The sequence below is a fragment of the Cygnus atratus genome, chromosome 1 (assembly GCF_013377495.2).
Source record: "Cygnus atratus isolate AKBS03 ecotype Queensland, Australia chromosome 1, CAtr_DNAZoo_HiC_assembly, whole genome shotgun sequence".
NCBI classification, from domain to species: Eukaryota; Metazoa; Chordata; class Aves; order Anseriformes; family Anatidae; genus Cygnus; species Cygnus atratus.
In genome coordinates, this window is record NC_066362.1 from 33,089,028 (window position 1) to 33,160,407 (window position 71,380).

The 71,380-nt window shown below is 44.2% G+C and overlaps 2 protein-coding genes across 6 annotated transcripts in view; both read right to left on the minus strand.

Moving 5' to 3' along the window:
* Positions 1-5,598: 5,598 nt before the first annotated feature.
* SLC38A1 (solute carrier family 38 member 1) lies at positions 5,599-46,723 on the minus strand. Of its 3 annotated transcripts, none has more exons than XR_007707954.1 (17): positions 46,367-46,571; positions 38,152-38,364; positions 31,925-32,000; positions 31,338-31,453; positions 25,951-26,024; positions 24,222-24,314; positions 23,805-23,886; positions 22,928-23,010; positions 21,944-22,002; positions 21,696-21,821; positions 19,320-19,399; positions 18,040-18,140; positions 14,791-14,909; positions 14,101-14,242; positions 13,897-13,994; positions 13,030-13,211; positions 5,599-5,616 (listed from the first exon to the last, which is right to left on the minus strand). XR_007707954.1 is itself a non-coding variant. In XM_035543888.1 (16 exons), exons 2-16 carry the CDS (start codon positions 38,268-38,270, stop codon positions 13,110-13,112), a joined length of 1,470 nt encoding a protein of 489 aa, XP_035399781.1. In that variant the 5' UTR covers positions 38,271-38,364; positions 46,367-46,615; the 3' UTR covers positions 6,579-13,109. The 3 variants fall into 3 exon arrangements, 1 of the variants encoding a protein (XP_035399781.1); XR_004778195.1 differs by lacking the exon at positions 5,599-5,616 and adding an exon at positions 6,579-9,622 and having other exon boundaries at positions 46,367-46,723; XM_035543888.1 differs by lacking the exon at positions 5,599-5,616 and having other exon boundaries at positions 6,579-13,211; positions 46,367-46,615.
* A 16,714-nt stretch (positions 46,724-63,437) lies between these two features.
* The window catches only part of SLC38A2 (solute carrier family 38 member 2), a 16,089-nt gene continuing 8,146 nt past the window's right edge, over positions 63,438-71,380 (minus strand). Inside the window, exons 7-15 of one of the 3 annotated variants that reach the window (XM_035544000.2) lie at positions 71,091-71,173; positions 70,057-70,115; positions 69,789-69,938; positions 69,284-69,363; positions 69,082-69,182; positions 68,584-68,708; positions 67,794-67,938; positions 67,561-67,658; positions 63,439-66,819 (exon numbers count right to left, since the gene is read on the minus strand). In XM_035544000.2, the coding sequence (XP_035399893.1) occupies positions 66,721-66,819; positions 67,561-67,658; positions 67,794-67,938; positions 68,584-68,708; positions 69,082-69,182; positions 69,284-69,363; positions 69,789-69,938; positions 70,057-70,115; positions 71,091-71,173 (940 nt within the window). In that variant the 3' untranslated portion in view covers positions 63,439-66,720. Of the gene's footprint in view, positions 66,820-67,560; positions 67,939-68,583; positions 68,709-69,081; positions 69,183-69,283; positions 69,364-69,788; positions 69,939-70,056; positions 70,116-71,090; positions 71,174-71,380 lie in introns of all 3 variants that reach the window. The other 2 variants (XM_035544001.2, XM_035543999.2) reach the window with 2 other exon arrangements.

Below are 71,380 nucleotides of genomic sequence, written 5' to 3' on the forward strand. Positions count from 1 at the left end.
GCTCAGTGCTGTGACCACTGTCCTGGGCAGCCTGTCCCAGTGCCCAACCACCCTCTGGGTGCAGAACCTTTCCCTAACACCCAGCCTGACCCTCCCCTGTCCCAGCTCCATGCTGTTCCCTCAGGTCCTGTCGCTGTCCCCAGAGAGCAGAGCTCAGTGCCTGCCCCTCCGCTCCCCTTGTGAGGGAGCTGCAGGCCGCCATGAGGCCTCCCCTCAGCCTGCTCTGCTCTGGGCTGAACAAACCAAGGGGCCTCAGCCACTCCTTGTACATCCTCCCATCCAGACCCTTCACCATCTCTGTAGCCCTCCTTTGGACACTCTCTGATAGTTTTACCTACTTCTTATACTGTGGTGCCCAAAACTGCACACAGTGCTTGAGGTGAGGCTGTACCAGGGCAAAGCAGAGGTGTGACAGTCCCTTCCCTTGACCAGCTAGCAATGCCGTGCTTGATGCACTCCAGGATATGGTTGGCCCTCCTGGCTGCCAGGGCACACTGTTGGCTCATGTTCATCTTGCTGTTGACCAAAACCCCCAGATCCCTTTCTGCAATACTGATATCTCGTCCCCCAGTCTGTACATATAGCAGGGTTACTCCTTCCCAGATGCAGAATCCAGCACTTGGTGAGGCAGTGGTGGGGACACGTGAAAGCTCTTGCACCTTTGAGCCACAGGACATCGCAAAGTTAGTACTTCCCCAGCAAGGTAGCAGAGGTATTATGGACTGTGTGCTGGGACAGTGCTTCCTTTGGTGCACCTCTACAAAACAGCAGGGTTAGAAGCACTGCAGGTTCTTCTTGTGGGTAAGTGCCCTTGGCATGTCTGTCTCCTTGTGAAAAGCACAGCTCTCGGAGCTAGATTCAATGAATCCTGCTTTTTGTGGATGTTGTTTTCATTGCTCAGCTGTGCTAACCACACTGTTTTCTCAGAGGTAGGTGGGAAGGTAAAGAGCATGTAGCAAGATTATTTTTCTGGCTATTGGTTTTGACCTATTTTGTTTACTGGCATCTGGGCTGTTTGTAAATATCCAAATCAAAAAATGTCCATTTTTAGATGACAGTCCTGAGCCTAAGTGGTGTTCAGGTGCCCTCAAAGGAAGTATAGGTTATTTCTGCAATAAATAGGTCTAATGGTCTCTTGTGTTTGACAGAGGGTTGTAATGTAAATATGGACGTGTTCTTACTTGAATGAACTAATTTATAATTGATCTCCCTTTTTAGTAAAATTTTCCTCAGAGAAGTCAAAGTGTTGCTGACTTGTTTGCCTGGTGAGCTGCAGTGCCACTCCACTTGCTTGGTACTTTAGCTGCCTGCCTGGGAGTTGCAGACTTTATGGGGTGCACTTTCTTCTTGGCAGGGTTTGTGCTCTGCTCCATCACAAAGAGGAATAGAGAAGAGCTGAGCTTGCCCCAGTGTACTCTGGAGCAGGCAGAGATGTGCAGGAGCACTGGGCAGCAGGAGGTAATTAGCTGGCAGGAAAGTGTCTGAGCACACTTCCCGCACACCAGAGACTTCTCTGCATCTTGGTGGGCCCTAGCAGCCCTGTACAAAAGATTTCTGATCCTTGGCCCAGAGCAGAGGTGAGGATATTATCCCCTCTCTGGATTGCATTGGTCCTGAACGTTACGGTCAGTGATCGGCAGGAAATAAACAACCCAAGTGAAGATGAAATATCTGCTTTTGTAGTGAGCCTAAGCCCGTGTTGAAGCCACCAACATGCCTAGGCCCCGGTTATTCAAGTTTTTTCACTAACCAAGTTTGATTTTTTGCCCCCAACCAGAACTCTTTAAGAAATCAAACAATTTTTGCATCTTTTAGCATCCCCATTCCTGGGTTCTGTTTCATTAGCTGTGTGTTCTGGTTAAAATAATCTGCCTATGTAAAGCAACGAGGTTGACCCTGTTTGTTCTGCCCAGAAAGATGCCAATTAGTGCTCCACTCGAGTCAAAATTTAACAAAGGCTTGAATGTTCCTGTGCCTGTTGCTCAACAAGATTGTTTATCAATTTACACGGAGGCCACACTGCCTTTTCAAAGTGCTGCTGGAAGGCTGCCAGCTGTAGTAAAAGAGACTGCTTTCATTGTTTAAATGCCACTGAATGCAAGAATGGCAGACTGATGCTTGTTTTCCTTTTATTTTATGATGATCTAATTGCCAGAGATATATAATTCCTTGTTATGGCAGGGAAGTTGTTTCCCCGGCATCTGGTACTTCTCTGATTATTTACAAACGGTATCTGAAAATTAATAGGAGACCCAGCTTTCATGTAAAAATACTAGTGGGAGCTGTTGTCTGCACAAAGCCTGAGGAGACTTCAGAGTGTGCAAGAACCGCTTTTGTCAGAGAACATATAATTTTTTTTTTTTTACATCCAAGGAAATTACAGGCTTTAGTTAGGGTTTCAAGAAATGTGTTCTACAAATGTTGTAGCATCTGTATGCTGCTGTTTTTACTGCAGTCATTGTACAGGTCATTAATCTGATCTCACGTCGTAAAAATTTCTCCACCCTCTTTATGACTTTCTTTGTTATCATAACACTTTCCAGTACCTTGGCACCTAGCTCTGCTGTGCTCCATTATAATTACCCGGGGCAGAACAACACTTTTTTATACTTGACATGTTAGGCTCCTTCGGCAAAGCTGCTGAGCACCATGTTCGCCACATTTCTGTGGTGGGCTGAGCATCCAGGAGCGTGGCTGGGGCTCCGCAGAGCTGGTCCCGGAGCCTGGGGAGACATTTGGCCAACAGACCCTCCGTGCTCTGGGCCATGTGTGAAAACTTGGCAGCACGAGCCTCCTGCCTTGTCCTCCTCCCACCTCTTCCTTGTGGATGGAAAGGGGTTGGGTGACAGCCACGATGCTGTGGTGGTGATAGTGGTGGATGTGGGAGCAGACCACAGAGGGAGCAAATTATCTGTGTGCGCTGCAGTGCAGCAGGGACAAGCACCCTCCACGTGAGCCTTTGGAGAGCCCACCTGCATGGACATGTCCTCATCAGATGCTCACCAGCTCCTCTGCAGCCCCCAAAGCACAGGGTGGGTTGCTGATGGCTGCGTGAGCAGCAGTGAGTGGAGGTGAGAGCAGTTTCCATAGAAACACAGGGAGAAGGATGAGGCAGCACATCAGAGGCGAACGGAGTCTGATGGAGCATTTTGGAGAAAAATGTCCAGCTCTGCTGAAGAGGCTGGTCTTCCTAGGTTCTACCCCATCCTGCATGGGCACACACGTGTCGAAGACTGTGGCGAGACCCCAGAACAGACACTGTACCTGTGGTGTGGAACAGGTCTGGTTATTGCAGGTCTCAGGAGCAGAGCTGGAAGGGTGCGTGTCTGCATGGAGCCCCTGACCATGCTCTTCTGTCTGTCTTCAGCTGGAGAGCAGAGGAGAAACTGCATCTGATGCTCCTGCAACTAGTACGTAGCTTTCATCTCTGCAATCGCTGCCAAACACCTCTGCAAAAAGCTTGTTGTCATACAATGCTGTGTGGCTAAAGAGAAGCTGCAAAGGGAATGGTTGAGCAACTCAAGCTGTCACAGAAACATCTAGGTCAGAGAAGACCTTCAAGGTCATCAGTCCATCAAACCTGACCTACTGAGTCCCATCACTAAACCATGTCCCTTAGGGCCATGTCCACACATCTCCTAAATACTTCCAGGGATGTGGACTCCACCAATGCTTGACTGCCCTCTTTGTGAAGAAATTCTTTTTGATATCCAATCTAAACCTGCCCTGGCACAACTTGAGGCTGTCCTGGGTGAGGCAAGGTGGCAGCAGCTCTGCCTGAGCTGCAGGGCCAGTCTGTAATAGGTGGTAATGGGACAGGGCAGGCCTGTGGCTACAGCCTGAGCAATCCCTTGGCTGCTTTATGCCTAACGTTCACCATGGTGATATCTGAGCACCTTCAGGTGGCCTCAAAGTGTGGTTAAATTCATCACCTGTGTTCTTTCATGCACTGAGATTTTGTTCTGCCTGTGGCAGATTGGGTGGTCAGAAACATGGCGTGCTTGTGCATGTGTTACACATGTGTGTGCCCAGTCAGCAAGATGGGAGGTCACTGACTTACTGGTTGGGGCAAAGTGACGAATGACTGGCATCACATCACCCCTGGGGACATCCAGCGGTAACCCCAAATCCTTCCCTGGCTGTTAGGATTGGTCTTTACATCTTTCCACCAGCCAAGGCAACCTGCCTTAGCAATTTGCTCCAGCTTTTTCAAAGCTTACACAAAGTGAGCTCTGCTGGAAAATCAACAGGTTTTGAGAAGAGTTGCTTTTAGGATATTACCTGAGGGCAGGTCCCCAGAGGTGTGCAGGAAGGAATAGCTCACAGGAGCCTGACATGAGCATGGTCAGTGCCTGGTGCTTTCACAGAGTACAGCCTGAAGTAATGCTCTCCACCAAAAAACAGCCAAGCATCACCAGCTTTTCATAGCTGGCAGCAGAGCTTGCCAGCAATGAGGCAAATGCACTGCCGAAGGGCCACGACAGGCAGGGGAGGGGGGCTGGAGCTGCGGCCACCTCTGAGAAGAGGACATGAGGCTTGTGAGGAGGGGACGTGGCTCTTGGCCCCGGTTATCTTCTGTCTCTGTTTCTCTGGGGCAGGAGGGCCTTTGGGGCCGGGCCTGTGTCTGCACCCCATGGACGTGGAGGTGGGTGGCAGCCAGGCAGGCAGTGCCATCACCGCTGCGGGGCGGCTTGGCTCCGCAGATGGGCTCACTGACAGGCTGGCTTACGCCCAGGGACACGCACCCCAACCATCACAGTTTACTTTCCTAGCCCTATTGTCTAAACTTCAGGCGAACTACACCTTTTTCCAAGAATCCCAATAACCTCATGTTTTTAAAGCAGTAAGCCATGGCAAGGCTGAGGCACGCTAACCCAATAGCACTCCCCCTTGCCAAATCCGTGGCATTTAGCAGTATAATGCACAGAGACTTCATTTTCTGTAATAGTCAGTTGAAAGAGAAATGCACGGCACATAATATTTGCAAAAGACAGATGCCAGGCTGCCCAAGAACTTGTGTCTAACAGCACCAGTAACAGGCAGCGGGGCCTACTTCAGCCAGGGCCTCTGAGCACAGCCAGACACAAAGCAAGTGGTGCTGCTGCCCTGTGGGGCCCAACAACTACAGTGAAGCCCACATTTGGTCTGCCATGGGTTTGTGAGTAGGTAAGGGAAGCATCTCTGCTTCCTCCACACTTCGTAAAGCTGGTGTGAGCACTTAGTTCCAGCTCTGAGCACAGCGGGGAATGAGACATCTTAACAGGGGCCTGAATTTGAGCTTCAGCCTGAAGACTAGCTGCAATTTCACATAACTGAAGTCAAATTAAGATCTCATTTCTACCAAATGGGGGAGGGGTCTCTTCCCTTAGACAAGGCTGCATCCCTTGCCCAAGGAAAAGGTAATTTACCTTTTTTCACCCTCAAGTAGGGAGAAGTCAGACGAACTCAGAGATCTGGCCAGCCACGGGGACGCAGGAAGACTGAGCCAAGCCAAAGGTAGAAGTCTGCGGCTGGAAAGGCGGCTGGTGTTCTTCCTTTGGCTCTGTGGTTTTAGGTGAATTTGAGGTGAAGCTGTCAAATTGCACTGCAGAAGGTGACAGATGCCTGTGCTCATCTCTGCAAGGAAGGAAGAAAAGAAATACAGCTTCTCCTCTTTCTTCCTCCATTCCGCAACCCACGCTCCTGTGGTTTAAGGTATGGCTCTGAGGTGATTATGGGTAGAGAACTGGGAGCAAATGGTATGTTCAAAGGGGTCAGCCTACTGGACCAGGTGAGTGCACCTCTGCTACCAGCATAGCTTCACGACATTTCCCTCAGCAAGCCTCTGCCTGGTCCCCAAACCCTCCCACTGCGTGTCCTGCAGAGGGGCCCGGCACCACAGGCTGTTCCCTTCCTTGCTTCAGCCAAGCCAGCTGTCTTGCGGCTAGGACTCCAGCCAAGGGCTCTTCTTTTAAGTGGTCACTACAACACGAGAACTATTAAAATAAGCAGTCAAAGGCAAAAAGTTAACATTTTCCAGACCCGCTAAGGCTTTGACAGAGGCACTTCAGCAGATCCAGCCTGGAATGTATAAGACATCACTGTCCTCAGATATCCTCCTCATCCATCTGCTGCAAGTTTCTGCCTCAGTAGCAGAGAAGGTACAGCAGGGGTTTATCTAGTCCAGGCATTAGTTTAGCATCTGAGCTGAAAGCCAACTACAGCAGCTCTTAAAGCTAAACGGTCTGACTTTACACCAAAACAGCCTGGCAAGCACTCGGACAGCCTTCAGGGAGTGGTCAGAAGCAAGCGCTGGGCTTGACAAATTCTGTCATCTTCAACAACCCTGATCTGTGGTGACTGTATGCCTGGCTTCAAGTCCCTCTAAAGCTGTATTAGAAATGTTCTGTTGATGCTCCACAGCTTTGTATTGATGTTTTGCTCTATATATTGCGCAGAATCTAATACAGCTGGCTTTGCAGAGCTGCTTGCCCTGAGGTCAGTGAAAGCACTTGCATAAGAGTTGGGAACACACCCTGTTTAAGGGATTAAAATGATATATATTCATCGCTTTGAAAGAATGAGTACAGCCCAAGGCATTAGTTTAGATCACAATTTTAATGTTTAAAAACTATAGAGGTAACAGAGATTATAGAACTTAATACATTTTTTTTCTTTATTTACACACGGAAACTGAAAAACTGCATCTTTTATTCGAATATGAACAGCACAAAGTATGGTGATGTTAGCAGGAGCAAAATATTACCATTCACTCACTTGAACAATCTATTAGAGATGAGCTCATATCAAGTGTACATCATTCAAACAGTATTGTTTATACTGGATCTGGGTAAGCCTTAACATACCTTGGGATGCTAAAAACAGCTTTCTATAAACAAGTTAAAGTTCAAGTCTTGTGGAAAAATACCTTTACAGATTATATTTTGTTGGCTGTAACACTGAAAACAAAACGTACACTTGTATTAATTTGAAAAGCTCCATAGAAGTGACTGCATATAAATTTTTCCTCAAATTTGTGCTCATGGTTAAAGCAAATGTTATTTCAAGTTTCATTTTCATCCAAGACCATAAATTAAACACAAAAAACATACGATTATTTTTAGATGCATTTCTCAACCTCCATTTTTAATCAGTCCTGAAAAAAAGCACTTCTGCGCTTTACCAGTGAGCGACTCTACGCAAAACTGTCGACAGCACTCGCCTGCAGCGCCGAGGCTGCACTCCCACAGAGGCACTCTCGGGGCTTACACATCTGTCCCCTTCCATCGAACCCACCCTGGACATGCAGCCATCCTGTGACCAAAATGCTGGCGTCTGCCTGATCACAGAAGGGATGTACGAGCTGTCCCTGGTGGGGGGGGATGCTCTCCCAGCACGGGAGATGCTAGTGTTGTGGGCACACAATAGCTGCATGCCTGGGTCTGTCTTGGAGGAGCAGCCACAGGGCTCTGCAGCAAGGGAGCTGCAGGGAGCGGGTTACAACCAGAACAAATCGCTCTGGTTGTCACCTACCCCCGGCACGTGATACTTTTTTTTTCTGATCTACATTTCTGCTGGCTGAAAAAGAAGTACGGAAGTCCTGGTCTGACTTCTATCTGTACTAGTTACCTTCTGCAGAACGATATACAGGCCTGAAACCCAACGTGGCATAATGCTGGGGCAGGCTGCTGGCTGCAGCTTGCTCCGCTTTCTGCGCAAGTCCGTTTCAGCATGTTGCTGCCACCTGGCCTCGGCTGAGGAACGGGTACCTGGGTACCAAATGGGCACTTTATGCAGGGAGATACCCTACCCAGTAGTAAGACTGGATAACTTGCTATGGAGAAAACAGGGAGACCTGTGCTGGAATTATTCCTAGCAATTTCATTGGGTCTTTCCCTTTCTTTCTCTCTTTCTTTCTCTTTTTCTCTCTTTCTCTCTCTCTCTCTCTCTTTCTTTCTTTCTTTCTTTCTTTCTTTCTTGTTGTTACATTAGCAATGTAATTATAATTTCAAGTTTGGGATTCAAATTCTGAACTCTTGGGAGAAAGGAAAGGATATACATTTTGCTAAGTCTGAAGCTAAAGTATTTGTATATCTATTAAAATTATTCTTAATATGCAGAGCCTATCTCAACACTTCTATATAATAGGGCATAAACAACTGCAAAAATATACAGCATCCTATTTATTTACAATATATATATATACATAAAAATGAAATTTCCTACAATACAACACAACTGCATAGATTTGTCTTCAGAAACATAGGCATGTGTACAATTTGTGAATTCTAGACCTTTCCAGCCCTGTACTTTTTATTAATTATCTTTTTTTTTCACAGTTTGTTACAGAAATCCTTACATTAGATACAAATAAAACATTCTTTGTGTAAGTTATAGGAAATAAGGATTTTCCTGATGCCAAGTGCTCTGGGGAACTGTTTAAGCGAGCGCCCTGGCACCAAGCGATAAAGCCATGTTGTGGAACCGCTGATGGACCTGACTACATTCGGCTGTGCCTCCCTCATAAAGGCACCAGGGTGGGACGGTAGGACTGGAGGTGGGACAACACCACATGGAAAGTTTTGTTTTGACCAAGATGCTCTTTAGCCTTAATGTAAGGCTCAAGCAAAGAAACGTGTAAATTTAACGATGAACTAGAGATACCATTAATTGTTATTGTTAATACTCAATATCGGAGAGAGCTGTGGCGCTTGTGCATTGTAAGGCAGATGTACAGACAAAACCCATCTATCACCCAACCTGCATTTGCAGATATGACCTGTTCCAAGGGGAGCACAAGCTACGGATCTCTGTGAGGCTCAGGACAGCAGCCCTCAGGAAGGGGTGGCTGTCCCTGCCCTCACAGGATGGGACCGGCCTTTCCCCTGCAGCCCCACACAGGGGATGGGCACTGCTTGGGTCCGTGTCAGCCCTACGAAAGGTCTGTGCTGGTGCACAGATTTGGCATTAGCCCTCGGACCAGGAGCATGCAACACCCAGAGAGACCACAGCTCCCAACACACTGCTCCCAGATAACAATCCACTGTGTTTTACTTACTAGGCATGCTTGCTGCTGGCCAGAGAAGGGCAGCTGTATTCTGCAACCATAAGGGTGGTTTAAGCTCAAGACTATTTTCTTTGCAATGTGCTGTGGACTAGGAGAGGCAGCAAGGCTGTCTTTTCAGTGTAAGATTAGCTCCTGCAATCTTACCGGGAGCCCCTGCTTCTATTTAGTCTTTCCTTGTCCTTCACCACTCGATTGTTGCTATTACGCAAAAAAGAAGTTTAAATTACTTTGTTGCAGTTATCAGGAGCAATTTTTCATCTAGTCTATGAAATTTGCAGTGCTCACGATAGTGATAAACTCTCTATGAAAAGAAAGCATGCTACCACCTACTAAGTAGATACGGTACTCTGGATCCTATTAATTTAACAACAGAGAAACTCCTACAGCATTTCACTGTGCTCTTAAAATCCTAGCTAAAATGTGGGACTCGTACATTGTTGGCTACAAGTTCACTATTCCAAATGAACTGAATAACAGCAGTACATTTTACAGATAACCTCATACAAATATTGTCATCCATCACTGATGTTGACAGTTACAGCAGGGTCTATTGCATTCTGTTAAGAATGTATAAACCTGATGAGAAAACAAAAAGCACGTTATTTCACGTTCATTACCACAGACATCAATAAACACATGATTCCTTTCCATAAATATCTATAAATATGATGCCAGTAAATCAGCCTAAGCAAAATTCCCTCTTTTTTTTTTTTCCTTTTTTAAATTTTTTTTTCACAGACCCAGAAACAAAGCCTATTTAAAGACACAATATTTCAGGTATCTGTCTTTCAGTATCTAAGATATGCTTTGATGGTCCAGTACCTTGGGTAATTTCATTCTGTGCACACACCCAGCTCATCCTTCTCCCTATTTATCCATTAAAACTCCAGTACACATATAAACTGGGAAAAAGAAGAAGGCAGAAGAGCAAAGGGGAGGGAGAAAGATTGTGATGGAGGAGACTAAGGAAGATGCAAAGAGCAATCAGCCACCCAACAGCCCTTCAAGTTCAGGGTAGCTGGGTGTCAAAAGTCAATGGTCAGTATTTGAAACACGAGACTACATAATATGGAGAGGGGGCAGATGTCATAGTTGTGACCTTTCTGGGACCCCATGCAGCAGATCAGACCTTTAGCTCCTACCTGGGTATTTGAAAATCACTCCCAGGATCTCCTCTTTTACAACCCCCCAGTGCACAGAGAGTCACCGCTCAAAAATCAGTAGTAGGAGGATAAAGGGGGAAGGAAAGCAGAAGAGCCCTGGAGTGTTTTGAGGATAACACTGTACAGTATTCTCAGGTCTCAGCTAGGTTTTTTGGGATGAGATCCAGAGAGATTATAAGGTGCCTTAAATCCTGACATGTGATCCCAGCAAGCTGATCATAGACTGGTTTGGGTTAGAAGGGACCTTAAGGACCACTTAGTTCCAACCCCTTCCACCAGACTGGGATGCTCAAAGCCCCATCCAGCCTGGCCTTGAACACTTCCAGAGAGGGGGCATCCACAGCTTCTCTGGGCAACCTGTTCCAGTGCCGTACCACTCTCACCACGAACAACTTCTTCCTTACACCCATTCTAAATCTACCCTCTTCCAGTTTAAAAGCGTTGCCCCTTGCCCTGTCTCTACAGGCCTTGGTAAGACGTCCTTCTGATTCAGAGAGCAGCTAGATGCCAGGCTCCTGCTTTAGCTACCAGGGAGAGTTGGGTGCCAGTGAAAGGGAAACCCCAAATGACGTCCTGAGCTGGGAAAATGCCTAGAATGAGCTGAGAGGAGACAGCAAGCACAGGTTCTTCTCTCTACAGTTTCACTAACACCTGGACTTGTAGGCTACAGTATGGACTTCTGTGAATGAGGGCCCACCTAAGGCAGTAGTGGTCACATAAACGGGAGGTGCAGAGAGAACTGGTGAGCTGTGCTGTCACAGGCACGGGCATTTGAGGCCGCTTGCTGAAAAGCACAAGCAGCTGACCCTCAGCCTGCCTGATTCCATCTAGCTCAGCTGTTCATGTTTTAAACCCCAGGCTGCATGGGACGAAGGATATCATGCTGGAGACCTTGCTGGAAGCCTATATTGCTGGGAATAAAAGTCTGGCAGGTCAGGACAGGCTGAAGGAGCCCCACTCTGTAGGCCAGCAGGTCTTTGCTAGAAGGGAGGGGACTTTCTGCTGCCAGGCTGCTTAGAGGACCTCTCTGCATGTCAGTTCCTAAATTCCAAGTAAGGCCCCAAACTAACCTCTCTGTATGTCACCCTTAGAAACCAACTCCTAAGGTCCTGAGAAGTGCTCTGCAGTCTCAACTCTCAGCAGCTTCAAGCCATGTAGGGTAAGGCAGTGGCAACTGAGGCAATTCAATAGCTCACAGAAATCCCAAGATCCTGAATTCTCCACCCCCGGCCTTAAAAAGAACAAGCTGCAATGACAGATTACCCACAGGCAGTGCTGCTAATGACAGGCTCCTTCCACAGCTACAATGGGAGTCGGCAATGAACCAGCCACAGGGAACGAGAGGGTCACTGCGTACTGACAGGTACATCTCAAACACACAGAGGGCATTACGTAGCCCTTGCATGCGATCTAGGGCTCCCCTTAGCCATAGTTTTTTTCAGAGGGAGCCTGGTTCATCTCAAGAGCAAAACTGAAGACACTTTTCAGCTCACATTTATGCTGCTGGCAGTACACTACTAGATGTCTGCTGAGAATGGTCAACAATCACCTGCTTAGCATTTGAATCTGTACAAGTAGTTCTCTACACCAGCTATAAGGCATTAGGCAAATGCTTATTCTGTGGACAACAGATGCAAGTTACAATGTTTCTGCTAGTAGTAGTTTAATGTATTTTCTGTAATTGCTATGGAGAATTGATGTGAAACGTAAATAAAACATTTCAAATATATAAAGTGTTTATGTTTGTTGAAATAAATGTTACAGATTTCAATTTCCATTAGATATCCAGTAGTTGAGTAGGGTGAGTCAGATCCTGCTCCCGCTGCTGTCAGAAACCCTGCTGACTTCAGTGGGAGGAGGATGAGACACAAGAGAGGAGCCAGCCTCTACAAGGCCAACCTTAGGTGTGTACAGATGAATCCAAGAATGCAGAAGGCATGAGGTATGATTAAACGTGTAGGTTTTGATAAAACTGGAGCCATTTCTGAGAAGAACAGGGCATTAGCAGACAGTTTAATGCTGAAGAAAATGCAGATTTCCTACGGATATCTCTGAGAGTCTGCTTCTGGTCAGGTTCAAGTACTCATTGCTGGCTGTCAAGTCTACTGGTGGCCAGGTTCAAACTGAAATGTAGCAGGGCAATGGTGGCTGGTGGTGATTGTCCCTCTCCTGCTCCCTGCACCCCTTTGCAAAAACACACACACACACACAGAGGTCTGTTCCCCAAAGCAACAAAAGAGCCGAGACTAGGGCTGGCTCCTCCACCACGTTACAGAGCGAAGCACCAGATTTAGGACCTAGGTTTACACAATGCTCATTTACACTCATGGTGCTTTCTCTGTCGGTACCAAGAATGCTACACTTGGTGAGGCAAATGGTGCACAAAACAGCAACAGAACAAACAAACAAACAAACCGAATGCGTACAATTCAAGAGCAGAGTTTTGGTTAAAAGGCAAAGGGAAAGGGTGTGAACTGATGACATTTGGGACAATCACTCCAGCTGGGATTGATAACAACAAATGCTGCTGCTTTAAAGGAGCAGAGCTTATGGTTCAAGGGCTAAGAATAATAACAGAACAATGCAGTTCATGGGTGGAAGCGGAAAAACAAACTAATTGTGATGAGTTCCTATGAGCAATGCTCTATATAGTCTCTCAACAATTAACACAGACTTAACGCTGATCTGGTAACTCAGTATCATGGGACAGAGTGATAAGCCTGTTGGAAAAATGGGTCTGTTTTCTGCAAGAAAATACACCCATAACAGTATTTTCAGTACTGGAAAATCATTATTTGGATTTGATTTGAGTAAACTCACAAAAGGTGGAATAGATAACAGAACGGATGGTTGCGATTTTGGTGTGTAGCAAACAGGGATGTCTCCTTTTCAGGTCAGCTTCAGTGGCCTTCGGCACTGCCTCCTGACTGTACCCAGTCATAGATTACCAAAGGGATGCTCACTAGGGAAAACATTATCCCCAGTGCCAAGAAAAGAGAAGCCTGGAAGAAAAAGGAGAGAAAATTAATGAACTAAAAGAAAAGACAATTAATTCAAGTGTGTTAACTTTCCTTCTTAAGGAGATTTACAAGGTGATGTATCAAAGCTATGGGCTAAAATGAGATAGCACTTCTGGGGAAGACAAGACTCATAGATAACTAACAGATTAGTGTCATTAAAAATTACTGGCTGAACACCAAAACCACTTTTTTTTTTCCCATTTCAATTCGTTTCTTAAATGCTGATCGTCCCTAAAAAGGAATAAATGAGTCCATCTTTAGGACCTATCAGCTCTGCTCTTCTCAAAGCCTGAAGACAGAGTGTGCTGTATGCCTTCTGAACTGGCACACTGAAACGCAGAAAGCTCGCTGGGCTGAAAGGACTGCCAAGGGCAGCTGCAGGGGCACCCATGCCCTGGCCAAAGCCACGGCTGCTTGCAGAGCTGCTGCTCCCCTGGAAGGAAGTGTCCCCAGCTCTAAAGAGAAGGGTCAGGGAGCACAGGGGGCCCTTGCCCCAGGAGACACACAGGGCAAGTGAAAAAGGGAAAGCGAGGCTGCCAGCTGATGGAAGCAAGATGGAAAAGTCAGGAGAAGCAGCTCACACAAATGTTGAGATTAGGTAGGTTTTCCGTCTAGCCCATTTTAAGAAATGATAAGACAAACACATTGACCGGGAAAGAACGCATACCCAAATCCTCTGAGTCAGTTTTGCTCCATCCTGATGTGTAATTTTTAAATACAATGATGAAGGAAGAATGAAAATCAGCATATTGGCAGAAGTGACACCTGCAAAATTCAAATGAATGAGTTTTGTTAGTTGCCAACACCATAATTATTATGCTGCTGATTAGCAACAGTTTTGTATTAGCAGTACAAAGCCAGGACACTGTACCTACGACTCCAAAAATATCCTTCATGGTCGGGATAAAAATGACTAACAGGTTGATGATAACCAAAAGGACAAAAGTAACCACAACATGACGGCATAAGTCAAATTTTGTTTTCCTCGCCAGCTCAAATAATGATGAACGTACCTGTAGGAAGAGAGAGAGTTTGATGTCAGGAATAGTCTATCAGCCAGTTCAAAGCTCCCTGTAATTATTTTAACTGGTTCTTCATGTGACAATAGACTCTACACGGATCTGACAGAAATTGTGGGGACTCTGACAAAATACCCTTTGAAACAATCCTTGCAATTAATTTGATATTCCACAACTGTATGTTTACACACATCCATAGTAGGCTATTCCTCTCTTTTTAGCATGCCTTTTGGGGTCCTTCTGCACCTAGAAATGAACTTCACTTCTGAGTCTGCTCCAGTGAAATCATGTGAAGGAAGAGAAGGCCCTTGTGGATTCAATTGAAAACTGATTTAAGACCAAAAGCGAATCATTTATTTCCTGCAGGGAGAAGTTCTCCAGAAATTACTGTGAATCTGGTGTGGCAAAAGACTGATCCAAACTCAATTTCTTGTTTTGTTGCTGCAGCATTACTGACTTGGAAATGACCAAGCTGTGTTTTTAAAAAATCCAGCGTATACAGACATTACCTACTTCCAAACCACGTGGAGCCTTTTACTTACAGTGAAAAACAGCACCGGCACTGTGAGTATAACTGCAACAATCACAGCCAAGCGCACTGTCAGGATGAGGATGTCATCTTTGCTCTGGTACTTGTGAAGCAGATCTGACTGCACATTGTCTATGGAAAAGACAATAAGGTAAGTGTTCCGGCAAGTAGGCAATTCATTCACAAAAAATCATTGCTTAACAACAGCCTTCTTGAACAACAAGTGATTTATCTGTAAACAAAAGAGTATGGAATGAAACATTCTTGAGTTAAAACAGCACTTTGAACCAAATCCTAATGATCCCATTATTCCAGATTAATCCTCTGGAGGCCTGATTTAGGAATGCATCCTAATTCAAGACAGCACATGCCTAAGTCTAAGGTAATTTTCACTGTAGGAAAGACAACAGTGAGACACGCACAAAAGCTTGCTTACATATATATATATATAAATAAATAAGTAAAGTGAAATAAGCTACTTCTAATCAGTTCTGTGGGCTTGTTTTAAAGTTTCAAATGATATAAAAATAACCACATGCACCGCAACGGCTGAGTTTAATATAAATTACAAGGTTGAGCTAAATTGGTCTAAACAGCAAATAAACTCCCAGCACAAAGCAGTGCCTCTGTTCTCAAACAAGAACAAAGCCCGGCTGAGGTCAGCTCTCAGCGGGACATTTTGACATTTGCACTCAAACCCCCGGGCAGCTCCTCTCTCCTCGGAGGGCTGCCCTTCTGTTTTTTTCTTCTCTCGAACCTGCCGCCCCTCCTCGGCAGTGCCCACGGCTCGGCCCCGCGCCGGCCCAACGCTCCCGGCATGGCCAAGAGAGATCGCCGGGGGTGCCTAGCAGGGAGGCACTGGCGATGCTTTAATAAGCCCTCCTGCAAAAAGGCTTCCTTTGCACTCTGATTAAATAGTGGTAACGGATGGGAAAAGCGAGTTGCCGGGGGACCTACGTGCTTGCTTTGTGCCTTTTGAATATCTAGGAACAGCAACCCAGGGAGGCGGCTGTGAAATGCGCCACAGAAACACGCTCGCTACCCTCTGTTTTAGAACAGCTCGAGTTTTCTCTCTGTCCGCTAATCTTAGAAAGCTGACAGAAAAACATAATAGCTCTTAAACCGAAGTCCTTAAGAGGAACTCGGTGGGCACTTGTAGATCAAAACTGTGGTAAAACCTTCTCTTCCTGAGAGCAAAACGCCTACGCTCCCCCCAGGGCGTCCTTCCGGGGCGAGACCATCTCTCAGCGCCTGAATTCCCACCAGGAGAAAGAAAATACTTTCCCACCTCCCTGGAGGTTAGGAGTGGGGTTTTCAAGCCGGGCACATGCACAGCTTCTGCGACACAGAGCTTACTCTGCTCCTGCGAGCACAGACTGCAACTTCTGTACCGCTCACGGACTGCAGCCAGGTAGGAAGTGAAAGGCAAGGCTTACAGTTGAAGGTCTGTTTTCCTTTCAGCTAGATACACCACAGAGCCCAACCACAGTGACCTTTTAGGGGAAGAAAAACACCTCTTTTCTGTAATTCTGCAATGTAAATATAGTCATAACTGCAACACTTTCGAGAACACAGCAAACAGACAAGTACTATTGGCGTAAAAAAGAAATGGCCAAAATAAAAACCCTGGTCTTACCCAGGCAGGGAAGAGGTTAGAAAACCAAGTGCACATATAAAAGGCAAAATCTTGTCAGTCCCAAGGGTAAGGAGGATTGGAGTGGAGAGGTTTCGCATTCCCTCAGATCCTTTTTGTGCTGCCTCTCATGGCACCGATCCTGCGATCGTCAGTGCTTGCATGAGCCCCAGAGGAGCTGCGCAGAGGCACGCGGTGTCCATGTGCAGGGATGCCTGCTCCGGGAGGAAAATTCCTCTGCTGCTCCCTCCCAAGGGGGCCAGGAGGATGCAGCGTATCTCCTCCACGGGCTCCGTGGGGTGTGGGACGTTCCCGGAGAGGATCCTACGGGTATCTGCCTCCTCACATCCCTGGGGCAACCGCACCAGAGCTTCCTCCCTACCAAAGCGAAGGGGTTCGTGCTGATTCACTCCCACTGCCCCCCCACGGGGCTACTGATCTAATGCATGCCTGTGAAAATGTTCTAGCTAGCAGCAGTCGGATGAGCACAGCTGCTGCTGCAGTCACTTGCAGCAGATACCCCCTCACCTCCATCAGTTTTATGGGGAAAATTAGAACTGATGACTTCAAATTACTTCAGAGCATGCAGGCTCAAGGCCTTAGGAGCAGAACGAGAGCCTGAGAAAACAAATAACAAGACAGGTACACCTTTGAGATAACAAAAAAGCCAATTTTCATATTTACTATTTTCTTTCCCTTGCAATAGGTGGCTTACAATGAATGGTGTCACAAATGGGGAGATTGTAACAAAAAGGTCACTTGGAATACACAGTGGAGAAGACTGAACACCTTTCGGTGACCCTGAGGTAAAAGGTGAATGTCAATTTTGGCATCTGTCTCATAACCCTTTAGTGGTCTATGAGAAAACACACTACATATCAACATTTCCATTATACAGGGAAATGGGAGTAGCTTCCTGGGCCACATTCATATTTTATCCTATTTACTTAAAAATTGTACATACTCCTTTAGGACAGCAATACAACATAATTTATTTGTTTCTTTAAGTGAATCAATATTCATGAAAAGAGACAGTGCTAGTCCCAGACACTGAAATAACCATCCTTCATCTGCAGAGCTGGGACATGCCTCTGAGCTTCACCACCTCTGCTGCCAATTTATTTAACCAACACCTGAAGGAGTGAACCCTAGGGACACAGGAAAAACATGTGGTCCTTTGTCTCTCAGTGATGAAAGTACCAGCAGGAAAGCAAAAAAGCTGTGAAGGATCATTTGATACCCATTTCCTAGGACCTGCTCTCAAACCTGTCACATTTTATACAGATGTGCACAACCAGTCACACATCACTTATTACCAAGGCACACAAAATTCAGGTAGGGACTCTGGAATGAAAATCTTGGTAGGGCCCAGCTAATCCCCAGTTCTGCTAAACAAATCTCTTCCTCATATTTTGAATATGCCTTTTGTAAATACTGCTTTCACTTGTGCTTGTCATCCACAGGGGAAAGACAGGAAAAGATTTGTACCTTCAGCATGAAAACACTAAGGAAAATTATTTGAAAAAGTATTTTAATATAAGTGAATGGACTTTTCTTTCCAGCTGGAATTTGTTACTGACTTCACATGTATTCCCTTTTTGCTTTGATCAGTAAAGTCTGCATACTTACCATAGAAAGTCAAATAGCCAAATATGGCAGTCATAAAGTACATCACAAACATGGCAAAAAATGAGATATTTGAAACCAACTGCATTTTTTTCTGTGAACGGCTGGGGAAAGAAGAAAAGAACAAATAAAATGGTTGGACTGTGTTTTTGAATAGCTGCTTAAAAATGTATCAAGCCTTTGCATAAACATATCAATTCTGCAGAGACTCATGAATGCATTTTCATTTAAAACAGGAATTAATTGACAGCTGCATAGGGAAGAGAAAGGCGGGACAATGGACCTTGGAGTTTAAGTAAAGACAAGCTGTGACCACCCTGTGGCTCTGCTCCCCAGCCATACTCTTGTAACCGGAGGGAAGGGCGAAGCTGAGTGGGCAGGGAGAGCCCTTAAACACTTCAGTAATTAAATTAAAAGGCCAAAATATAAGGACAGTAGAAGTGTACAAAGAAAAAAAAAACAAACAACAACATTCTGAATGTTTGCAGAAAAAAACAACACATTTGTATCCTCCGTGGGTAGGAAATAATAGGTGTATACAGACCACTGTAGCAAAATAGATTAAGTGTAAACATTTCATTTTTAGATATTTGCTCTGAAATATATAAAGTATAGTGTATAAAAATAGATATGCTTTTAAATCCACACAGGGATGCCTTCAACAGGCCCCGGAGCACCTGCTGAAGCCACGTGAAACTCAGCTTTGAGGGCTTTGAGGGCACCCTGAGGGTCCCCAGGGGTCTGGCTGTTCCCGAGCCCCTGCTCTGGTGCCTCCCCTGCCTGCCCAGGCCCAGGCCCCACGCCAGGCCCCAGCAAGGCCGCAGCATGGCCGGGCCCCAGCTCCCCACAGCCCTGCCCGAGGCTGCACCAAGCCAGCCGTCCTGGCGATGGCGTCGCAGCACGGGCGAGGCTGAAAGCGATTTTTGTTTCTGGTATTGCACCAGACTTTTAGTTGCGCTGGAACAAATGCCGTGGGCTGAACACACGTCTCCCTCCTATGCAAAATAACGGTCGGCACAACTTGGCTCTCCCCAGGCTGCTGTGTACTTCCAGAGAAAACTCCCAAAGTATTGCATTATCCTCAGCTTCCCTCCACCCCAATGGCACATCTGGGAGGCCAGATTTCCTAGCTGACAGCCACACTCACTGGCTTGTTTGGTTTTATTAAAGCATATCTCCTCTGAATGGCACGAATGACTCAGAGCACCTCTGCACTAACATTTTCCATGCAAAACAGTGCAAAACAATTAACTGAAAAAAAAAAAGAAAAGAGAAAGGCTTACTCTTTAAGTTCACTGTAAATTGGAAGGACTGACGGGTGGCACACGAACGCGAAAGCGATGGTGGGCAAAGCATACACAGTCTGTTCAGAGAGAGTTTCAGACAAAAAGTTAAGAAGAATAAGTATTTTACCCAGAGTCATAAAGAAATGGTCTGTGTTCAGCTACCTCAGCTCCCAACTCTCTGGACTCTTCAACTGAACGTTGAAAGCCCTATTCAGAGAAGGCAGGAGACCTGTCAACTGGCACGTATTTAACAAAACATGGAGAGCAGCGCTCTTTCAATGGGAGGACAACATCTTGGCGCTGGTCATGCAAGCACAGTCCTGACTTTGTCCTCAGCGCGCAGTGGTGGATGCCACGCGGCTGTGGGTTTTGCTCCCTGGGATGGGTCTCCCTGCCCAGCTACTGCCACCGACACTAGCACACCGCCACGTGTAAGGGGGACGGACGTATGGTGGGTCACCGCTACGCTACCCTGCCTCGGTATGGAGAGGGGTGCGCACCCGTGGTGCTAAGGCTGAAGTCCTGAAGATGAAGCCCATATCCAGACTGTAAGAAAAGAGAAGAGGAATGCAGAACTTACAAATAAATGGATATTTCAAGGTACCAGACTGAGCCCCTTCATTTCCCAGGCCAACAAAAGGGCTAGGAGGAGTGTGGAGGGAGCATGCTTTTCCTTGGGGAAAGAGAGAGACCGTTACGTCACTACGAAGCGCAGAGGGCCTCTGAGGGGAACTTCACCCCTTGCTCAACCAAAAATCTGAGCGGGTTTCAGTGGTCACCATTTGGCCAAACTTTATGAATGATCTCAGAGCTCAAGCACTTCCATTCTCCCCAGGAAACCGGTACGAGCTGAGATCACATGAAAAACAGGTCCTCCTGGGAGGACAAAATGAGTTGATACCTATGGGCAGCTCTCCCTGGTGCTGTGAGTTTTCCTCATGCTGGCCACAGGACAACCATTGCCACAGAAGCAGTCCTGGAGCTGCCCAGTGGGGTATGTCCCCACCCCGTGAGATTCAGAAAGCACACTACTTGCTCTCTGGTGGTCCTTCTACAGCCAGACCTGTGCTGCCTTCTCTCACTCACTTCCAGCACACTGCTGATGTGGAGTCTCCACTCTTGGAGATACCCAGAAGACATCTGGACGTGGTCCTGGTTAACCTGCTCTGGGTGCCCCTGAGTTAGCAGGGGGCTGGACCAGACGGCCTCCAGAGGTCCCTTCCAGCCTCAGCCATTCTGTGATCCTGTGAAACTGGATCTCCTCTCACACATCTAGGTTGCTAAATTGATTGGCAAACTCTTGGCCCTGAGAGCAAATCTCTAAAGCTCAGGTCCAGCGTGCCTCATTCAGATGGACCGATCCTTCTGATGGGTATCTATTGACTCTGAGGTAAACACTGACGCTTACTTCAGGAGAGTAAGATTGCTTTTTGTCACTATCTATCTAAAATGTACCTACTCCCATGTCGCTACTGCACACCAAGTTGACTACTTCTTGGTCAGTCACACTGGCTCTGGGCCGATCGCTGCCCACAGCTGAAGAAAAGTGCTCAAATTAGTTCACATTGACTTCTTGGACTGAGGCAGGCGGGATGAATTTTTTAAAAAGCTTAATTTTTTCAGGCATATACTATACATATGCATTCTCTATGAACGCAATGGTGACAATCCGAGGACCCTGCCCTACTGGGTAAGGTGCCGTGCAAGGATAACTGCAAACCGGCACAGCTGGAAGAAGCAATCCTCCTGCTCCCACAGCTACAGCCAGTTGCTCTTTCGCACTCTCTTGGCACAACTTTTTGTGCAGCTGTGTGGCGATCGAGGAAAGCATCCAGCTGAAAGGCAATCAAATTTTTGCTGGATTAGCTTTCGACTGTATCCTTTTCCTGATCCAGTTCACCATATGGCTATAAAAACACATACCCTGTCACAAAGAAGTGGTTTGTGCACAGAAGGACAGACAGATTACTTCTGGCCTTTGGATGCAGGCTTACAGTGTCTGCTGAACCACAGCCTAAGAACTCAGTCACAGCACAGACAGTAAGAAGCAGCAGAAAGGAAAACTCTCCTAAACAAAGCATTTGTTGTCCGGTGGCATCTCGGGCTCACGGCCTTAGCACACGTACTACCAAGGCAGCTCAGCCTATCTCAGCTTCCTGGGGAACGGAGCAGCAGAGCAAGACTGCAAGGAGATACAGGTGTTTATGGCTCCTCCATAAGACCGGGCAAGGACTCCCATTGTGCATTCGCCATCGGAGCACGTGTGGAAGCATGGAGGGGCAGGCCCTACGTGGTGCTGAGCTGATTAAGGACATGGAGTGTAGGTGCATGTATTATGTGAATCAAAAATAAGTATCATAAAAAGAAACATACCTTGGAATTAAAGATAACATACTTTGGCTTACACATATGCTCATATGCTGAGCTATTTGATAGGATAGGTGATGTTGCATTTAGCTCCAATTCGTAACAGGGAATTTGAAACTTCTTGTAAATAACCTAGGACAAAAGCAGAAAACAGCTGTTAAGAATAATACTAAAAAGCAAATTCTAATTGAATTAAGAAATTCTGAATATGCTATCAAGTGACTAATCCAATGAAGAGACCAAGCTTAACTTACCACTATGAGGAAAAATACCATGCAGCTTAATGAAAATCCACTGGTATAGCCAAGATACCCTGAAATAAATTAAAAAGAAATCTTACACAAGGTTATTTTATTAGCCGTATCTTGCTTTTTAATTCTCTACTTAATGAAGAATTTAAATGCATTATACATTTAATATGTATTACAAGCTTCTGGGCAGGACAAAAGCATTCCTGGTTGGTGTGGGAGCCTTCCACGTTGCAAGCCTCCGGCTTTCAGACAGACCAGGGCTTTGATCTAACCAATGTGACACACACCTTCCTTCCCAAAGGTAATCGTTACAGTAGTTTAACTAATTTTACTTTTGACAGGGGCTGTGGTAATTGAAACATACTTGAAAATGTGAAATTGCAATCAGAACATGACCCAGATTCCCCACTATGCAGAGAAATGTGAGCTTACTATGGGTTAGTTTCTCAAAAGGAAGATCCCAAGAGGAATTCAGTGCCAAAACTTGTTACATGGCTTTAAAACACACATAGTGCACCATCTGGTATCTCTGTGGACTCAAACATATTTGGAAATGTGGTTCTCTATACACACCTTACTTACAAAGCCAACACCTCCAATTAACCCAACCACTGAAAATTTCAATGCTGATAGAAAAATAAGCAATTTTTTATAACCTTACAGTTTGTTTGTGAATATATTTTTACAGGCCACACACAGTAGAGTTGGTCACCTTATGAAATAAACACCCTCTTAACCATATTTTTTAAAATCAATTTCCCCAATTATATGGATGAGGCTGGTTTATACCGAGTTCAACCGCTGTAACAAATTAGACCTTCTTTTTTCCAAGATGCTCAAAACACAGCTTCTTCCTGGACCAGAGAGGCTGCTTAAATTACAATGAGAGCACAATTTTTTTATTATATTTGAGTTGCCAATGTGGCTGTCAGACGCACAATGTCTGGGCTCCTGTATTTTATACTCACAATGGCATTTACATCTTACCTAAGTTCTTAAGGAGACATAAAGGGAGGATGATACCGAACGTCACTATAACAACAAGAATCCGCCCATCCACGTACCATGCCCTGTATAAAACATTAAAAAAGTACTGTGAGCACACCTTAAACCCTCTCTGGTTTTCCTCACACTCAGTCATCCTCTTTGCTGCAATTACATAAGCATCTTCCATATCCTTACACTATGGAAGGAGAGATAGGGGCCACATCTGAACTTTGCAGAGTGCCAGTCATTTGGCATCCAGCTCTTAAAACATGGCACTGCTCTGCCTCAGATGCAGCATTATTGGTGTTCTGTGTGATGTACTTTCACTGCTTTGTTTAGTATGAAAACCTGAGGAAAGGGATCTCTACCTTCTTCTTTGTGCTCTACAATACATCATATAATCCTGTGTAAAGGATATTTATTACTATAAAGAAATACCATCCCTCTACTAAAGAAGCTGGTAAATGTCAAGGAGTGACAACTGGCAGAAATCTAAGTATAATATTCTGCCTTTGTCATATATTAGTATAGGACAATTTTCTTCAGGGGCAAAAAAGTCCTGTAAGATGTTAAAAATGCAAGTAAAAATATATCTTAAACTTGCATTGTTCCCAATATATTTAAGTTTTGCCCTACACTGTAAAAGACAAAACTTGTAATTCTGCACAAAAATCTGGTGTGCAAAGAGAGTAACTACTGATGACTTCACCTTTAATTTCCTATCCATCCTCTTGTCTTTTGCAAAGTTTTCTAGTGTTTTATTAATCCACTGAGATATTCCTGTGATCTACTTAAGGTGTTTTTATAAACATATGCTCAAGACTACCTAGACAATGTTAAATTCTGTAATCTAATCACCAAAATATATTCAACTTACGAAAAAGTTTCTTCTTCTCCCATTAGAAACTTTATGGCAGAAGGCAGCTCATTTTTGACTATGAAGAGATAGCTCAACATTGCTGGTGGAACAAGAGAATCACTTTAGAAAACAGATGACATATTTTGTAGAATAAGTACATAGAAGCATCATGAACATTTTCCCACATCAAATTCTAATGATAGAAGACCGAGAACTGTAACTGACTGTAAAATACCGATCATTCAGTAATACAGCATCTTGAAAGGGCTGCACGCAAAATGCTATTGAGACCAATATGGAGGAGCATGAGGATCCCAAGACATTACAAAGAGAATGGGGAACCTGCCTGGTTAGAAGGCATAACATTTTTAAGATCTTCCCCTATTGTTTGTTTGTTTGTTTTTGTTTTGATTTAACATCCCTCATCTCCTTTACCTCCAACGTTCTGAAGAGATGTAGATCCAAAGACAATCATTTTCCCTGGGGTGCCAAAGACCTGCTCACCAAGCTTTTCATACACCATGCAGCCTGTGTTAAAAGAAATGGGGAGAAAGGTAAAGAATTCACCAGCAAAAGCTGTTGAGTCAAACCGCTTGTGATTCCTTTCCCACTAACCTTTCCTCTGTACAACTATATCTTTCCATTGTTACTAAATAGAAAGCTCTCTTGTAATTGCTAGGGCTGAAACTTATGGAGCAATGTTTTCTTGGTATCTATAAATGCTGTCTTTGGCTACCAATCATTTATGAGACTGAGGCTTTTAACGAGGCTTTTACACCCCCTTAATGAGTCCATCTATACCCCTAGTGGCATTTTAAGTTCTGGCATATTAGCTTTGCAATCTCAATGAGAGAAAGGTTGAAGGCCCTCCCTCCAGACCAAATTCAGTACAGCAGGGACCACAAGCCAGTACTGGCAGCCTGGCCACAACAGACACCAGACTGCAACTCTGTAATTCTGCTTGGTTTGACTAAATGATACAAATGAAGGCAGCCACTAGTTCACAGGATGATTTACAGTTTTTAATGATGATGCCTTAACTTGTGAATTCTCAAATGTGGTATGTTTTTGGTAAAAGCAGGGAACAGTGTCAATTATAACTAAAACTTCATTTTAAGTATCTGTCAAGCTTGAGAAACTCCTCTATTAATTGGATTGTGTTTCTGTTAAATGCTTTTTTTCCTTGGCTGTGATTCAGGCTGAGAAAAAAAAGACTGGATATTGTAAAGATGGTGAGAATCACAAGAACAGAAAGAGAAATACTGCAGATGTTACAGCGAACAGATTATTTTAAAAATGGATCTCATTGTTTGTTTTTCTCTACATTTCCTTATAGCTGACATTTCTTGTTTAAAGCTTGTATAAACAATAACTTTGAGCTTAGTTGTAATGATGTATCAGTGATCCAGCAGCACAGAAACCAGGGCTTAGATTTTGGGAACTAATAGGGCACAAATGTGTCAACAATTAGGTCTTCACACCTAGTTTAAATAAGTAGTTGCTGCCTTTGCACACACTATAATAATAACTCATGTGCATCCAAATTACGTATTAAAATACGACAGTGTTCTTATGCACAGATAATTTTAAAAATATGTCTTCAGAGGTTGTTACTCAAAGAGACTCTTGACTTAGAGCACAAAGCCTCTTTAACACTGTAGATAACTTCTAATTTCTGTGTTTAGAAATGTGTTTTGCTTAGAGTTATACTACTCTCTGTGGCGGAACTGTTTCTTTTTATTTTCTTCTAGGAAAACTCATGAATTTCACACTAGCTGTTAACAACAAGCTGTATTTCCAAGTAAGCTGGCTTACCTGGATAGGCAGAGGTTCATTATATTTCATTTGCAATTGATTTTGTAATGCAAAGAAACTATTTGAGCTGTTCCTTCTAGCTCACTAAAAACATTTCCTTGCAGCAGAATCCACTCGTTGGCTTGATTTTTTTCTCTTTACAGTGATGGTCAGATGTCATTCTCCTTTGCCATGACATACATTATTTTTAATTCTGGGCTTCTGACCCACAATCTTTTAGGACTTTATTTTGTGTCAGCAAAGTGATAGAAACTCTGTCTTTCACAAAGTACCTGGCCTTATTCTGAGCACTTTTTACCTCTTATTCCTTACAAGTCCACTGAAATGGTACAGTAACATCTTAGATTACCTGTTTCCTTTGAACACATCAACAGGAGATATATTGAATAAATAGACAGCAATGTCACGGAAACCAAAAGCAGCCTACAAAAGAATGAAAGATAAAGCTTACTGTAAAAGCAGAGCTCTAACATTGCAATATTTTACACATTGGGTCATATTCCCATTGGTGCCAAGATATTTTTTATAATCTTCTGAGAATGCAAAAAGCCCTATAAACAAGAGTGATTAACAAGCTGGTGCAGTTCCACCAGACCAGAGAGGAGCTATAAAGCCTTGTATGCAGAGGAATTCAACCAAGTAAAACTTAGAAAAAATGCAGCCTGTTACTGAGTTATACCCTTCCTTGTTGAGGGAAGCAAGAATGAAAATGTCTCATCATATAGGAATTAGGATTTAATCAGAGCAGGGATGAGCCAGGTATATTCCTCACTACCCAGTCTAAAGCATTTTTTCTGGAAGCCGAGTAAAAATTTCAGAAGGAAGTCCTCTTTTTAAGGCTTTCCATGCCAGATGCAAGCATCTCTTCCCAAGACACGTGTCACATGCCACCAGAGGGGTGCCTCAATGGCTTTCTATGTGCCTCCCAGTGCCGAAGGAGTGGGAAGGGGAGGGAGGTTAATACCACCCAGAGATGTCTTGCTCCATCCAGCCCTCCACAGGCAAAAAGGACCTGAATGTGAACTCAGCTCGATTAATAATGTGGTCTCTAGCTTCAATTCTGTCCGTGTCCTTGCAATGAGCGATCCCAAGGGTTGGGGCCTCTGGGCTTTAGATGTTAGGCATGGAGACAGCTGAGCCTGCACCTATCCCCTCACCACTCACAGACTGTCTTCTCTTGTGAGTAAAGGCAGAAAGCAAAGGCTTACGCTTCATCCAGGAAGGGACAGGTGTTCCCTCACTGATGTCACTCCCCGTTCTGCCGTGATCCATAGTTTGACTTCGCACATAGAAGAATTGCAGGAAGCAATGACTGAACTGTTTGTGTAGGGAACTTGCTGGCACAAATGATAATTAGTCAGTGCTGGGGGCTAAGCGCATAAAAACACATTTGCGCATTGCTCTATGTCTTTAAGCCAAGCACTGTGTGTGCCTTCCCCTCCGACACTGACACACAAAGACCTGATGATGTTTTCATGATGTGTGTGAAGAGCATTCAGACAATCTGTTGGCAATTCCTCTCTTTATTATGACAACTACCCTTGGGACACTGAGGAAAACAAGCCTAAAATTTAACAGAAAACATGCTGCTGCCACAGATAGGCAGCAACGCATCTTTTTCATAGGAACATGTAGAAGGATCAGGATATGAAGCCTCCTCCCTCCCCTTTTTTACCGTTTTGGACTAGAAACACTTTAGTGCCAAATACCGACCCACTAGTTTCTTAGGGCCGGAGGAGCTGGGAGGTGGTAGAAGGAACTGCTCTTTTGTGGAGAAATGGTTGACAGCAACACCGCGCTTCTCGTACAGCCCAAAGGGTGTTTCTCCTTGGGGAGGTGAGGGGAAAGGAGCTTGCACTGGCTGAGGTCACTCTGCTCCATTTTTTAAAGACTTGCTAAGCCCTGCTGCTGCCCACGTCCCCTCCAGACCCGCTACGCCCCTGTCTGTGTGGACAGGGTGCGTGGTGCTCACAGCCACGGCAGCCAGGCTGAGTCACTCCCAGCCCCAAGTGGCCCTGGCTGCACAAGCCAGCACCAAGTCTATTTTAATATTAAAAGCTCCCGTTCTGCAGGCACTGAGCTCATGGAGTCTTCGCAGCGGTAAAAATAACACTCCCGAGCAGCCAGGTATTTGTCTGATCTGTTGTCCTTAGCTCCCCGTAGGACCCGCATGGAGATGCTTGGCGTTTTCCTTAGCACTGCATGAGGAACTTGTTTGTGTTAGGACTGCGGTGCGGAGAGGGACACTCGTGCCAGAACCGCCCCTTGGAAAGGAAAGGAAACGTCCCTGCCACTCGCCTCGCGCAAATTCAAAACAGAAGCGGGGTAGCTCGTGCTGTTGTCTCAATACTTATTATTTTGCCTACTTTTAAAGCAGTGCTGGCAGCTCTGCAAGCAATCAGCACATGCAAAGCTCACCTCCCCCAACAAATCCAGAATAAACAGTTTAGGGCAGGGGACCGATACAGTGCTAGGAAGAACAAACTGTTCCTGCGACACCGCTGCTGTTTGCTCACAGCTGCCACATTACCAAGCTGGTTCAAACACCTACTGTCCCCAGCCCTCCGTGGAGTCCAGGCTGCAGGGCCTGGGGGGCTTGTGCAGCCCCCTGCCTTCTGCACGGAGCAGCTCTGAACCCCACAAGGCATGGGACGCGGAGGAGTGAGGCAGAGCAGGGCCATGCCACCACAGGTCATCCAGCCTGGTGACAGCTTCCAGCCGGCCTCAGCAGAGGCGGCCGCAGAAAGCAGAGTGAAACTTCATCTGTCGCCTCACACCACACCTCATCCAACAAGCTCCGTGTCTCAGAAGGGTTTTTCAGACCCCATGCACTGTGGGGCTAAGTATGGGCTGAAGGCACCTCACACTTGGGCGGCCCACGTGTCTCTGCAGTGCAATCCATCGCTCTGCGGTAGGTGAAACCACCAGCAGGGTGAGCAACCTATGAGTGCTCCTGCCATTCCTAGCTGGCCTGGCCCTTCTGTATCTCCCCAAGCCTTTTGTGCCATCCTTCTGCAGCAAGAAGGTTTTCTGCCCTTTTTTTTCACACAAGAAAGGACGTTCTTCTTTGGTCTAGGTTGTGGTTACTAAAAATATTAGGATTAAGTTCCTCTGAGTTCCTCAGCTGTTTTGCCTAGAAAGTATGACACTTTACTATGGCAATCAGCTATGCAAATATTATGTGACAGTACATACTCATCATCATATTTATTTTGTACGTCTTATGCCAAGAATATAGGATCTGAACTGATCCTGGTGCAGTGGGTGCACATTTCACACTCAAGTAGCATAAAAATTGTGAGAGTGGAAATCAGGTTGGGTCTGCTTTGTCTGAGCTGAAAATGCTCCTTCAGTTCTTCCTCGTCTGCTTTCTATTTTTCAGAGATGGTGCGAGCCAGTACTGGCAGACAGATGACCTGGACAAAGCAAACTAGAAACTTTCCAGATTTCTGCTGTTCTAGAGCAATGAATGTAAGTGCTTTCTCATGTGCAAAAAGAAATCAAATTCATGCTAGGACTTTGTCTTTTATCACTTGTAAAGCAGAAATGGTTCTAAGATCTGCCTGGGACAGAGACAGCAGAACCATACATTTGTGGGAAAAATGCACTGACTGAAGAGTGTGAGCAAAAATATGAAAATAATGGTCTAGCTTTAACTACGAGTCTATTGCATGGTGAAAGGACAATTTAAAGCAGTTCAATTTTCAGGCATAACTACAGACAGCACATTAAGATGCTGTATCTCCAGGCTTCAAAGGCAAAATCTCTGCTTGTCCGGTCAGAAAGGTCCTGCTAGCTTCCTTACCTTTCATCACAGCAGGCTGATCTATCTCCAAGCCAACAGATCTAAAGTCATTATAAAACTAACAAAAACAATTACCCTCACTTAAACCCACACGGTCTAATTCTGTAGAGAATAATGCTGTTATTTACTATATAAAACCTCTACCCAGCTATCAGCTTTGGTGGTTTTTTGTACAGCTAGGTGGTACGCAGCTATACACTCACTACTCGGACCAAGACTAGCCTAGTTTCCACCACAAGTTGTTTGAAGTTTTGCTAGTGTTCACACCACTTATCTGATCTACTTCACTTATAAGAAAATGCCTTTTTATATCCTTTAGAGCTAATGCATTTCACTTAAACTCTCATGAAAAACTGTTCGCTGAGAGAGAGAGAGAAGAGGATGAGATTACTTATGGAAAACTAAAGCAATTGAGGGTGAAATTGAAGGTGCTCTATAATCTCCTCTTGTAGAGCAGATGTAAAAAGTTACTGTTCTTTAGCTGAGACACTGGTCTCCCAGAAGAGGTAACAAGGCTGAGTAGACGTGACTTTTTTGGTTACAGCAGTTTTTGCAAACCCCAGTCTGTGCCCTCTGAGGTGTGCTTATCAGAGAGCATGGGTGGAGAATCATGAACAGGTTACTATCATATGCAGGTTAAAAAAAGAAAAAAGAAAAAAAATAAATAAATTAATATTAAATATTAAATAAACTCAATCCCTCTGCATAAAATAAAAAAAAGATCTAAATTAGAGTCCATCTACTTTATAGCCTAGCTTAGTTGCAACACAATTATGAGACTGTGTACATTCTTAATGTAAGTCGATTAATTCCTTGGATTATTCCCAGCCATTCCCAACCACAGCAAACTGTACTCTAGCAGCATGGATGTAGCTATGCTGGCATGAAACCTCAGAGCAGATGGCTATACATACCACCTTGGCCATCCATTCTGCTATACGCAGAGCTCATATTATATATTTTCAAAAAAACCCTAAGAAATAACATAAGTTCTAGATTTTTAGGTTCTGACATTCAGGAAATGACACCTCTGTAGAGTGATCTGTAAACTTAATAACCATGTTGAACAGGTCTCAAATATTGTAAATTATTGTATTTCTTCCCTCAATGAACATTTATTACTGGATTCTGCACACAATTCCCAACTGATTTCTTAACAATCACTTTTCACAATGAAATGTCTCATACTGCAAACCAGAATAACACAGTATTCTGTGTCTTACTCATTCATTGGCACTGTTTCATTTTTAAACTATAAAATTCTGTTTTATGAAATGTCTCTTTTTTGGTGGAGTTAAGTACTCTACCTCAACTCTTTTTTATACTCAAATCTTGGCTGTATTTATGTTGGCTAATAAGGACTCTCATATAAGAAACAGAAGAAACTGTGGGAGTGAGATGAAAACACTATACACAACATTTAAAAGAATACAAATATTCTTTTTTCTTGGTCGAAAAAGTGTTATTGCACCATGCTTTGCTGAAAGCTGTAGAGAACCTGTGACACAAGTAAGAAGTAGGTACTATCACACTGCAAGTATTACTACTGAATAAATTTGCTGTTTTCAACGTATGTGTAGTTTGTAGACCATAGGAAAAATCCCTGGCTAGGCTCAGGTCAGTAGTCAACGGCATGGACATAATTTGCTCCAGAAGCACAACTAGTGGCTATTTCCCCCCACCACTTTGACTGAAAAAAAATATGTTTGAAACACTTAGCTAATATGTTCAGGTTTGAATGCTGTACTTGACTATTTGGGTGCATCTTTAGATAGCGAAACAACTGACCATCCACCAGTACTCTGAACTCCAAGCTACTTATACAGGTTGGCGACTTCATGGAGTGAAATAACACAGTGCATTTCAAACGGACCATCAATCACTGCACTCGCACTGCAGAGAGATCAGATCCTCAACCCGCTCACACTTACAAAAAAAGGAGAATTCCTGTGTTGGCCAATGCAAAAGCGAGGCCTAGAATGCCACTGCCCATGATGGCATTGCTGAGGTTGAAGACGGACATTCCCAGAGAAGTCGTTCCTGGAATCTGGAGAAATAGAGGTTCACAGGTCAGCAACAGCTTGGAACAGAGCACAGAAATGCCGTTACACTTCAACTTGCAGGGTATATGATATATCAGATAGAAGTATCTACTGCTGTGGGAGCAAATTAGTAAAAACTGCGAGGTTTGAAAGAAAAAAAAAAGCCACCAAACTTTTTCACAGCTATATTCTGATCGCTGTCCTACAGATTTCCTAAATTCCAGTAAATACGTGGGCAACATACAACTCATACACTTTCAGTTTTAAAATCCATCTCTCACCATGCCTGTGGGACATCTTAAGTACGTGAGTGATATCTTGCGAGGCCATAAGGAACCACCATGGCCTCCTGCCCAGCACAGGCCTAGAGACTTCTCTTTCCTGAACCAGCACTTTTTCAAGACCACGTCTAAAGGCCCCCCCAACGCACAATGTACAGTTCATTTGGACAGAGAAGACCAGCAAGAAGGACTTACATATTCATCACACTTCTTCTTTTCCAGGTGGCTGTTTGTGAGACTTCTTCTGCTTTCTCGGTCCGAAATAAACTTGCTGAAAGAAGTCAGAGGATTTATTTTCAGCAGGAGTGGTTAGGAAATGCGAACAAGTTAATTCTGCGAGCAGCATGTGATTACAAAATACACAATGTATAAAAGCTGTATGCGAAAAGAGGTCAAACACGTAACTATTTAAGGATCCCGATTACGGCTCCCTGCCACCAGCACACACTGTGCCTCAGTAAAGGTACCACTTGTACAAGATCAGAATAGTATTTTAGGGAATGGTATTTTAGGAGATTTTAGGGAATTTTAGGGAATGGTATTTTAGGAGATTTAGTAATGAAAAAGCATCAATTTTGTGGGCAGGAAAGCAATGAATTTGCACAGACGCTAGCAAGACATGCTTCTCCAGGTGTCCTGCAGAGGTGAGGCCACCACTGTCTTAGCGTGATGCTTGCGCCCAGCCTGGCTGCACTCTCTGGGCTTTGGCAATGCCACCACTGATCCATGCAGCACCCTGCAAGTGGGATAAGCCAGAGGGAATGCCACATACAAGCCCTCAGTTGCTGCCATACTGCTGATGTGGCTGGAGTTAAGAGGAGGAAGAGATGCTGCATGCAGCCAGCGCTGGGTGGGACCATCCTGAACCGGGAGACGTGCTCTGCAGGCGGACCTCAGGTTTGGGCTACCATATTGTCATCAAAAAGCCTTTCAAAACTCAGTACTGAATTCACTGTACTGCAAAATTAAACACCTCTGTGCAGGAGAAAATGTGGTAAATGACTTTTCCTTCTTCGCACGTTTGCTTGTTCTGCGTCCCCAGTACATACACACTGAGGATCTCACTGACACCAGAGCAAGATTTGCTTCCTGCCTTTGTCTGTTGGTGTCTCGGGGATTTACGACACTTCTGATTAGGGTGAGCTGCTATTTTCTCCCAGACCCACTCTTCAACAAACAATTTTAGTTTGTATAAAACATTCTTTCAGCTTTTCATCTTTTGAAGGTTTATGCACAATTAAGTCCCTGGCATCTCTGCTAATTTACAGATGGTTCTTGGGCACTGGCTACTGCATCAGCCATCGTACACACTACATACCTAGCCAGAGGCTGCCACCAAGCTTCAGAGGCCCTTTTTGCTGTAGGCAGATTAAGGTGGCTCTTCTTAAATGAAAACAAGCAAACAGTAAGCTGAACACAAAGTTCCCACAGCTGGGAACTTCTGACCAGGGACACACAGCTCAAACTCCGGCTGTGCATTATTTCCATACATCTGAAGGCACTCAGTCTGGTAATGTAATGCTGAATTTATAAATATAGAGCTCTATCAAACTTCCCCACTGCCCTGGTTGTGACCTAATTGCTAGCAATATATGAGAGCACAGCTTCTAAGGATATACTAAGATCATGCTGCTGACTTGGATTCCGCAGCTGACGCACTGAACTCCACGTTTTTAGTATTTTGTTCATCAAACACACCTTGTGCTCATTCGTTAGACATTAAGGCTAAAATCCTTAGAAGCAAGTATCTTTGAAAGTTTGACCTTTCTCTACTACACACACATTTTCAGTTTATCCTTAAATTCGGGCAAAGCTGGCAAGATGTATTTAGTGTTATTGCTGGGTTTTTTTGCAACTTTGAATCCCACCTATCAGTCTGTTTCAATTTGCTCTATATAAATATAAAACAACTATAGGCTTCTCCTGTATTTTTTAAACTATTACCTTCAGAAACTAATTTGCTGTAAAATAGAGATATGGGCCAGGCTCACCAGCCCTAAAGCAGCTGGAATAGATGGCTGATCCTCCCCTACTGTTTTAAGGAGTGAAAAGTAACCACTTCTAAGCTGGAACGATCCAAAATTAACTTTCTGAAGCTCACCGGGAAGGTATTCCACCCTCACGGAATAAAGTTTCAACCCGTCTTCTATAGGTTCAGAGCATGTGGGTTTTCTTCCACGTCTGTTTAAAGCCCATCTCCTGAGCACAGGCAGCTGAGCGTGAGCGGTCTGACAAAGACATTCCAGCTCTCTCTTGAAACACCCTGCAGGCAATTTGTACAGGCAGGAGCACAGAGAAACGTTTTGTCTTTTTTGGATTTCTGAGCGCTGCTTGGAACATCTGTGGGCTTTGCCTCCTTCTTTCAGCCACAGAGGTCATGTGTCATTTCAGATTTCGTTAGAGTTAGGAGAGGAGTTAACTAGTCTGATCCCCCTGCTTCTGCTCATCTGTAGGCATTCAGTCTCTGTTTAATAATCACAAAAGTAACAAATCTGTAGATACTATAATATTATTGCCCCCTGGTATTAAAGTTCAATGAAAACTAGTTTCCTTGGAGAAAACTAGTCTGATAAGGTAAACTGATCCAAAGCGCATTCTTTTGAGTTAGTCGTACATTAAAATAGACCGGATTTGCTGTCCAGCCTGTCATCTCCTCTAACAATGTGGGCAGACCTTCTTGCGAGACACAAAGCACTGTGCCCAGCTTTTTGCAGGGGGCTTCCCAGCCCTGCCTGCCAGCCAGGGGGCCGTGCGCCGCAGCGGGGGGGCTGTGGGGCTGCAGGGGTGTCTGTCTGTCCTGCTGGCTGCGCCCTGGCTGCGGCTGCCTGTGCTGGTGCAGACAGCTCAGCCGGCAAGCCCGGACGAGAAGGCTGCCTCGGGACCACGCTCCGTAGGTGGTACGGACGCACCGTGGGACACCCTACGCTTCCCAGGAATGGAATGTGTTGCTGAACTTAAAAAAAAAAAAATAAGGAGAAAGTAGGGCAAAGGTAGTCCAATAGATTCAGCACGAATTTTCCCAAGATTTGCATTTTTTTATAAAAATTTCATGCTTTTAAAATTTCAGAGTGTCGTTTTTCTGATGGTATATGAAAGGAACACACACTAGAAGACTAACATTTCTTGTTAAACCACGCCATGTGTCTGTTCTGCTTAACAGATTAGAAAAGGAGCTATTCATTGTCACAATGTTGTATATTTGACCTTTATAAATCTGACTGGAATGAAGTGAGTTGACTGCTGCAGATTCTCCCAACCTGCGCAAGTACAGGTGCCACAGAAAGGCACAGTAAGGCAGTCTGTGCCTTCAGTGCCTTGCGATTCCTTGACAAGCACCAAACCCATTTGTGCTGTTTCTTGTCTTCATTTTGAATGCTTAGCCTGAAAAGGCATAACCTGTTCTTGTATGTTTCTGCTTTCCTCATGTCCTTCCTACATCACAGCCAAGCATGTTTATGCAAAACTTTTTTGGTACATTTATAAAACATCCTGGGCAAAAGATAATCAGTTCGTCCTTGTGATGAATGAAGCCTCATGGTTGGCTTGGAAAGAATTTCTTAATCCGATTCTTTTTCTGGCTTGATTTAGTAAAATGTAGAAACTCAGTCTTATTGATAAAGTGATTTTAAAAGGACCATGCTTAACCATGGTCTCAAAATTTAATTTATTGAAGGACTTAAATGAGAAATGTTTGATAAAGGTGATATCCTGGAGCTAACCATTTTGGCTAAGCAGAGTTAAAACCATTTAGCCATCTCAGATACGTTTAAACATAATTAACTTAAAGTGATATTTGACAATGCCTTAAACATTTGTTAGGGAGAGCTGGTTTTGCCAAGCTGACAGAACTCTATCCTCGGGCAGTTTCTTAAACGGAGCTGCAGCGTGAGCGATGGCAAAGGTTTCCAGGGCAAGCAGGAACAAGAAATGCAGAAGAAAACTTGCTCTGGCTTACACTATGGAACTTCGACCAGATCTGGGTACAGCTACCAGCAACCTTGTTAACTGAACAAGGAGGGCTCCTCACTTACGAGTAGCTGCAGACCAGGACAAGCATTCAGCCAGCAGCTTCCTGAGAGCATCATCATAGTTACAAGTTTGCTGAACGGCTTAGTGGATTTGTCCTGCTGTCACACGAAGCAGCAGGTCACCTAAGCACTGATGCATGTCATGTTCAGCGATGGCACAGTTGTGTAGCCAGGATAAATGGTTAAAAGATGGCAAATCCATGCCTGGATTTGCTGCAAGTTCCTTTATAGGCATTCACAGAAAATATTTAACACTTGCATGCAAAGAAAAACCCCTCCCAACACAGCCCCTCCCAAACGACATCCCCTCCCTACATACAACTGCATATATAAACGCATATTCAGGCCCAGAAAATGCTGGAAATCCAAAGGGAACTAGAGAATTCTTTTCCAAGATCAGGAAATATTTGGGGTTTAAATCAGACCTGGAATCAGCTTTTCACTGCTGTATCGTCCCCAAAAGACCCTTAAAACCGTTGCTCTACATTCAGCTTGAAAAATTATGCACTGAGAAAAAAAAAAGAATGGTTCAAAATGAAATACAGAGTGTGAAATCAAGCAAGTTGAAACAACCTAAAAAAAAAAAAGTCAGTTGAAAATTACAGATCTAATCTAAAGCTCAAGTGAAATCAACATAAAAAAGTCCCACTGATTTCGGTGGACTTTGGAGTTTCACAAGGCTTTACACGCTGTGTGTCTGACAGCACAGAAGACGATCTTCTGTACGCCCGTTAACCTCTTATCCCACAGGGACTGGACATTTGCCAACACAGCTGTAGGAAGGGAATAACCACGTCCTCAGGGGATGTGCTTGCCGAGGGGAGCAGAAGGGGGTCCAGGTACCATTAGGGGCGCTTGCAGGAGCAAGGAGTGGCGAGGTGGAGAGCAGCACGAGCACAACGCTACGCACAGGGCACGACAGCAGCGGACAGGATGCATGAGTGAGGAGGTGCCTGGCAAACACCCAGGCAGAGGGGAAATAGCGATGGGATATTTGGTACGACCAAGTGGTGCTCCATGGAGGAAGAAAGTTACCCACAAGAGAAAAGAGAACTGTGGAATATGCTCATCTGCTTGAAAAGCCAGAGCAGGACTTAGAAATTCTGTCTTTCTGATGCTTTCCACACCACGTTTTTCTTCCCTCCTTTGCTTGACCGTGCTCAGACTTGGCCATGCTCACAACACAGCTCCACAAGCACTCACTGAAAGAGGACGGACTAATGGGGTTTCTCCCCCTGCCAGTTACCTGTGGCACCAGCCAAGAGCTCAGCCACCCCTCCTCCTGTCAAGAACATCAATCCTCAGCAGGTTCCGGGGAGCGCCTCCACCGCTGTCAGCTCCTGAGCTCCAGGGGAGCCAACAGGAAAGTCAGCAGGTTCATACAGGAATTGTTTTGTTTTGGCAAAGTCAGAGGGGTTTTTTTCTCTTGCTCTCACTTTTTTTTTTTTTTTTTAACAGAAGTGGTTTGCGTTTCGCCCTGGCACTTTCCATCAAAGCAGTTGCATCAGAAAATTCCTGACCAGCCCTCATCTCCACCAGCGCAGCTGCGCTGTGGTCGCAGCGCTGCAGGGTGCAGCTGGTGGCTGCCCCAGGACTTCCCCGGCCAGGCTGGCTCCAGCCCTGCCCCCTGGGGCTCAGCACTTCAGCAGGAACCTTGGTTGAGAAACAGCTTCGTGCTCTACAGCTTGCAAAACCCAGCCGGGGCACAGCAGCAGATCTCAGCACCTGTTGGATGCTGGTGCCCAGCGGAGACACCTGGCAGATGTGCCATCACATCCCTTCTGTAAATGGCTATCCTGTAGGAAACTCAATGGCCAGTTTTCACCAAAATCGATAAAGAGGTGCGCTCCTTAGCTGGACGTGAGTTAGGTGCAGGTCTCTGTTTGACCAGCCCCTCGCTCTCCCCGCCTTGGGGACAGCCACTGCTGCCAGGTCCGTCCCACCCTGGAGTGAACAGCGAGTGCCAGCCGCACGTGCCACAAGCCTGGGGACAGGGATGTGGCCAGGCAGGTTACAACTGTCACAGTAGGGACCGAAGGTCAACGAAGCGATCTGCCCCATGCTATTCTCTTGGTCGAACTGCATTTATTATTATTACTTCTCCGCTGTGTGCGAGTCGACGTCTCAGAATGTTGGCTTTTTGCTACATTATATGTTTGTGCATTTTATTAGACTAATTTGAAAGATTCGAAACGATGAATAAATTGCCACTCTGTTTGCTTTATCTGCTGTTGCAGCCTATGCCCAACAGATGTCACATATGAAATTCAAATTACATCTTCAAATGGAGCATGACTTGGTGATGAATAATTCAAAACATATACTGAAAATTAGAATGCTGTTTTTAAACAGTGTGTTTCTTAGCACAGGCAGCGTCAATGGAAAAATACTCACCTATTTATCTGGCCATTTTCCACCTCTGTGAAATCATTTGAATCATTGCTGATGTTATCATCTTCAGGGACAGTCATATTCTGCAATTCAGTCAGTTCTAATCCAGCTTTGAACGGCATCCTGGGCGAGGAACTGTACGTATCCAACTGTTTCTCAAAATGTTAGTGTTTGGTTGAGGTCTGGTGGGTAAACTGCAGCCACAGTGTCAGCGACCTAGGTGAAACACAGAAAAAGCCCAAGATGTATGTACACACCAACAGCAAGCAATATGACCAGGAGAATACAGTGAAAAGAGGGACCATGCTACCAACCAATTTGATATTATTAGAAGCACTTCAGGCTGCAACACACATGCATTGCAGAAGAGTAGTGATGTTAAACTCCTCAATGAGATCCTTACAAAATTACCCAGTCCTGACCTTACAAATTTACCCAGTCCCACAACCGACTGCTGAGGATGGTGCTGGTAGTTATAACTGGTGAGCAAACCAATTGTGTTTGTTTTAGAAAGAGACTCACAACCTACGAATTAAGAAATAAAAATGATTTGCTTGCCCAAGGCCCATTTAGGTATTCTGTGTTCATCTTCTGTATGTTCTCGCTGATGCCTTTTACTTAAAAATGTAAAATACCTCACTTCTGTGCTGCTGCTAAGTGGAGGAACAGAGGGACAGAATTATCACAGCGCTCTCCTCTGCTGCTATCTGTACTCCAGGTAGTTGAATGTGTTAAGTTTTTTTGGTAAAGAAGATTTACAGAGGATACTCTGCGTATGGCTGAACGTATTCTGAACAGGGACAGAAACAGGTCCCTAAGCTTACATCTCTTACGTAGAAAGAATAACATACAGCTTGTGCCAAGCAATTATTATTTAGAGATCAGGAGGTCTCTCCACTGACAGATGCGTTGCATAAAAGCAAAAACACCAAAGGCAGATCAAGCAAGGCTGCTACAGACAAATTTCCTTGTCAGAAATGCAAATCAACCGAAAGACCAACGTTTTCCGGAGCCTGACCACTGTCAGCTGAACAACAACTCCTGCGTGATGCTGAGGCACTGGATTGTTATTCAGAAACAAGCTCCCGCACCACAGCTCTCTTAATTCCCATTTCGTGAATGAACGGTCTGCCCTACTGCCAAACAACGATTTGCAATTCACCCTGGGGTACTTGGTGAATGTTCACATACCAGATCCATTTGGGGATATTTTCTCAAACCCCCAGAGCTACCTCAAAACCGTCAAACTACTCACAGGCAACTATGGAAGCAAGAGCATCCCCAATTAACTTTACAGGACCCGATGCTTTGGGCTTGCTTACGGCACCTCCCCAGCGCACGGAGGAGGCCTTTGCAAAGGGGCCCGTTTCCCCAGAAGTGGTTTCTCAGAAATAATTTCATTGTGAAATTTAGACGTGCTCTTAGAAAAGCCCAGGCTCCCCCAGGGCACTTGGTGTACAGACGGAGCAGCTCCATGGGATCAGGGCCTGTCCTCCTGGGTGCTACGATGGTGGCCCACTGCTGACAAATGGCTGCAGGCCGGCAAACGGGGGGTGGCTCTGGCGTTGACATTCTGGAACAGTCTTCGCAGAGGCATAAAACAGTCTACCTATTTTGGAAGGGAAGCGTGATCTTTTTATGAAAGGATAAAGCCATAGGAGGCAGCAGCTGCTGAGGTGGCAAGGGCTGAGCACACTGCATCCTGAAGCTTCTTGTGACCGTGAGTTCCTAAAATAAACAATGCCTTAATAGAAGGGGCAATGTCTGTGCCGAGATCTGTATCTGCTGACATTTTTAAAGCTATGCAGAGGCTCCTCTGAAATTCAAGCAGTGCAACTTTCCCTTTGGGGGCTGTTTTGCATCTCAGTCCCCCAGGAGGATTTTCCCAATCGCCCTGACGCTGCCTGTGCTTAAGAAATTCCACACTGAGTGTGTTCAAAAACAGGTGCTGAAATTCACCCTTCTGTGAGGTAAACAGCGTGCTGGAAAGCAGTCTTCACAGCTCACTGACGTGCAGCTCCTGCTTCTCCTTTCTGCCATGGTGCAGCTCAAACGCTGGGGTCGGACTGACAGGAAAGTGGCTCGTTGGTTCATTTGCATGGAATCTTTGCAATGCAAAACTGATGACTTTTTTGTTTGTTTGTTTGTTTGTTTTAACTAAAGCTCAGATTCGACCAAAAAAAGGATTGAATGAAGATGCAGCAAAATGCCAGTGCAACTTAAGCCAGCTGAAACACTAGCAACAACTTCAGCAGATTCCAGATTTCAGACAGATGAGTGGCTCCTGCAACAGCGTGACAGTATTTTGGAGCCTGTACTAGGTTCTTGCTAAGTTAAGGGAATTACTTAAACAAAACAAAACCCTGAAACCAAAAACATTGTTGAGCAAAATAATTCATTGCACTTTCAAGTATGAGAAAACTTGATCTCAGTGCCAAAACATGAGGGCAGTGAAGAGAGAACCACGGGGCTGGGGACTGAAACTGTCACAGCGTGAACTCACTGCAAGCCTTTGGCCAAGGATAACCACGCCATCCTTAGCACCTCCATCTGTAAAGCTGGGATGACAATAGCGACAATACTGCTCAGTCTGTGAAGTGCTCACAGGTTCAGAGAGAAAGGTGGTATGTGTGATATCCGGAAAAAACCTCTAAGCAAACCTCCAAAATTTTGCAAAGATAACTTTCCTTAGATATATACAGTGCAAACCTTTTGTCAGAGCTAACCACCCTAGGCTCCCTCCACAGTCAGCAGAGTACTACAGGTGGCTGCAGGAATTTCGCCCCCAAAACTCCCATTTTACACTGCAGGCTTTATTTTGCTCATTGTGACGATCAGCACACAGGACCCAAACGACACCAACAGTCCCCAGGGGCAGCGTTCACATCAGCTGCGTTTTCTCCCCACGTGCTGCCTGTCAGCTTTGGGCACTGCCAGAGGACAACTTGCCCAGCCATGCTGAGCTGGAAAGGCAGAGGGAAGGAAGCAAGCCATGCCTCTGGTGTAGGTGCCACTGATGCTGTGGGAAGGAAAAAATAAAAGCTTCAACTAGTAAGAGTCACTATATGTTGATTCTGAGCTGTACTCGAAGAAGGATGTATTTTTACCCGAAGGCGTTTTCATTCAAGCAATGTCATAAGATAAAAGAAAATAAAAATGCTACCTTGGCAAAAAATCCTTGACTGAGCTTGATTATTTAATGTGAATTAAAAATAATCTGAAGAGTAGTTTCAGCAATCCCACTGTGCTTGTTACTCTGCCCACCCTTAAACTTCCCAAACAGAGAAGTTTCAGATATTTGCAGTCAAACCAGACACAGTTTCCAGACACACAGAGTAAATCAGCAAGGGAAAGTAAGAATTCTGCCCTTACTTCAGACTTCCCCACTCACATGGGCAAATAGTTCATTGAAGTATGAATTGCCCTGAGAGAAAACCAGAAAAGGCTAAAGTCACTTCTAAAGGAAGCTCCAGGCCCTCAGTTCAGTAGAAAAAGCTCTGCTGCGGCCTACGAGCTTGGCTTTCTCTTTAGACATCCCATGACATGTCCTGTAAAAACCATTATGGATAATTTACTCATCGTGTGCTCCTTGCAGAAAATGGGAAAGATTACAACTGGTCACAGACTTCAGGAGGAGGACAGTGAGATGACACAGGAAGATAAAACAAGTTTGTTTTCCTCAAGGACACGGAGACCTTCATAAGCCATTAAAACACATTCCAAGAGCTGGGCTCCCTTCTCTGTTGCCTTCTGAAATATCAAAGGAAAAAAACAAATCCTGCTACTCCACTCTTCTGGATTGTCAAAGTTCCACAACAGCAGAAACAGGCTCAAAATGTTTGTATTTGAAAAAATACGGTAATACAGACAATCTAACTTTATTTCTTTTCCTGGCTCAAGCATGAACCCTTTCTAGGCAGTACCTGGAGGAGCTGTAGTATCAGAAAACCCTTTGCTAGAAGCAGCATATCTAACACTAACATCACTACTGGTGGTAATGGTGATGGTGTAACTTACAGGTATTTGTTGTCATACCCTGCAAATGACATCATTCAAAAAGTACCATCTTAGGACGCGCGGCTGCCCAGAAGCTGCCCAGCTATGTGGCAGGGTATGGGAAGGGCCGGACACCATCTTGCCCATCTCTGGGTATGGTTTTCGTCACGTCGACTTGTACCCTCACCACACACTTCATTCATTGCACATTTCCCGCAGTCTTTGGGATGGCAAATATCCAAGACACACTAAGCAATTTTAAGTATGGAATTCGAGACAATTTACTTAAAAGCTGAAATATGACTCAACTTCCTGGCCAGAAGGAGTTTTGCCAATAAAACTTCCTCTTGTTCGGTTAGGAGGTATCAAAATCCAGCACCTGAGTTTCTCACACGCTGTTTCACTCCCGCAAAGCCTGAGATATGATACATCTTTCTTTGCTCGTACCGTTGAAAGTTCTTTCAAAGATAAGCAACGTGACCAGTAAGACTCCATGGATATAAATAATGAAACGCCGAGCCTGAAACTCTGCGTACGGACTATTCGCTTAGATGACAAAAAGCAATAATAGGTTTTAGACGTAGCAGTATCACATTGAAAGGCTGGGAAGCAACCATCTCCTTTCTGTGCAGCATTAGTGACACCTGACATCTGGAACATCAAGTTCCTGTTTTACTCCTAATCTACAGGAAGGACAAAATGGAGAGATGAGAGAAGCGCCACTGAGATAACAAAAGAGCTTGGAAATTAAAAGACTGACTCACATCCACTGAGCAAACATCTGAGGTGCTGAAAATGTCACTGTCTCCAGCTATTTGGTACTGCCCCTCTGCAGCCCTGGGAGTGGGAGGAAGGAAGCGGGTTCACCCCAGCCACCCTGGCTTGTGGGGGCCAAGGAGAGCAACCAAGGTGCCGGCGTGCCCCTGCCACCAGCGGCAACACCGTCAGGCCATGGGAAATGAGGTTGCCAAAAGCCCTCCCAGCTGCAGCAGCTGTTGGCTCGGCGACTGCAAGCTGTCACCTTCCACATCCAGGCTCCTCTTGCAGAGAGCCCCCCAGCACATGGAGAGGGAACAGTTAAAAAAGAAGGTAGCTGGGAGAAACAAGCCAGTGAGAGGAGACTCGACAAGGAAGCTTGGAGAAGGATGCGATGAGAAAGGAGCGATGTGCACAGACGCAGACGCTCAGCCCTCCTCGGCGCTGTGACCTTGCTTCGCAACGGGAAAACGCTCCTGCTCTGCCCCATCGTGCTCTGTGCTGCCCTTCCAGGCTGCAGGAAGGAAGGGAAGAGTCCCCGAATTAAGTCTCGACAGGCTACTCAGCTGATCAAAGGCAGGCAAATCAGAAATCATAAAATCCTAGTCTGATTCACCCAGTGATTCATTACTTCAGGCAAAACACTTAAAGATGAGCCATAAAGGAAAATGGTTTTAAGTACATTTCTGTTCTGAGCCCTTCCCAGTCAATTTAGCAAAGGCATTTGGCAGAGTAATATAGTCACATTTTTTCCTAATTATATTTCTCTGTGAAATCCTCTCAACAGTCTCGGTTTTGCTGAAGAGATCCCAGGACGCACCACCACAAATAAACGAACTCTTGTGTTGCACAGGGGCTGTGCGGTAGGAGTGCTGCAGGATGGGCTACAGCAGGGCAGCAGACGATCAGAATGAATCCACAAGGGCTAAATAGCAGCTTTGAAACTCTTATTTAAAATAAATTTTGTACCACAGAAAGAAGAACTCTGCGTAGGTCCACATGTAACTCACTTTTCCTTTTTTCCTGTTTACGTGTAATTTCTTTACTTCACTTTCCTTGACTGTACAAGACTCAGAGTAGTATTTACCCGATAACCTTACACAAATATTATGAGTTAACTGGAAAAGGGCTGTAAAGCACTTTCAACATGGAAAGTCTGCTATTTTTCCCAAGAGTGGCTGCTCAGGCTTCTTGGATTAGATTAAGGTTACAGCAATAAATACATATCAGAAAGAAAACTTCATTCAGGCTTGAAATATTTACGTATTCCCACAACATCTTGTTTGCCTTTTTAACACAAACTTCTAAAGCAGCAGTAATCGTCACGCTGGGTGCTCAGAAAAAAATGAGAAATAACACAGGGGGAAAGGAGAGGGCAAGGGAGGAAGGAAAGTCCCATTTCTGCTCAGTCACCCCTCTGCCCCCAGTAAAGAACAACCCCCCAAATTAGAAAATCTGGATCAGACAGAGGAGGAGGAGGAGCCTGCAAGCACAGAGCGCCCTTCCTCCCCCTCCAGGCACTAAAACCCTTGTAAAAAGCAGGGTTTGGCCAGGAAGGAGGATCGATCCTCCATGTTCTCCCGCAGGCTGCAGAGAGGCGAGGGAGAGGCCTGGTGCCCGGGGCTCGCATGGCCCAGCAGGCCAGCCCCGCTGCTCCCTGCCACCAGCGGTGAGGCAGGGGGTGCTGCTGCTGCTGCGGCGTGCTCCACTGAACCACGCTCTCTGTGCTGCCTCTTTGGACTAAAAACCTCCAAAAAGGCAAAGTCAAATTGCAGTCATTCGGTGCGACCCCGCTGTAGTCAGCGATGTGCCACCAGGCCGTTGCAGAAGGCCTCTGCTCACCAGGAGTGTGGTGGATCCTAGATCTCTGACAGGTTTCTGCCCGTTGGCCTCAGAGCAATTTGGGAATGGGCTCCCAGCCTGGAAATGATAATTGGTGGTGCTATGTATCCTTCAGCAACAGATGGATTTTCCTTTTAGAGGCTTTTTAAATGAAGTTCATGCTTTGGTGGCGAAGGAAGAAAAAGTTAGATGGAACGGTGCACTTGCTTTCTCCCCTTGTAGCACCCTTACTTCTAAGGTGGTCAGGCTCAGAATATATCTATGTTTCCTTCCAGAGCATGTTCGATCGATCAGAAATGAGCTTTTTCTAATACTTTACCTCTACGACAACAGCTGGCCCCCCTTATTTTGCCTTTCAAGCAACAGAAAAACCCAAGGCCGCCACCGAGAGGGGACGGACACAGCCCGGGATGCCCGCACCCGCTGGCGGAGGTGCCCAGCAGCAGCAGGGCTGTTGGCACGCAGCAGGATCCCTGCTGCGCCTTCCACGAAGCCAGCTGCTGCAAAGGGCTTTCATTTCACTTCCTCCAGTGTCACATAAACAAAGTGCAGTTTTACACACTTCCCCATCGCCTCTTGCACGAGGGGGGCTGGGGGGGAAATTACAGCTACAGGTTGCGTTGCAAACTCGGGGAAACAATGGATCGATACCACTGCCCTACCAGCGAGCTGCAGGTCCATGCACACACGTGTGTATGCACTGTGAGCCGTACGTCCATGCACACACGTGTGTATGTACAAGCTGTACGTCCATGCACACACGTGTGTGTGTACTGCGAGCCGTACGTCCATGCACACACGTGAGCGCATGTACAAGCGTGCATCCAAAGCTGACCCTTTTTTGTCCGCGCCTTGGGCTCGCCAGGAGCACGCAGCGTGGCTGTTCCCCACACACACGCGTGCCCTGGGCCCTGCTGCCCCCTGGGGCCGGGCAGGGCACTGGGGGGCCCCAGCAGGGCTCAGCCCACAACGGGCGGCGGCTGCGGCACACGCGGGGCCAGCAGGGCGGGTAGAAACCCTCATTATTTCAATTTTCTATTATTTTTTAAAATTATTTTGGCGCTGCCAGTGAAAGCTCCCGGCTGCTAACTGCCATTTTACATTTTTTTTCCTTTAACATTTTTGGGTTGAGGCAGCATCCCGGCGCTCCCCCCCCTCGTTTTCCTCTCCCCTCTCCAAGCTCCCCCCTCCGTGTGTGTGTGTATGCGGGGGGGGGGGGGAGATGCCGCATGCCTCCCCCTCCCCAAATCCAAACCTCCAAAAAGGCAAACCTCCAAATGCAAACCTCCCCAAAGGCAAACCTCCCCAAAGGTAAACCCCCAAATGCAAACCTCCCAAATCCAGCCCCCCAAACGCAAACCTCCCCAAACGCAAACCTCCCCTCCTCATTTCCCCCAAGCCGGCCCCGCTCCCTCCGCGCATTTTCCGGGGGTCGGACCCGGCTACGATTTTTCTTTTTTTTTTTTTTTCTTTTTTTTTTTGGGGTGGGGGCCGCTCGCGGTGCAGACAAAGCGCTGCCGGCGGGGGGCCAGGGCCCGGCTCCGCAGCACCGTGCGCGGCGCGGAGACAAAGGCGGCGCGGGGAGCGCGGCCCCGGCCCCCGATTGCATCAGACGCCGCCTTACCTTCCCCGGAGCCGCGGGGACCCCCCCGACGTGCGATGGATCCCCCCCTCTGCCGGCGGCGGCACCCCCGGAGCGAGGATGCGCTAAAGAAATTCAATAAAATAACCTCGGCGGCGCAAGCGGGAGGACCCGGGGAAGGGGGGGGGGTGGGGGTAAGGAATTAAATCGCAGGGCAGAGGACGCAGAGGATGCCGCTCCTCCTCCTCCTCCTCCCGCCGCGGGTGTGTGCATGTGGAGGTGGGCGGGCGGCCGGGAACGCGCAAGGCGCGCCGCCGACACGGCATCGGGGCCGCGCAGGGGACGGGGCCGCGCCGCCAGGTGCCGCGGAGCCCCCCCGGCACCCCTCGCCCGGGGCCCCTCCCGCCGCCGTCCCGCGGTGCAAACTCTTCTTTTTTAATTTTTTTTTTTTTTTTTTTACACGAAAACCCGGGGTTTGCTCGCTTTTTGCAGCTCCGCGGCTGGCTCAAAGGAGAGCCCCTTCTGGCAAGGAGGCCGCATTTTTTTTTTTCAATTTAATTTAATTAATTAATTAATTAATTTTATTTATTTATTTATTTATTTTGGTGGAGTCTTCCCCGAAATGGCCACGGAAGGTCTGGCACCAGCACGTTGCCAGTTTCCTGTTTCGTCATGCAAGATGCATGGGCTGCAAGCGCTGCGATTCGCGTGCGGGGTCACAGCGTCTTCAGCTGGGGCGAGAGACATTTTACAGAGGTACAGGGGGATTTGATGTGCGGACGATTTGCTGTAGCTTATTTCTGGAGTTACATCCATAAAGTACCATAGGAGCCTTCCAGCGAGGAAGGAGAACTTAGGAACGAACCTGAAGCAAGATGGCATTAAGGCTGGCGGGGTGACACCGCAGTCCCTGCCCTCACCCCATGCAGCACCGGCTCACACAGGACATCTCAACGCAAGGAGCAGATGCTGGTGTGCGTGGCTTTGGGGCTGTTAACCCGGCAGCCCGCTGGGGAGCTCCCATGGCTGCTCCACCCGCAGCATCACGGGCTGCATACTCTGGGACATCCCCTCCAGGGGCCCCTAAATGTCAGGCCAGAAAGGCAGATGTCATACGTGAAGATCTGTGGTTTTCAAATCATTGGTTTTGCATGTTGGAGCTGGATTCTCTTTATGGTGCTTGTAGAGCATTTTAGTTTTCCTCACTAGGATCGTTCTTTGGGTGTAAAGCAAACCATGAAGCAACCCCACTGCGCCCCACGAGGATGAGAGCCATGCACCCCCCTGGCAGTGAAACAGGCGAGAGGAGGAGTGAGCTGCCCAGAGTTGGTGAGCCCAGGGCTGCTATTTTGACTCTTCCTCCCCTGAATGAATCACTCCCAGGCAGCCCCATAGAAATTTCAGACCGACAAAGGACGTGGGGTTGCATCCAAGTCAGGTACTTGCCTCCGGATCCAGCCCTGTGGGCACAGCACCAGGCCGTGCCAAAAACAGGTAAGAAAGTACGTGCCACTCAGACTTAGTTACCTTTAAACCTCTCCAATTACTAAAGAAAAGGATATATTATATAGTGTGTGTGTTCAGGTGGTACCCACGTAGGCAATAGGACGACAAATCTTCGTTTCTCTGAAACAAAATGTGCATCAGATGGAGTATCAGATGAATGGTGCTTGGCTCCATGCACAGTTCCCACCTTTCATTTTATACCTATGCAGACAGGCGTTTTCTGCCTTTCAGATAATTTGGTTCTTACCTTGTCATGCATATTTTTAGAACCAAGGTAACTATCTTTGTAGAAGTTGGAAAGAATCTTTTTAGCATATCTTAACACAGCTCATCAAGAACAACAGCACTTCTCAGAAATTAAAAGTATTTTACAGTACACTTTACTTTACACTTTTAATATTTCATACTTCTCCACTCTCAATCTCTTCCTGATTTTGACACTTTTGGCTCTGTTTGCCAAGATGTTTTGTGAAACTTTGATGTTTGTGACCAGCACCTTCTAGTTCGAGCTTTTACAATTTCTTGTAAGATTTTTTCAATAGGTTTTCATGCCTTTTTATTGACCTTATTCACTCCTCATGGGCCTTTATCTTTTCGTGTATTAAATCTCCCTGGCTTCAGATGTACGAAAGGTTCAGGAATTTGCTTTTATATTTCAGGCCCATCGTTTTTCTTCCTGTTGTCTGCCCAGAGCTGGCAGTTCTCTCCTTGGATGCCTTTCAATGCACCTTTATCTCATCAAAATGGATCCTCTTCCCTTTCCTCTGAAACAGTCCCAAGCCTTTCTCTTTCTGTGAAAATGCCATTTCCATCCTTCTTTTGTTCAGACCTGCAGCCTCCAAATGTTCTGTAGATTACATTTCTGCTGCCTAAAATGCATCAGCAGCCGTGCTCATTTCCAGAACTGCTCTCTGAAGTACAATGTTCTTCCAGAGTTTGGAAATTTCCTTTCTGAGCCGTCCTTCAGAAATTTCTGCTTATTGACTAACTTAAACTGCCTAATGGAAACTGCAGGTATGCAACGAAACACTCTACCTATGGAACACAAGTGAACTTAAGTCAAAAAAAAAAGCAAGCTATCTTTTGATTGACTAAATCATCACACGTGAGCATTGGGCAAGCTTCTCCATGCACAGTTTATGAATGCTGCTTGATTTGGGGTGCATTTTAAACTAGGACTTGGTTGGCTTCTTTGCTGTCTTTTGCTTAAAAATTGCAGTGATACCTGCAAGAGATTCTGGGCACGACTCTTGCACCTGGCACGAAGCTGGTGACAGTGGGTCGTTGATTTTGGATGATTACCCATTCTGATATTGTAGCCCCAGGCAAATGCATGGCTAAAGCCCAGGGGAAAGCAGTTGCCTGTGCTGGAGGTGGCTGTGTGTGGGTAGGGGGAGTCATGGGGAGTGCTCACAGAGTTCTCTTTATTTTAGTGCATCCGTCATTGGCACGCTTGGACTTACGTGTTAGGGCATGTGTGAGAGGGGGGGAATAAAAGAGAGAAGATCAGAAACAGGAAAGGAGGTGAAGGAGAGAAATGAGAGATCCCGTGTTTTGCAGAAAAAGCTGCTTGTCAGAAAGTAACCTTGAACATCTCTGAAGTCCTGACAGGCTTTCAAGAATGGCCAAGGCTGATGAAGAAGCACAGCGTGTAGGCAATGGCTATTTCTGCGCCTCTGTGCTACATTTATGTCTTGTGCTAGTTGAAATAAAAGGCACATGGACTTCTGGGGCTTTTTTTTTTTTTTTTAATTTTTATTATTAAGAACTCTGTGTCCATTTGCTGCAGAGTGCCCATGAGCTTAGACCTGTGAAAGCAGCATCTGAGCTCTGCTGGGCTGTTCACAGGAGGGCTGATCCTCTTTTAGGAAGTAGTTTAACGGCAAGGTCCCCTTCACACCAAGGCTTCACAGAGACCATGTGCTCACAAAGTGTTGCAGGTGTGCTGCAAGGAGGAACAAAGTGCTATACCTACTTGGGTTGAGGGTGCTTTAAGTACTAACACACCATGGGCATGCTTGGAATCCACTGAGGAGGCTGAACTCTTCCAAGGTGCTACAGCAAATTATTACACTGCCCCGTGCCACGTTCTTCTTGGAAGTAAACTTGTCAGCAATTACCGATGGTGTCTCCAGTCTGAGATGCCAGGATTTGCTATCAGACAAAAATAAAGGTTTCTTGGAAATCTACCATCATGTTGAAAGCCTGCTGGTGCTCATAGGGTCCCAGTGTCGGTTCTGTGACGGTCCTTGACAAGGATATTTTGTCTAACAGCTGAGCAAGGGAGAGCATCACTGATGACGACGTGTAATGGGGAGATTTGTACATGACTGGTCTTGCATGACACTCTGTAAAGAATTGCCCACGCTTGTCGCAGAATTCATGAACAATGATAGCATCAGCTGTGCTTAAACATGTTCAGCCGCCTCCAACTCTGCAAGTTGAGGCAGTCGGTTTTCTGAGGGCTGCGAAATGTTGCATGTATTTCTGTGACGCCGTGATCATGCGATAGTACCATCTGTTGGCTTCCTGGCCAAAGAGTGGTGTACAACTGCAGTGACTAACCCTGGCTTAGTGGGAGGAGCTCTCCTCTCTTATTCCTCTTTAGACTCAGGAATTCATGCAACCAACCAGGTAGTTGTGCTTTCTCTCCTTAACTTCTGATCATCTGCTCTAGCTCTTTTCTCCAGTCTGAACAAATGTTTTACTAGAATACAAAGGCTTCAAACTTCTTGCATGAGCCTAAGCAAATACCGGTGACTAAAGCAAAGAGATTTGCAAGAATGATAGATGCCTATAGTGATAGTGAAAACTTCACTAAAACACACTTTAAAAGTATGTGTAATGAAATGCTCTTTTGTTTATGTTCTTTTAAGGCGTTGTTTCTTACCATGAATTTATAGTGCTATAGACCAATTTATATGGTCTGACAAGACCATAAAACTTTGATCTTTCTGAATGAGTAGATTCAGACTTAGTCATATCCATGGTGCCGTGTTGTGATACAATGCAAAGAAGAGATTCTCTCTCCTTTCCCCCAGAAAAGGATAATTTTGCCATGCCATTTGTACAGAGTAATTTTAAAGGTTTTCTCAGCAAGTGGAGAGGAAGTATCTGTTAGGTCGGGGGGCCAGAAATAGTCCTGGCAACCTGCAACTCCCAGTCCCAGCAGAAGGCATAGCTGTGGAAGATGGAATGTCCCTAGAAACATGAAGTGATTGATAACTGTTGTGCATTAAATCATACTAAAGATAATTTCTTTAATCAGGGACTGGCCTCCTAGTGCACAGCCCAGTAATTGAATTCTCCTCTGTTAAAAAAGATTTATAAGAAGATACATATATAAAAGAATGTGAAAGTTTAATTTGGAATTTGGGTGCCAAATATATATCTAAATTCATATCATTAATAAGAAGCACTCAAAGTTGCTGAGCATCTGTCAGTCCTTCTTACATCTACGGGAGCTGAGGGATCTCAGTGTCTCTAGCAATTGGAGTGCTTATTTACCTGACAATATGTGAAATTAGAAGCTAACCTGTAAGTGTCCAGGTTGCACATACTGACCATATTATAATCCAACAGTAATGTATCCTGGAGATGTTACGGGACCATGAAACATCACAAAGCTGAAAAAAAAAATGGGGAGAATTCTTAATTTTGACAATTCCTATCTGATAAGGTGAAATCAGACTTTCAGGATGGTGGCAAAATGAGGAACTAATTTTTAAATCACCACAGTAACCAACAAGCTAATATAGATTAGCTTTAGATACAAGAAAATCATACTCATATTTAAGAGTAGAGAGCTAGATTAAAATGAAGTTTAAAAACATCTTGATCACTAGTATTTTTAAAATGATAAAACAAAGACATCTATTGACATGCCCAAGCACATGTCAAGAAATATGACAGAAATACAGCAGAAATGCTAAGGTTATTTGGAAGCTGAGGCTATTAACATGTCTGTAGGACTGGACAGGTGACTCGTGGTATCTGGTACCTATGCCATTGTTCCTCTGACAATTACATTTTCTTTTGCAGTTCTTTAAAGTGCAAACAATTTTTTTTGTGTGTGTGCTAAACCTAAATGAAATGCAAGCAACATTTAGTCTGTAATTCACAAGGCTCTGGATATCATGTATGCTGGAGATTCCTTCCCTAGAGACGGTGACAGCACTTGAGGCCACAGCAGTGCGCGTGCACTCGGCGATTATTAAATGTGCAAGCTTTTAATAATGTGTTTGTGGAGGAGTCAAGTTCTGCGGGAAATGCATTAAACAGATCAAATGAAGCTAGGTGGAACTTCTTGTTACGAATACACCAAAACTTCCTCATCTGCCTCAGATGGAGAAGTGTGCAGCATCGCTGTGTGCTTCCCCTGAGCCTCCCCTGCTGCACGCAGCTGCCCACCCCTGCTGCACCCCCGGCATGCCACTGAGCTCAAGCTGCAGCAAGGAAAAGGGAAAACGTTGTGCAAAAATGCTGAAGTATGCAGGCCCCTGCTTGGAGGCATGACTAAAAACATTCAGAGGTACCTGTGGGGTAACCTCCCTTGCTCTCTGTTTTTAGGCTTCGTGTAGCAGCTGTCATTATAGCAATGAAGTGATTAGATCTGCTCTGTTGCCTAATTACAGGACTAGAAATGGCATGCATTCCTGCAATCTCGTTAAGTACTCCCTATCTGAATCCTCTGATTTCAAGGATAGTCTTTGGGAAATTATCTTTAAAGCAAATCTTTTTTTTTTTAAAGTGCACTTGATTGAAGTGAGGAGTCTATCATATTGTAGAATTATTGATTATGATAAGCACTTTGAACTTACACACTGTTTTTCATCTCAGAATCTCCTAATATTTTGCTACAAGTGGCAAGTATTAGTAGTCCCACTGCAGATTGAACACTTGGAGGAAAACTGAGAAAATACATGGTTTACTCAGGATTCCCTATCAAATTGTGGAGCAAGACCCCCTAGCTCATGACAAGCTGTCCTTCCCTTTAATGTACTTGAGGGGATCCTACCAGCAAAAAGGCTTTTGTTGAGTTTCTTTTGGATGGAAACCAGGAGTCTTCCATGCCGGACCCAGTCCTACAGATTTTGGGTACAAAACACGACTGCTCACAGTCTCCTGTTGGATACAACACTTGCGAATTTTCTGTCTGAGAGCTGCTGCCGTCTCTTGTAGATTAACCAGGAAGACCTACATGGTAATATTAATGATAGGAGCACAGTACTAAGAGAGAGAAGACATTTAAAGAGACTCCGTACGTCTTTCTCAGTCACCAGTATGTCCCTCTGCAGTGGTAGGTCTGCCTTCCTGCCAGCTTCTGGCATTTTTGGAGATGGAAAGCTGAACCTACTCCCACCAGTGCTTGCTTTATTGCCTCCCAATGGCCATATATCTACCCACCTAAAGCTGTGTCGCAGAGCTGTGGGCTTGCATCCCTCTCCTATGCCAGGCCTGGGCTGGGATGCTTGGTGTGACCAGAAGTTGGACATACAACCAAGTAAACAACCTGGTCCTTCCTCCTCTTCTGATAAATGGGGTTTAGCAGAAGGTGCTGCTCACTTAGTTATGCATACAGCTAACTGTATACATGCTTACAGCAGACGAGATAATAATTATCAGTGGAACATACACAGACATCGGTAGAGTCCGTTCACACCAGAAAAGGGATTTGGTAGTTTTGGTTCCCACTGCTTTATCTCATCTGCACATCCCTCCTATTTTTCCATCTGTTTCACATTACTTAGTCAGGAGGTGAAGAAAGCAAGTAACATTTTAACAGAGCTGGGTCAGAAGAAAAGTGTAGTAAAATTTCTAAGACCCATGTAGAAGACTAAAAGTTGGCTTAAAAAAAAATCTGGATGTATGGGATAGCAGAAAATACTCTTACAGCATGAGTGTAACACGTGCTTTACCAGCAGGTCTGGTGCACAGAGCTCATGGTAACCAGAAGGCAGAAGATACAGTACAATATGTAATATACATAAATTCATATATATTACTATTTTATACCGCAAATTTACAGATAGATTATACGTAATATATATTATGCTAGCAGATATCTATTGTACCTCTTAAATAAATACAAAAAAAGCACAAATGGGTTTAGAACATGTATTCAGTTTATGAACTTGACCGTGTTTTTATTAGGGGTTTCTTAGTCTCAGATGGCCACTAGAAAAGGCTGTGCTCCCAAAGCCTTGCCGTGGCTGCAAATCATAGCCTGGTCCTGCAAATTTTGTGCGCTCGAGGACTGAAGCCGCATTGTAAATATTGTTATGGACTGGACTACACTAAGCTGCTCGATCCAATATGTTTTTGCTATTAACATAGTTCCTAATGTAATAGTAAAAGGAAGGAGTAAATGTATTTTGTAAATGTGTTTTAAATTACATTACTCTGAACAAAACATAACACATTTGGGGAAGCTGGAGGGGATCATGCATTTCCCCCCGCCCTATGCAACTGTTGATCAGGCACCAGGGAGCCAGAAAACTGAACAACAACAAAAAAATCCAGCTGCCAACAGCAAAGGGGAGTGACAAGCTTTTCACGTGAATTTTCAACAAGATCTTGAGGTTTTAAGAAATACAAATCAGGACCTTAAATAAAAGAGTGACCAGGCTTTGGGGCATGCCCACTGCCTGCAGTGAGAAAAAGCTAAACAAACACAGCAGCGTGTGCTACGGGAAATGAGGAACTAAAAATATGGCACACCGGAGCTCACTTCACGTGCACAGCTTTGTTTGAAAATGTGCTGGGTTTAACCACAGGGTGAGCCACAGCAAACTGATGGGAACCTCACCCTTCTCCTAGTAAATATTCAGCGAGCAGAGAGGCAGTGTCCATAAACTATCAAAAAAAAAAAGCTCTCAAAGCTTACAGCATTATGCAATTATTACAATCTGAGCATTTTTTAAGCAGAGCAAACATTTGCTTTCCATTTATTTCATGGCTGGCTGTTGCTGGCGATGCAGACCCAAGGATCCCCCTCGCTCCTTGTTTGCTTTTCAGTTTTCACGCAGGAGGAGGGTTCAGTGCCCGCATCTAATGTTACATGCACAAAGCTGTTTGCTTTTCTCTGAGCTCCAGGTAATTTTAAATGGCAGCTGATGCTTTACATTTAATTTCTCACGTAAGTTAAACAAACAGGTGTCACTCACGGCGAACACCGCTGCTTGTGGCTCATTAAGCCATGTTTCCGAACCAGGGAATCAATTGCCTGAGCGTGCTGCCACACCGGGGCTGGTGAGCTGTGCAATGTGGAGAGGCAGCACAACCAAAGGCCTCTGTCTTTGGGCCTTCTGGAGCAGCAATGCTGCATTATAGAAGTAGATTTATTTATTTATTTATTTATTTCCTCATCATTTTAATCTCATGTTTGGAAATTTCTGAATTTCTGAATTAAAATTCATGGTTTTGCCCCCCTACCAACACTCATAGTTTCCCCTCACACAACTTTTTCCCTTTTTCCCCTTTGTAATTAAGGGCTGGGGTCTGTCGTGGATAACATCGTATCATGAGAAGGGTGAAGTGCCGTCATTCTTACGGCAAAAGTGTTTGCTTTCTCCTACGCCAGTGACACGAGTGTATTTAATACCTTGCCTGTTGCAGATGTCCTTATACTTGAATTATTTACATCCTTGTCATGCTGCTGCCGTAAACCTTGCCCTGTGGTTTCTCGTCCTGTGGCATATTTTGTGCTAACACATTACACTGCGTGGCAATAACACAGGGGACAGTGCATGCAGATAGCGTGCAAACCAAGGTGTGCAGGCTGAGCTAAGTGTCCTTTACAAGTTTGATGAATATCACCAACCAGGACAAACTTTTGAACTCCCAAGGGCTACTGCAAACTTTTTTTTTCTTTTCTAATTAGACCTTTTAATCTAATAAAGGATATCATCTCTACCTACAAATCTTGCCTCATGTCCTTATGCTTTTTTTTGGCTATGATAGTGCAACCTCTTTTGACACACTTTAAATGCACATCAAATACAACTTACTTTGCTATGCGATAACATAATCTATTTTTTCACTTTACGGCATGTGAAGGAGACAATATACTCTTGTGGCAAAGTTATTTGAGGAAAGGAGCAAAATTAAATCACGATTCTTGCGGGGCACTCCAGGTTCTGGGAACGTGTGTCCCCCTGCTGCTCTGCTGGATTTCCAAAGTCCTGCTTAAGGTGCGCAGAAAGATTTCAGTGTTAGTTCTTTGACACCAACACTGAAAAATCCTTAGTTGAGTTCTGTTTTCCACACCAGTTTTGGTATGCATTTTGTTTGGCATACATGGGTTTGTCTCTTTTCCCTTTCACTATTCCGGGAGGTAGGTGCGCACCTTTCAGAAAGCAGGAAGTGCTTTATCTTCATAGAAATGTGTTGTGACAAATAATACGGGTATTGATCTAGGGTGGTGTTGGCCACAACTGTGTTTTCCCTACAGAGACTTTTTTTCAGAACCCAGAGTTAAAAAAAAGAGCAGTTGAAGTCCTGATAATCCCAAACTAAATCTAAATCATGCTCGTAAATCTAAGTATAACGTGAAGAGCAGGGTTTGCATATGGCAGCTTCATTTGCAAAATCAAATGGAAATGGAAAACAAGAAAATCATCCTCAAGAGGATTCTACTAACTCTGAAATTTGGATTTTTTAGCTTTTTTTTTTTTTTTTCTAAGGATTAATACTTTGCGTCAGGACGGTGCCTCCCACACAGGAAATTTAGCAGACACAAAATAACGTTAAAAGGCCTTATATCACAGCAGAACGAAAAATGCTGGCAACAGGAGAGAGAACGAAAGTGGATTCAAAGCGAGTGGTTGCTTTTTCCATAATCATGCTGCTTAATAACATCAGACAAGAGTTGTCCTAATTTTCTACAAGACTGGCCTGCGATCAGCCCATAGGAAGGAGACACAAATGCAGCTCTGCGCTGCGTCACCTCCAGCGGATGCTCTTGGTTTCGTCGCCCTGTGTGCTGAGCTGGGGGAAGTGCTGCCCTGGCCGCTTCCCCAGGCAGCGTGGAAACCCCAAAATCTGTCTGGGAGCCCCACAGGCAGCCCACAGCTTCAGCACAGGCACGTTGCCGGGGTCCCGATGTCCGCGCTGAGGAGCCTCCGTCCATGAGTGACCGCCCGTACCTTTCTTCAGGTGCCTTCAGGTCTGTTATCTGAGGTGTGCATCAAACCATTTACTGCCACAGGGCACCTCTGAGAAGTTCCTTGGTTGGGTAACGTGTCTGAAAGTTTCTAAGAGCCCACAAAACTAAAAAAAAAAGGTGAGTTCCAAGACCAAATACCTGGTAAATGTGTCCCAGAAACACCGCAAGTTTTTCAGCAGCTGGCCCCGTTGGCCCTGTGGAAGCTGCGCCCTGTGTGCCAGGCACAATGCTGTAAGGTACACACAGGCGTTCTGGCCTTGAAGTGGAAAATATCACAAGAATAGTTCTGGTAACGATCCAGACACAATTTCTAATAGGATTAGGAATAAGCACTAGGCCCGGGAGTGGGGTAACTCTTCCTGTGCCGCAGGGCTTCTCCCCCTGCAAGCACCTGGGTCGCTGGCTCATTGCGGTGCAGAATTTGAGCTCTGTTTTCTTGCTTTGGGCTTTTGAATTAATTCCATGTACTTGAGTATAGAAATAACTTATTTTAGGCTCAGGTCCTGGCAGCCACCCAGGCTGGGGCACTGCTTCCCAAACCATCCTCAGAGGCTCTGTCATTGCACGTGGTGTACAGATATTCATGTTCCTGCAAAAGGGCAACCCTCGGACTGTCGTGGCTCTACATTCAGACTTGGAGATCGTTTTAATTAATGCTCCAGCCACCCTTCTGCCTAGAAAGGTCAATTAGAAGAGGAGTGAATGCCTTCATGGGCTGCTGGAGGGGATTTGCGGCTCTGCCTCTGTTGTTGCCTCAGCTAAACCTTGTTAACTTTATGTTAGGTTTAAAAAGAGTGAGCTGGGGTCGAGGTGTGACTGCTAGTACCGACATTACATGAGATTGCTACTGATGAGACGGATATGTCTCCAGAGCAAAAGATTTACCCGTTTCTGTCCCTTCTACATAAGTGAACAGCTTGACAAGAGTATCATAACCCAAATTAACCACTCAAAATCTAAATATCATTCAATTTCTGTGTTGCTGTACTCTTAAAAAAACAATTCACCAGTCCTCTGCCTTTGTAAAGCCAGCTATAAGAAAAAAGAAGAGAAAAACAACACAAAATCCCCAAACCACCCTCTCATGCCATTAAGATACTTCTTCACCTTGTTAGTTTCTTCAGTAGACAAAGCTATTCTTCCTCGAGACGCAGTCATGGCTCAGACCATCCATTTTGTTCCACAAAGGCTGTTTTTCAGTCCCCAAGAACAACGATATTTCCTATGAGTCAAGCAAATTCCTCCCTTCAGATGTGAATACCTCATCAATCTCTTGGCTGGAAGGAAGTATTCCCCCATGTCCCTTCCTGTCTGCATCCTGGAAAATCGCATCAAACCTACCATTTCCCACTGGTTTATTTTCAGAAGGAGAAGTTACTGACTCAAGGTCGGAGTCTTGTTTGTGACGTTGCAATTTTTACATGGTCCCAGTGATTCAGGGTATTTCAATTGACTGCGTGGAAGAGCGCAGAGCAGTCTTGGCGTGGTTTGGTGTTGAGTAGGTCTCTCAGGGCCGGAAGCTAGGCTGAGCATTTTCCTGCAGAGCGAGTCAGTTTTAGCTCTTAAATTTGTACCATCGAAGCTCATCACTGCAAAAATTTTCCAGGATGGCAGAGAAGGTTTTTCTGGAGAGCGACAAGCACCTGGCTGCATGTTTGATGCATGGCTGGAAGAAGGAGGAGGAACCGTGCGCAGGTGAGATCTGGCCCTCCATGCTATTCAGACAAGCTGTCTCCTTCATTTCACTGAACACTTAGATGCCAGTAATTGCTCCGTCAGCAGGAAAGGGCTCTGGCTTATGGTGATTTATTTTATTGCTTATGTTAATGTGCTGGTGGGATAGAAGATAGTCCTGTGGGCACTAAGGATCGGGAGTTAAGTAATGACTCAGGCTTCTCTTGGAGGCTGTCAGCATGTGCAATTTTCTCCTGCCCTTTTTTCACATGATTTCAAAATAATTTTAAATGATTGTGAAAATTTATTAATTAAGCCACTTTGCGGGCTGGGCTGGCTGGTGTTGAGTGCTTCCCACATTCTGTTATACTTACCTCCTCCAGGACTACTTCCACATTGCCCCTGCTCCCTCCAAGAAAAGACAGAGAGGCCAACAAATCTCGGTGGGATCACCTTGGGATATGGCCGCTGGTGGAGGCTGCTCCCACCCAGGGGGCACAGCTCTGGTGTGGGGGTCCTGAGGCTGGGACCACCCTGTCCCACCGCCTGGCTGCTCCCCTTTCGATAGCAAACATCCCCGTTTTTCTCTCAGGCACCTCTCTTGTTGGTTGTCACACTGGCTGACATGACACTGCAATATTTATCATTTTCTTTATCACTGAGTCATGCAAAAATTCCCCCTTTTGTGTAGTTTTATAAAATCCCATTGTAAAGCTATCTGGCAATGTTTGCTAGGCTGGGTGAAAAGGGCATATTTACTTCCTCTTGGAAATGAATTCTTTGCAGCCTCTGGGATCTTTGCACGGGAAACTACATAGCATATGGAAAGTAAAGGCTTTTCTTCTTGGAAAAAGAAGTCCTGAGAAGTCTGCAAAACCTCATATGAGTATGAAAACTGAAAGTTTTAGGATGTCTGTGGTGGAGGGGAGAAGTGAAAGCCACGGCGTATTAGCCTGAAGAGAAAAAGAAACGAAACCAGGAAAGATCTTGCAGAAGGACGCCTCTAGCTTTATCAGCATGCTGTTTGACTGTGGGCAATAACTCACGGCCCACGGACGGGGAGGGACAGTGCCTGTGTCACCGGCAAGGGAAAGGTCTGGTGGCACACAGCAACACTGCTTAGTCAGGGAACAGCAGAACCGACAGAAACAAAATCACCCATAAAAGCATTTCAGATTCCATGTATTTGGTTTTCCTCTGTATTCATAAAAATCGGAAGGCAAAATAGTTACTCAAAGATATAGTTGATGCCTTTTGCTAAAAGGGACAGTTTTCAGAAGGGTTTTTATCCTACTTCAGACTTTCTGGATGCTAAAGAGGGGAAGTGATTCTTTCCCACACTTAGCCATACACAAGTGAGAAAGAAAATACTCCAGAGGTTTAGCTCTGGTCAAGCTGCTGCTGGAAAATGCAGAAGAGAAGAAGACAGCTGCTGCCTGCCAAGCTGAAATTTGCAGGGGAGGATGAATGGATATGCTAGCAGTTAGCCACACTCAGACATAATAACCGTCATAAGACTTCTCCACTGGGACCTGGAGATAAGCAGCATGTTGATCCAAGATAGGGATTGTTTAAATGGGTTGAGAAATTTAACCGCAAGATGGAAACCAGCTCTGTTAAGTGCAGGAATAGGGAAGTGCTGTGTTTGACCTGCCATAATGGCTGGAAATCTGTGGCAGCAAGGAATAACATTTGTTTTATGTTAAATGAATGACTTGGTTTGGAAACACAGCTCATGTGTTGGTGTCACCCAGCTGGTGACACGGACTGGGCCTTCCTTGCCTTTCAGAAGAGCTTACTGCAGAGTTTGGGGCTGGCTCCTGGGAAAGGAGAGGCTGCTGCCTTTCTGCCTTATAGTGGATTTGGGGTTGAAATCGGCTGTTTAAGGTCTGATGGAGGCAGCTGGGTGCAGTATGGTGTACACGAAATGAATGCTCTCACAGAAGAACCGGAGGTGGAAGGCCAGCTTCTGCAGCTAGCAGAGCGAGCCCAGGCTTCAAAACGTACAATGTGCAGGAGGAACTGGGTGAATCATGGACCTTTGTGGGACAGTGAAAAATAGTCTAAGTTTGTGAATCAATATCAGCTTTTATTGGTTTGCTACAAAAGGGACTCGTGGGCTTCACTTTCCCATTTGACCTTTTGTTGGCTTTCCAGATGGGTCCGAGTAGATGAGAAGCCCAACGACTCTGGAGCATTTGGGGATACCCACTGCACATCACTTTGCTCTGCTCCCCTTTGTTTGGCTGCAGTCTGAGCTGTTTGCAGAGGACATGAAGAAAATGTAAGGGTCACCAAGAGGAGAGTTACAGAAGCTACACTTCCTTTCCGAGACCCATAATGAATTTTTATGGTATTGTTGGTACCTATCCAACATCTATTACCTATCAGTTTATGTTTTGCAACTAGAAAACCTGTAAAAATTAATATATGTAAAATAAAAAATATCACATAATTTAAATAACATTTTCAAGCACGGTTGATGATGCCACCTAGTACAGAGATTACCCGACAGTTCTCTTACTGGAACATATTTCTGTTATTTTAAGCCTTATCTGCTTTCAGATATTCGTCCTGGCACTTTTCAGTACAAGAGACTGGGACAATGGACAGGAGGACTTCTTGCTGTGCCTGGGAAAGGTGGGACCTGGGCTGTGGCAGGTGGTCGGGCAGGCAGCGGATGAGGGGAGGACGCGGCTCATGAAGGAGCTGGGGGTGGTGGGACCGGGGAGCAGACTGGGACTGGGCACAGAGCGAGAGCGATGGAGCTGACAAGGAGCCACCTTATGGCGTTCCAAACCAGCTGTGTGAGGACAGAAGCAAGAATGGGACGGGGAAGGGAATGGACTTGAGAGGAGGTGGGGTTTAGGCTGTCACATCCAAGGAACTGAAACCATGATGCGAGGCTGGGCAAACAGGCACTGGACACTTCTGCACTGGAGGTGTGAGGCATCCAAGTGCCTGGAAGGACAGGACTGGGGGTCCCTCATGGCATCTCTGCTCCTTCCAGCACCAAAACCTGGATGTACACAGGCCCTCTGCTTGTTTTCTCTAGAAGGGAAGCCCAGGCACGCTTACTAAATGGGAGCGGGGCTGCTCTGCAAACAGGAACACGAGCTAAGTAACGGGGGCCTTTGGGCACCATCTGGCAGGATCTGGGCACTGCATGAACACTTGGAGGTGAGGAGAGTAGGCATGGCCTCGGGACAGAGCTGCTGGGCAAGGACGGAGGGCGAGGAAAACCAAAACTTGAGGGGAGCCAGGAGAATGTGGAGATGCCGCCTCTCACCTGCAGAGGACTCCGGAGATTCCCAAGTCTGAGCATTGTGAATAATGCTAAGTGACAGCTTATCCCTGTAGAGGTGTTGTGTTGGGTACAGGGGTTTGGAGAACACAATTTTACATACAGTTACACGGTGCTAATTCTTTTTAATTGCACCATCTCATTTATCATACAGAGTGAGCCTGTATGAGTATACCAACAAAAACTTACTTCTGCAGCTTCCCCCCCCCACCCCAAGTTCCCATACTATCTAAGTTGACGGAGATCCCTGACTGCAGAAGGGTGGGTTAGTTGTTCAAAGTCGAGTGGTATTATAAGGAAATGGCTCCTAGACTGGTACGAAACCTGTGTGGTGGTAGGCAAGCTAGGAGAATGGACATTTCCAGATATTGCTACTGTTTGCAGGTGGCTAACATGGTGCTTAGGGCTCTTGTTTCAAGAATGACGATCACTCCAAACCTCTGTCTTACATCAGTTAGGGTTACGCTTCAGATGCATATAAATAAATGCTGAAATATGAAATAAGTGAGTGCAGGACATCAAATTGTGCACTCAAATGCACGTCTGCTTCACAGTGCTGTCCCCACTTGCGGACTGAACAACAACACCTTCTTACGGGCCTGCAACATTGAGAAAATGAATAATCATTAACATTTCACAGAGATGACATTAAAATGAGAACTGGGAAGAAATGAGCACATCCATCACTCATGAGAATGGGCTTTGGTCATTGAGAAACACGTAAATGCTGTGAACACATATCGGATGTGATAGAAAATAATGAATAGCTAGCTACTCAGTGGGGGTCCTGCAAAAAAAAATACTATGTGACCATGTAATTAAAGCAACCTTAATTGAGAAATTTCCTAATTTCAGGGTGCCTAACTGTATGTCTTTTATAGTCATTTCATATAGAATTTTGTTGCAAACGCAACACAATTACACCTTCATTATTCTTTTCAAACCTACTTCTTAGTGCTTCAGAAATACGAAGATTCATATGAACTGATGTGAATTTCTGGACAATGAAGAAATCAGTATGTTGCACTTGCACGTTGGCCGTAAGATATAATCCAAAATAAACAGAATCCCTCATTTTGAAAATGTTTACAGAATCACAGTCACCCTCCTGGAGATTCATCTGCAGGAAAATGGCACCAGATTTTGGCAAGGCTCATTTATTATGCTTATACGAGATGCAATAAAACAAGTCTTGCCTGCAGGTATTTGTGCCTGTACTGCAAGGACTGACATAACAGAGGTTCCTTGCCGAATTTCATCTCTCATTTTCTCTGATATTCAGATTTGTTCTGGTTACTTTGGCAGTTTCATAAGTTGTAGACTTCATTGTATGCAATTCCCCCCCTCCCTTCCTAAAAAGTGCTCATAAATCTGTTAAACATGCATGAAATTAAAGGTGCACTTTAACGTCAGCTTCACAGGAAGACCTCCACATGCCTCCCCCCCAAGAACCACCACAACATTGCTTAGGATTATCTATTTATTTATTTAAGTTCAGTTAAAACAAACATACAATGTTTCATTGAAACTGTGTTGCGCTCTCTGCCAACAAGTGCAGTCAGACTGTTGGCCTCTAACAATACAGTGGATATTCACATATGTACACGGATGTACCGTAGGATGCCTGAAGCCGATGGCCTAACAAAGCTGATAGGTCGTAAAAGTTGTTAAATTGCTGCATTCAGGAGATTGTAACATCCATGGTAGATTTTACAGGAAAAGCATACACGAACCTGAACTACGCTTTTTATGGACCCAAGTGATGCCTGTGTTTACTGCAACATATACATTTGTAATAAATACAACCGTAGTGTTTTCCTACACACCTCAGGTGTTAACACGTTACCTCCATTTTTGTAGGTATTCCATGTTGTTGTAAAAGGACCTTTCTTTTGACAGTTGTTACACAGATGTACAACATGAACAACTCATTGAAATGATGTAATATTCAGTAATGAGAGAGGAATATATACATAAATCCCGAATCCCAAACCTACATTATATACATTATACTTACAGTATATACACACATACAATTTATGTACATAGACTATCATAAATATTGAAAAATAGGCTTAGGCTTAATGGATTAATGTTTTATAAATAATGTTACACTTATGACTGAAATATCATGGAAGACGGTAATGTCTAACTGAGGTGACAAAACAGTGGTTTAATACTGAAGCTGCTCTTTCAGGTGGTTTGTTATGTACGTGACTTTAGACAGACAAGTTTCAAAAAAACCATACATTCGAAATCAACCCAGCCAAGTGGAACTCAACTGTTGCAGGTAGAGAGCCAGCCATCAAAGAACAACACAACGCAGAAGCCAGAAATTGCTACACTAGGAGAATTAAGTGACATGTATCATGCAACATTATGAGGTGTCATCACAAAATTTCTTCTCCTCTCTGGCTGCCAAGAAGGACTGTGGAGTGACTTCTCATTTCTACCTCCTCTGCTATGGTTACTGAAAGAAAGGAGGTTATTTTTCACCTTTTTTTTTTTTTTTTTTTTTTAAATACTGGCAAGGGAAGTGTTTCATCCCTTATGTGCTACAAATTGCTCAAAGGTAGACAACATTTTAAACCTCTTCCACCGTTCTACATTTGTGGAGAGGAAGAAGAAAAGCTGCCAAAGTACCGAGGCGCACGCTCAGCACTCCTGTACAGTGATCAGGTATCATGGGATAGTTAGCCACGGATGTCAAGTACCTGAGGCAGAGAAGTACCTAAGGAGCTTTAGTCAGTGCTGACTCCAGGATCGTTAATTGTCAGTTGAGTACCACTGAACTAATGATACAAACAACATAAAAGGAATCTAACTTCTCGTTACAGTTTTACATTACAGACTTAGCGACCAGTACTTATAGCCATGCAGAAGTATCGATACAAAATACCTGCAATTTTTTCATAGATTTTAAATGGCTGGGCAGAGCTTGATGTTATCTGCCAAACAATGACTATGATTTAGATTTGTTCCTGATTGATTCTACAAGAGCAAAAAGTCTTGGGCACTGTCTAATCAATGGAATACAGGCCCCTACTTGTTCCCTCTAACATAAATACCGAGCAGAACATTGTAAATTGGATCTCTAAAACATTAAGTTAGATGAAGACAGCTGACCACATTGCCATGATTATTTCATTAATAATCTCTATCTAGGCTTTTGTACCCAATATCGTTATGTTTGAGAACCTCTTATAAGCCAAGTACGCTGTTACACAAGTGTTATTTCTCTTCAACCTGGGATAAGAACGAGAGATTAAACATGCACTAGAAACAAAACAGCTATCACAACCATACAGCACCTGTTTCATCAGCTAGCTAGCTAGGGCTCATAAGAAACTTACTTATTTCTGAAGCAAACAAGTATGAGATGACTATCCAGTCTATGAGGTTATCTTTAGTACTACTATACAGTATAAATTGGAAGAGGAATCCCAGTTGTGTTCGTGAAGAGAGTTTGTACCAAGCATGAAACACTGGTGCAGTTATTTTGTGGATTTGACTCAGAAACAGAATAGTCAAGTAATTCAAAATCCAATAATGGATAAGTAATTTGAGAAATACTGTACAGTTTTGGAATATCATACAACTAGTAAACTACATTAGGACCTTTTTCTTTTCCTACCGAGTGTTTCAAGATTGGACAGAAAAAAAAACGACAACAAACATTGCTACAACTGACAGTGGACCTTATTAATAAACAGAACTCCAGGAGGGAGTTTTATATCAATGGCATGATATGCTTCAGTGCCATTTAGTTTATATCTACAACAGAAAACAAACAAAAAACAATAAAAAAGCAAAAAACCCCAAACCCTGTCTTACCCAATTGCACTATTAAGTACCTCAAGAAGGGAAATGTCAACACCATCTTTTTGGGTTCTACATTAAGTATGTTTTCCTCAAACATACCTGTTCTAAAAGATCGTTATTTTTTAAAGCTTGAAAATTTGGGTTTCCACACCATTTTTGGAAACAAAGATAACTGTTGTTTAAATTTAAGTATAGTGAAATAGAATTTTGAGGATTATTTTCACTGTACTTCAAATTAATTGAATTTTATGGGAAGCATTTAAAATTAGAGGATTTTGACTTAAATTGGTTCACTTCTAATGACCAAAACAGAAGATATTTTTAAAATAAATTTTCTTCTAGTTATGCCTCTACAGAAAGGCAAACTAGATTTAATTTAGGACACTGATTAAATACTTTTATGAGCTCTTCTATGATATTCTTTCATTCTTTTTAGAAAAAAATGTTTCTTAAAGTCAAAATAGTGCTTTTGAGGTCCATAAGAATTTTTGGTACAAAAAATAATAGTGTTTCTCTTTCTCTCTCTCTCATTGGTTATTTAAACACTTTGCTGTAAATTAAGAGTCACTTCTTACATCAAATGGTTCCATTAGGCACATTCAAGTAAAATAACAAAATATCCAAGTAACAATGACGAAAGCCAAACATGGCTTGATAAAAGTCTACAGAGAGTTCTGTCCATTCTCTGGAATGGAATAAAGTTGTCACTTCCTTCAGCCAGACACTCGTGATTTGATGTCAGTATCCATTTCCATCATGCAGAATAGTTTCTTAAAGGCAGAGTTCAGGTATTCTACAATCAGAAGAACCATCAACAAAGAATCTGCATTTTAAAGGAAGCTGAATAGCTCATTTTCATTCTCAGTAGGTATCTGAGTGAACACTGGCATTTGAAGTGGAGTAGCGAGTATTAGACCAGGTCAGTTAATGGCCATCGGATACATCACTATGGGTCCAATCTAGAATAATCAGTGTCATACACCCAGTCATCACAACTATACCACTTAGAAAGAATAACGCAGCCTGAAAAGAGAAAATATAAAGAAGCGTTATCAGTTTTTGCTAGTGTATCTATAGGTCATGCTCATATAAGCACAAATGCTGCTGCTCATGGGGGAAGGATCAACTATTAAAAAAAATAAACTATCACAGTAAACACTAAGGAGATGGGCATCTGTCTTGTAACTGGGGTCTTTTTTCAAATAATACCTCTTTTTTTTCCAATATAGCAGACCTTACCCTCAACTGAGGGAAATTAACGTAGCTCTGCTGATAGCAGTCAGGCTGTGCCACTCTGCACTGGCTTGACTCCAAGTCAGTCTGAGATCAGTAAAAGCACCAACACCAGTCAGTCAGGAAGACCCCAATGATAGGTGGAGGTAAACTGTCATGAGTTAAATTAGATAAGTAAGTCTTGAAAGAAAATTTAAGGGAGAACCGCAAGGCTTTTTTGGATAGCACTTGTTGGTAAACTGTTGAAAGCTGGTTCTCATCAGCATCAGAATGAACTAAATGTAGCACTATTGTTGAGATGAGGAGATTAAAAGAAAAAAAAAAAAGCCACTGAAGTGAATTGAGCCTTGTGACATCTCTCTCCTCAGTTCTGAGTACCTATCTAACTTCTATATGTTAATTAAAATGACATTCAATGCCAATTCATTGACTTCCTTTACTAGGATTTCAAAGTCATGAAGAAGGAAACTAAAGTTTTTGCTCTGCATTAGTAAAAGCAAGTGTAACCATTCTATATTTGTCTATACATACCCCAATCTTTTGCACTGACTTCATTGGTTCCTTCTTCACTAGTTTGATATAGAAGGCAGAAGGCAGAATAAAGATCAGCATGGCAGCAGCAGATGCACCTGTGTTCACAAAGCACAAAAATAAAATTTTGTGAACAGGTAAACATAAGTGAACAGGTAAATATAATTTAATTAGGTCGTAACTGCATTTTCCAAGACTTAAGGAACTGCCTGAACTGACACGAAAATGCTTACCAATGAATCCGAAGATGTCTCGAATAGTAGGAACAAAGATAACAAGCACGTTGGTAAATGCCAGAAGAACAATTGTAATAGAACAGTGACGCCACCAGCTGAACTCTTTCCCTGCCCACAGTAGCTGGGTAATGGAACTGCGGATCTTTTATTGAGAAGAAAAACGTAATAAAAAAAGACAGATTAGTTTTCATTGTCAAAGTCAGGGAGAGCAACCTGAATTTGACTTTCAAGTGTTTTAACATTTTCCTGAAAACTTCAGATTTTAATTAAAGCTGAAAGAACTGAAAGTAAAAATCTATTCTAAGTCTGCTTTCAGTTACCTAGATTTTAAAAGCAGAGAGTAATAGACTGAGAAAAATTCCAAGGAACAATCTCTTTTTTAACAATAAATCTTTTCTTTTTCTTCCTTTAAATCTAAGGATGCTGTTCAACAATATACAGCTAATTGGCCAGAATTCCTACTAACAATGTACTTACAAAAATATGCTGATTTCTGTAAGCTGGTAACGTAAGTTCTTTTAGAAAGTGGCAATCTGTTCCACCAATTAAATCATATCAGGAAAATGATATAGCTGTATGTCTTTGTATCTACTGCTTTTAAATGTTGGCTATTTATTTATTTCATTTAACAGTATAGAGATATTTCAACAAGCTTATTAGAATAAATTTTCTTTTTTTCCACATTAGAGAAAAAGTCTAGGAATTAATAAATTGAAGTTGCCAAATCAACAAATGACAACAGCAGGACAGATGAAAAAACGGTAGTAAGATTAAAAAAATCACTTACTGGGAAAATAACTACAGGTACGGTAAGGGTTACAGCCATAAGGACAGCGAGACGCACAATAAGAAGAAGAACATCAGGGCCCAGATAGGCAGAGTAGGTATGAAGCAGTTCCGATTCAACATTTCCTAAAAAGAAAGCGGTATTTTAATTAGATGTAGTTAACATAGTTCTCAAGACAACTGCGTCTGCACAATATCCTAAGTGAATCTACAGTTAGAGCAATGTTAACCAAGAACTTCACAGTTCTTGGAAGTACGTCTCCTATTTTATGTGGGGATAACTTGGAGGCAATGAATCTGTTTTAATTCAATTTTAATCCTGTGCCTTAGGCCTAGTTCTACTACTGATCTACTTTTGGGTGCAGGCTTATAGAAATATTAAAAAAATACAGCGTATGTGGAACCCAAAGTAAGAGCTTGTTTGCTCTAACTTAAAAATAATACTGTGGTTTTGCAGAGTATAAATTATTTAAAAGAAAGCAGCGATGGTAATATTTACCATAAAACGTTAGGTATCCAAAGAGAGCAGCCAATAAATACATGAGGAACATGGCAAAAAAAGATACATAGGACACATTCATCATCCTTTTACGGCTTCGGCTATAAGAAGGAGAAAAAGAAATATTGTTAGCAATGAGAGGATGGCGGTTTACACTACTTTGTTTATGCAGTGAAATAATGGGCACATATCTAGCATTTACCCTTTCAGTTCTTCATAGATAGGAAGAATTGCAGGATGGCAGACGAAAGAGAATGTTAAGATTGGGACAGCATAGACAGTCTGAAAAACATAAATATGTATTTTTTTAAATAAGCAGACATTAGAAATACAATAAAAAAATCCATAAATTTCCAGTTTTGACTTAGGTTCTCTCTTTCATTTTTTTCATAAAGACTAGCTATTCTTTATAACTGAAGCTTTGGCAAAAGTGAAGTATCTCAGACCCTGAGATACCAAATACTCTCAAATCTCACTGAAGTCCACGCTGAACTGAATATATTTGTATTTAGAATGATTTCTGCAACTCATCATAGCCTGATCTTGATATTGGCTATTATACATACTTCTTTCCCATGTGTCAAGATTCACCACTGTAATTGAGCTTATTTGTCAGAGTCAAGACTTAAATAAATTAGGTCCTTCTTCCCTTGCGTATATAGTCTTTCAGTGATTTTCAGCACAGAATCTGATTTTCAGTCAGTTACCTGTGAGTTGAAGATGAAGTATTTCGGCTTGCAGGCATCATCGCTTGTTATGTTTTCATCTACCGAAGGTGCCAGTGTCGCATTTATTAATGTCATGTTCACTATGTCACTGCCCATAGGGCAAGGAATCTGAAACATCTTCCAAATTACCTAGAAATAAAGTAACGTATTTATTGTTACTTTGGCTAATGCAATATGTGAAACTTTTCACAAACTCTGTTTAATTCCACTTCAAAATGCAGTTGGAAGTCTACAAAATTATACTTACAACGATCAGGAAAAAGACCATGCAAAGTAAGGAAAAACCACTGGTATAGCCCAAATATCCTGTAATCAAGAAAGATAAAAAAAAAAGTCTAAGATAAAATATTCATGCCATAATAAAATTAAGACAGAGTATTTTCTGAAAGTGATTTCCTTGGATTGCCAGTTTCCTTACATTGCATAAAAAATAAATAACTTATATATCAACTTTCAAATTAATCTCAACCCAGATCTGGAAGTTCTCAAAGACACGTAAGGAAAATGCAGCAGTAAGTTTGTGCTGCTGAACTTCATACACATGTATGTATATATATTTTTAAATAAACTATGTGATTTTTTATTATTATATACTAAATGTGACTATACGACTAATTTTAGTGGAATACCCTCTGCAACAAGTTTGCCTTCCATTCTGTTTGTATTGATTCATTTAACTTGTAGGAATAAATAACTTTAGAAAGCAATTCACATTAAGACTTTCAGTTATTAAAGTTCCAGTACAGGATTATTTGAACAAATAGTGTGCTATCTAAGTTATTCACATATATCACTGAATTACAGACATTTCATGTAAGGCATCTGGTACAAATATTCTACTACTGCTTGGGAACTAGAATGAAAAAGCTGACTTCTATCTACATTGGAAAGACAATTTAACTGCCCAGGGCTAGCATTCTTATTCTTTTGAGACTGTTACAGGATGGCTAGTAACACTACTATACTATTTCACAGCTGACCAAGATAGGTCAAATTTTGTGATTAAAACACAAAGTACTGCTGATCCTTGTTCTAAAGCTTTCCTATCTATTGTCCTTTTGTATTCCACAAACACATCTGTTGCCTTAGAGGCACTCATCTTGACCTTTTTTTTTTTTTTAAATCACGCTGAGAGCAATTACCTAAACACTGAGTAGTCAGATGAGACAAGCTTAAAGACGCTGTCAATTCACACAGCACTCCAAGACTCGAACATCCCATTAGCCATTTCCTCACATTATTTTCAAAGCATTTTTAATTTGATTGTACTCTACTGCTTACCTAAATTTTTCAGTAACGACAGGGGAAGAATGAGGATGACAGACACCAGCAGCACTAAATAGTCGCCATTCAGATACCATTCTCTGTAGGAAAAAGAGTATTTGTAAGTAATCGAAGCATTGAAAAATTACAACATTTGGCAGTTAGTCTCCACACTTATCTTCTCCTACAACATGTGGCTGCTATTTACACAAATACACTATCTAATATCACAAAGGATTAGCATTCAACTTACTACATGGAACTAGAGCCCTACAATACCTTCCTATCTCACCCCAAACCTACATTGT

Bases quoted from the DNA above. Each gene is read 5' to 3' on its own strand.
- SLC38A1 (XM_035543888.1), bottom strand. From the start codon at position 38,270: ATGCCGTTCAAAGCTGGATTAGAACTGACTGAATTGCAGAATATGACT. The intron at 32,001-38,151 runs GTGAGTATTTTT...GACTTCTTTCAG, and splicing joins GAAAATGGCCAGATAAATAG to CAAGTTTATTTCGGACCGAG. The intron at 23,887-24,221 runs GTAAAGGAGATG...TTGTTCCACCAG, and splicing joins ATCTCTTCAGAACGTTGGAG to CAATGTTGAGCTATCTCTTC.